This window comes from Lampetra fluviatilis, chromosome 18 (genome assembly GCF_964198595.1).
Source record: "Lampetra fluviatilis chromosome 18, kcLamFluv1.1, whole genome shotgun sequence".
NCBI lineage: Eukaryota > Metazoa > Chordata > Hyperoartia > Petromyzontiformes > Petromyzontidae > Lampetra > Lampetra fluviatilis.
The window spans coordinates 6288992-6349939 of NC_136292.1; the positions used below are offsets into that span (position 1 = coordinate 6288992).

The window sequence follows — 60948 nt, forward strand, 5'->3', positions numbered from 1 at the left end:
ATAGCAGCCGGCATCTGTGGCGTCGTCGAAATATTGTGAACGCGACGGCAAATTAAACAATTAATATTTTGACACTCTCACGTCTACAGGTTTGTAGGAGGGGGGGGGTGGTTCATTGTTGTTGTTATTGGTGCTGAAACGCACACAATAGTTTGCGATATGCTTTGTCTCATCTTACAATCGATGCCAGAGATCCAGTGCTGGATTCTGGCGGCAGCACGCAACGTGGCTCGGCAGCTCGCTCAGCGGTACTTGTTGAGCGAACCCGAGCCTCCTCCACATCCTCATCATCCACATCCTCCTCCTCATCCTCCACATCCTCCTCCTACTCATCCGTCTACATCCTCCTAATCCTCCCCATCCTCATCATCCACATCATCCCAATCCTCCTCCTCCTACTCATCATCCACATCCTCATCATTTTCATCCTCCTCCTACTCATCCTCCACATCCTCCTAATCCTCCTCCTACACATCCTCCACATCCTCTCAATCCTCATCACCCTCCACATCCTCCTCCTCATCATCATCCACATCCTCCCAATCCTCATCCTCCTCCTACTCATCCTCCACATCCTCTCAATCCTCCTCCTCATCCTCCACATCCACCTCCTCGCTCTCCACATCCTCCTCCTCATCCTCCACATCCTCCTCCTCAGCCTCCACATCCTCCTCCTCATCCTCCTCCTCGCCCTCCACATCCTCCTCCTCGCCCTCCACTTCCTCCTCCCCGTGGCTGGGCCCCTCGCCCCGCCGCGGCGACTCTCGGCGACACGTGCCGACTTCACAGCTGAGGCGAGGGCCGTCCCGACTGACTGCTCGTGGGGTTGGGGGGCTGGCGGTGGGGGGGGATGGAGGGCGAGGGGAGGGGGAAGGGAGGCGGGCTGAGTTTGGGGTGAGGGAGGGGGTGCTTGCTGATTCTCACCTGACCCACGGCCACGGGGCAACGCGCCCAACATGCAGCGCTCGGCTCGCCTGGCGACCAGCGGTTAGCATCTCGCTCACAAGCGACAGTTGCCCGCCCAGCGCCACCTTCCCTCGGTGTGCGCGCGTCTGTTTGTCTGTGTGTGTGTCTGTGTGTGTGTGTGTCTGTGTGCGTGTGTGTCTGTGTGTGTCTCTATGTGCGTGTGTGCGTGTGTCTGTGTGTGTGTGTCTGTGTGTGTGTCTGTGTGTCTGTGTGTGTGTATGTGTATCTGTGTGTGTGTCTGTGTGCCTGTGTGTCTGTGTGTGTGTGTCTGTGTGCGTGTCTGTGTGCGCGCGTCTGTGTGCGCGCGTCTGTGTGTCTGTGTGTGTGTCTATGTGCGTGTGTCTGTGTGTCTGTGTGCGTGTGTGCGTGTGTCTGCGTACCGTGTGTCTGTGTGTGTGTCTGTGTGCGTGTCTGTGTGCGTGTGTCTGTGTGCGTGTGCCTGTGTGTCTGTATGTGTGTCCGTGTGCGTGTGTGCGTGTGTCTGCGTGGGTGTGTCTGTGTGTGTGTCTGTGTGCGTGTCTGTGTGCGTGTGTCTGTGTACGTATGTCTGTGTGTCTGTGTGTGTGTCTGTGTGCGTGTCTGTGTACGTGTGTCTGTGTGTCTGTGCGTGCGCTACGAGCTCGGCGACCCAGGTTTCGATTCCCACTCACGGCGAGCCAACACCAGTGACGATTATCTGAACCGGTCATGGGCCTCCCCTAGGTCGCCTCGGCCTCAAATGAGTATCCGGTGCAAGTGTGTAAGCATCGTCACTGGGGAGACAAAGGCGGCCGGGCGTGGTGCTGGTCACCCACCTCCTCGTGTGCCGTGCCGGGCCTTCATAGGTGCTCGTTAACAGCACTTGCCCCAACAGTCTATTCAATGCTATACGGAGGATCTTTGTCTTCGTGCATGCGCGCACGCACGCACGCGCGCATGCAAAGAAAAAAAATGGTGGGGGTAGGATTTCTTTGTCTTTGTTTTTGTTTTTAGAAATGTCAGCGCTTTGTTGGGCGCGATCACCCTTGTCCCCTGACCCTGACACGCGCGTCTAGACGGCAGGCAGGGCCCCCCACCCAACCCCCCTCGCCTCTACCTCTCTCCACGACCCAGCCCCCCCCCACCACCCCATGCACCCCCCACCACCCAACACCACCGCCCCAGCCGAGTGTGGCGCGTGCCGCCACCGTGGCCCGGCAGGCCATATGCGCCCTCCGCCGCCTTGTCCTGCGAGATTGTGGCGTGTCGGCCCATTGTTCCGGTGACACATGGCCCATTTGGCGGCCTTTGTGCTCCGCTGCTGCGCCGCGAAGTGTCATGACCTCCCCAAGCAGCCATCCCGACACCGCTACCCAAACTGACATCACGGCACACACCCCCCCCCTCTCCTCCTCCCCCCACCATCTCGATCCACCCACCCAACAGCACAACCGCCGCGCCACCCGTCCACCCATCCCCCACCGCATCGCTTTTCATCCCCCAACCACCACCACCGCCATCGCCAAAACCGCACACCAAACCAGCCCCCTCCACGGGCACCTGGCTGGCACCGATCTCTCTCGCCCCCCCCCCATGCATCCAGACCCCCAGATCGCCGGGAACAAAAAAACAAACCGCGCGGTGACATTCGCCGCTCACGTGACGAGTCACCTGCCCCGGCGTCCCCGTTGCGACGCACTCGGGTTGAGTGGAGGCCGGGAGATGCGCGTCGATGTCTGCATGTTGGGACTTTCTTCCCGCCGTGCGGAGCCAACCGTGCGAATCGGATGTGCGGGGAAGAACGACACAACTCGACAGAGTTTACGAGCATGCGGGCGGGGTGGTGGGAGACTGTTATTCAATTTATCTTATCTGTAGTATTATTTGTTGTATAATTTCGTAGTATTATCAGTTTTTTCTTCTAGTAGTAGTCGTAGTAGTAGATTTTGCGAGGCTTGCCTCCGAGGCTGGAGGGTTCTGAACTCTCTGACCTCTGACCCATCCCTACCGGATATCTGTGAAAAAAAGAGCTTTACAGCTCATCGGATTCGTCCAGCACAAATACAGATTCTGATTTTTCTCCTAAGCAGTAGGTGCGAGCAGCAGAACCTGCGCTCTGAGTGAAAGGAGGCACGCGTTGAGATGCAGCCGTTGACAATCCGAGGGGCCAATTTGAATGTGCAAACGACAAGAACACTTCCTCTCACCGTGACAGAATAACAGTGCAGGCTGGTGGGGAACCACGAGTTCCAAACAAGATGAATAAAATATGTGCGTGTGACAAAAATAAAACACTCAGCCTCTGGTGCATTATGGGGGAAACAAACAAACAAAAAATCCGCGAAGTGGATTGTGCGTCTCTTGCCTTAGGCCACCAACACAACAACAACAACTATTTCAGAAAATGTGGCCGACTGACAGCATCAGCAGTGCCGTGGCGATACAGGCCAGACTGTTGACAGGTTTCATCCCTACGAGGACTCATCGGCACGGCAGTGTCACCAATTCTCACTGCTGCAAAATCTGCCTCTGGTAACCGTATACGTGGAGTACCCCCCCCCCCCCACGTCCACGCTGACGATGAGAGGGGGGCCCATCTGAAAGACCCTCTTGTGTTGTGTTTTTTTCTTTCTTCAGAAGCAACAACATCTGTGTGCGCAGGCTATACAATTGCAGGCAAATTGGATTTTAAATTGCTTCAAGAGTTCACGTTATTTGATTATCTCCTTTTAAATGAATGAAATAACCACATTTTTTTCCAACCACGTGGCTTTTTACCGTTGCACCGCTCGGTGGAGTGCATGGATTTTGGCCCCGGCAAGCTCGGAGGGAAGGGGGTTCACAAGCGGACATTAATTGAATCGCCGATTGCACGACAGTTTGGCCGATCGCTACGTTCGGCCGTACAGGACTCCCGGCTATTTATAAGTAGTAGTATTTCATTACAGTATCATCAAAATCGATTTCCATTGCCACAAAAAGAAGAAGTTCATATTTATATACCAATCAGACAATCATTACACCGATAATAATAATAATAATGGGCACATATAATAACAGTAACGGGAGCCGCGGTGGTGGAATGTTAACTACCTCGCCAGGTATACAGGAGGTCATGGGTTCGATCCTCGCCCCTGATGCTTGTATATTTGGAGTATGCGTGTCTCTCTCTCTCTCTGTGGTCGTGTGGATTGTTCTCTGATACTTCCGGGTGTTTCCCTCCACATTTAGAATTCTGCATTTAGAGTATCTGGCCAATAATCACTTCTACGTGATAAGTCACTTCGTTGAGCTATCACTTGTGATAGCCAGGTGGCTTTTGAACAAAATAACTACATAGTTCAGTGGGCGTCACCTGATAAAATGAAAAAGAAACACTCCCGTCGCTTCGTCAGTCGAGTTTGTTCACTTCGTATATCGATATCGTAACCGGCATTCAAACGCCAACGATGCACATCGCCTAGCTAGGTGCAAATCCAAAGCGAGGTATTAGTTCTTCAGTAAAGTAATGGGTTATGTGCAGGATGACACTGTCTGCTGTAGTAGTAGGTAGTTCAATGAAACATGCTTGCGAATTCACAGATATATTCAACAAAGCGTATGTTAGACTGATGAGTTCTCTTTCGATGAACCACGTACGATTGCTTTGTTAAGATGCTCTTCAACCTGTATCTCATGTACGCCCACTTCATAACTCTAGCTACATCGTGCGCTGTCTGTCCGTGGTATAATTTGAGACGTATCTATTTCCAAGTACTTAAACACCCACGCAGTGGCTTTACAAAGTGATAAACTATTATTGTGCAATGTCGGGGTGGGGGGGAGCGGTGGCGCAGCGATTAGCGCACTGTGCTATTAGCTCAGCAACCTACCCACAAATAATTTCAGCGGTGGATGACACTTGAATAGAACCTTAGACACCTCGAATTTGGTCATTTTCACGATCCAAAACGGTGAAGTATAGTCAGGCCCCCCCACCCCCTACTACACGGCCATGACTTACACAGCATAGGGAGGCCTTATCCAGCAGTGGAATGACAAAGGGCTTTACAATTAAAATGATTAGAATTAATCCCATGTCGCAAACTATATTAACAGCAATTTCATTTTCTTTTCCTTTTTTATCACGCAAAAAATATCCAATGCGTTCGTACAGGTTGATTCCAAGCAATGTCAAACAATTGGAAGTAACGAAACACGGTTGACACAATATAGCATAGTGCACTGTGCGTTGACACGAGCGTGTGTTGGTGTTCGGTTAAAAACAGCGCAGGCCGACCCTCTGGGGCCATTGTGCGATGGCTTTGCTCGAAGCCTTTGTTAACAACGACGACGACGATAAAAACAAGTATAACCCGTAAAAACAAAGTTTTTCACTATAAATCCTTTATATGCGTGGCGGCTAGAGTCCTCTCGTCCACCTATGGGTCAGATGATTGTCTGCCAGTATTAAGCAATTGGTAATTAAATATTTAATTTGTTTTCCCTAAACAGTGTCAAATTTTGGAAAAAAAATTTCACGAAAATTAATTGTCTCGCACAACGAGTCTGTGTGCAAAATGTCAGCTCGATTGGATCACGGGAAGTGGGTTAAAAAGGACCGAAAGATTTGCACGGTCGTAAGCAAGCAAGCAAGCACGCAAGCAAGCAAGCGAACTTAATATAAAGGTTTAAAAAATCAGACGCGGCCAGAATAGTCGGAGTACATTACGGTGCGTTGCGCTTCAGAGTCAAGTGGAAGCGCGCTTCGCGGCTGGGCCGAACATCCCATTGTGGAAAGAAAAATGAGACTCGATTGTAACACGCGCGAGCGTGTCACACAAGTACTTATTGGCTCGTTTGGAGAATGCCGGCAATCAGTTTTTATTCTCGACAAATCACGCGACGATGCTGCTGCTGCCGCCGCCACCGCTTGGTCCAGTTGTGCACAATCACAAAAGACAATACACTTTGAAAAAAGGGACATTGCCTGAAACGTCACAGATTATTGTTTTTAAGGACCACGCTGTTATTTACGAGTGTGTTGAGTTGTATTGTTTTGTTGTAATACAGTATACACATCTGCTCTGCGTTATTCATCCACGCGCCGAATGAACAGCAACAACAACAACAAGAATATTCGCGACGTGGCTTGTTCTCTTTCAAGCCCAGGGTTGGCCGCGCAAGCCTCATCGTGGCCGCTGCTCTTGACTTGATCTCCAAAAACAAATTTTCAGCACCCCCCCCCTCCCTCCCCATCCACCACCCCCCTCCTCCCCTTCTTCGAACGCTCGATTTTTTTTTTTGGGGGGGGGGGGGGTAGGGAGTGGGGGGGGTGGGACACAACGTGTGTCTGTCCGTCATTCGGGCCACCGTCTCGGCCGTGAGCGCGCGCGCGCACGCGCGAGCACCGTGGCGGCGCTTTGCGCCCCGAGTAGCAGCTGGCAGGGCCATCTGGGATCGCGGACGGGGCTTGCACGTGAGCCGGGCGTGTTGGGAGGCTTGTGCCGAAGCCGCAAGCTCACGGGCGCGCCGCGGGCCGCGCTCCTCTGGCCCCGAGCCGCCGCCGCCGTCGTAGTCAGATTGGCGCTGGTGGTGGTGGTCGGTGGTGGTGGTGGTGGTAGTGGTGGCGGTTGGAAATATTTAAGTGGCGTCGCAGAGGGATGAGGTTGTGGCGGCGGCAGCGGGAGAGAAGGGAGGTTTGGTGGGGGGGGGGCGCGGAAGGAGTTAGTGGTGCGTGCGAGCGGGTGGGAGGAGGGAGTGGAGGGAGGGATAGACGGTCCGTTGAATGGTCAAAAGCAGAGGGTTGGTGGTGGTGGTGATGGTTGCGGTGTGGAGTTGACCCTGGGGCGGTTAGCGCGCCGCGTTACCAACCCGGCGACCCGAGTTCGATTCCCGCTCACGGCCAATCCCAGTGACGATTATCTGAACCGGTCCTGGGCCTGGTGCGGTGTGCAAACATCGTCACTCGGGAGACAAAGACGGATAGGCGTGGTGCTGGCCACCCACCCCCTCGTGTGCCGGCCTTCATAGGTGCTGCTCGCAAACAGCACTTGCCCCAACAGTCTATGCAGGCTATACGGGTGATCTTTGTCATTGGTGTGAAGTTGGCCCTGGCGATGGGGGTAACATCAGCGTCGACGTGGCCCTCTGTTGCCCCCCCCCTCCCCGTCCTTCGCAAACGTGTCCGCACGCACGCACGTGGGTTGCGGGCTGCTGGGCAGCAACTGCACCTCGCCCCGTGCGCTTGAATTGCCGGGGAGGACGTCTAACTCCCCTCTCGCCCCTCCACCCACCCCCCTGGGGAGGGGGGCGGCGGCGGGGGTGTGGGGGGGGGTGCTGACGGTTTTGCCACAGGAGTCGGTTCACAAACAGCGAAGTCTCGGAGGAGCGACCACTCTGACCTGGGCCATCTGTGTTAATTACAATGAGCTCTGTAGGTGACTCGAGCGGGATATCGCCCCCAACGGCAAGCAGCGACCACGTGTGAGCAATCTGCCCCCTCCTTACACCCCCCCTCGCCCCCCCCCCCCCCCCCGGGCGAATACAATTTCTCTAGCAGCAGCTGATAATCAAATTTCTGTTTTTAAACACATGTTTAAATACGATTCAGTGTGTTGATTTGGGGCGATCTTCTGCTGCTATCGATGCAGAGCAACACAAACAAAATGTCCTCCTTCCCATTCGTGTGGCCAAGCCACGGACAGCCGTATCAAGAGGTTGCGTCGCTGTCGACGGGCGCGATGTCCTTTCAATTGTTCGTTCCGAATGTTTTACACAACGCGCGGGCGCCGCGGTGTTGCAGTTGTTGTCGTCAAATGATTCTTCTAAACTCGCGAACATTTCCGAAATTGATTGCTTCGTTTTACATGGATGTGTTTTCATTCACGGATGGGTCTCTCTGTCATGAACAAAAAAACGCAATTCTAAGTGCTTTGGTTTTCCTTTCTCTCCCTCTCCTTGTGGAATATAACGAGACGAATATTGGAGATTTGGAGCGCGCTATCCCTGGAGTACAAAGGGGAGATTGACTGTTGCCCATTCACAGAGGGGAGGGGCGCGAGAACTAGACCAACTAGCCTTCGGAACAGATTTGTGGTTAAAGGCAGTTAAGTGTTATTATTCTACATCTTTCCTTCACACGTCACAGTCGTACGATCTTGATGGAAACATATCCGATTCAGGGGAAGATCTGTCTATGAACACCACTCTGCCTTACGTGAGTGCAGCTTGTGTGCACATTATAAGATCCGCCGTATCGCCTTAACCGACCGTGCTAATCGCGCCTCCGATTATCACGGTTATCTGCGTACGGTGCGAAAGAAGGTCAACATACGTACGTACATACAAGTGTGTTAGCTCAGCACTTATGAAGGTCGGCACGGCCCACGAAAGGGGTGGGTGGCAAGCACCACGCAAGGCCGCCTTTGTCTCCCCACATCGCACCAGGTAGTAGTTTGAGGCTGAGTCGACCTAGTGGAGGCCCATAACCGATTCAGATAATCGTCATTGGTGTTGGCCGTGAGCGTGAATCTAACTCGGCTCTTCGGGTTCGTAGCGGAGCGCGCTAACCGTTGAACCACCGCTCCCCGTATACAAATACACATTGGGGGGTGCCACTCACTGTGCACGTGGGAGAGTGAAGAAACAGTATCCTGGGATCAGTTTATTCCTTGAGGTGTGATAGTCGACAGGTGAGAATCTCGTTTCACTTACAGGCTGCTCATGATCCCATCCTCCTCCTCGCCTCTCGACTAAACCTCTGTTGTGTTATCGACTTTGATCCACGTCTCAACTCCGTGGAGCAATCAGTGAACGTCGAGAGAGAGCGGCTTCAAGCTCGCAGTGGCTTCAACTTGAAAAGGCAATTGAAGACAATCCAGGGGACGCGACCTTGCAAATAACAAACTTGAATGTCGAGTGGCAGCCCTAATGTACAGGACTTATTCCATACTCCACCGGAGGCAAATGACTTGCCCCACTGATGACAGCGATCGCGCATACGTGAAGTCTTTGTCACGAGTCTCGAGGCAATTAGTCCGTGGGCCAGAGCAGGAATTTAGTACCACTGACGGTAGCAAGCATAGCACTTAGTGGTGACTAATAACAGTGAATCACGCGATGATTAACCCCACTCGTTTTAAGCGGCAATCGCATAATTCACTGCTCTTGGTCACAAAGAGAAATCGGAACCACTTGAGGTTTTCCACCTTTGGTGGTACCGTTAAGTTGACAACTGCGAAAATAGATCTTCATAGCTCATCGGATTTCTCCAGTTTACATTAAGATTCTACTCCGGAATATTTGGTCTGGGCTCATGGACTAAATGCAGACCTTCATGGTGAAACCGCCTAACTAAATAAATTACTAATGCTCCACGTAGCATTTGTTTAAGGCCCATAATGTAAAGTGTAGTTTTTGTTGTTATATTCTTCCAGTTATTACCCTAGACTTGAATCCATTTGAGCAAAATGTTAATGTCTCACCCTTGTAGAACATAGAAGTTGCACCAGTCACGCAGTTATGATGACCCATCGCAGCTCGCCTGGGCGAGGGGGGGGGGGGTATGACTTAGCCCATCATCCTTCGGGACTGATAAAATAGATACCGCTGTGTGGGGGAATACAGCGGCGGTTGTCCTATGGAGGGATTCTCTCACCTCCATTGAGACTGTGGAGTTGCCACCACTGGCTCAATGGGGGGCTGTACACAGGAGACGAGCACACCATCTCAATGGCCATTCGAGCGAGGAACTGAACCCCTGAGTGGGACTTCACTTTCTGAAAAAGCCCCAACTGGACGTCTGTGATTGGAAAGAAAGCTTCAAAGCTCATCGGATTTCTCCGGAATAAAAAAATTAAGATTCTGGTTCGGACTTTATATATGACCACATTCTAGATTTGAAGTTTTCGTGACTGCAATGATTCATACTCTTAGTTCTTTCGGTAAAGTCACGTAGGTAAAAAAATAGATTAAAATTAATAAAAATAAAATAAAAATCACGACGTTTCGGAGACGTGTGTTGCCTCCGAAACGTCGTGATTTTTATTCTATTTTTATTAATTGTAATTGAATGTTTTACCTACGTGACTTTACCGAACGAACTAAGAGTATATAACCACATTTGTGTTTAGGAGCTAAACTAAGTCTGAGCACCGTAACTTTTACTTCCGACGCACTGGCCTGGGTTTACAACTTTCCCTGCTGCTGATGCTGCTGCTGATGCTGCTGCTGGTGCTGCTGCTGATGATGATGATTACGAACAGCGGCGAGACAATCGTGAGTGCAACGGAGGGATTTGGTGTCCCTGCAGACTTCCGGTGGGCCGACCTGAAAGTGGATCTTGTCAGTCACTCTTCTCGCTTCTATCACCGGAGCCACCCTTGCTCGAGGCGGTACCGGAAACGCAAGAGCGAGGGAATTGTTGACTTCTTCGTGGGTAAATATTTAATGCTCACCCCCCCATCACTCCCTCCACCTCCCCGCTCCGCGTGGCCCCTCTCCGCGAATTCGATGCTCGCAAGCTCCCTCCCTCTCTATCGCTCTCTCTTCATCAAGCGTTAGGCGCGTGACAAAGACTCCGCGGCTGGAGAAATGAACACTTCCAGCCCATGATGTCACACCGCCCGATGTGGACAGGAACGAGTAGGGGGCACAATAGCAGGCTCATTCATTCTGCTTGCACAGGGCGGCTGTGAAATTACATTGGGAGTGTAACGTTTTTATCGTGTGTGTGTGTGTTTAGCATCTCTATTAAATGTGTAAGGAGAAATAAAACGGATATTATATTTTTTATGGTTTTGTTTTTCGATTTTGTTTTCTTGTGTTTGAAATAACTTTTTTTCAAAGTTGCAAAATTTGATAAGCTAGCAGCGCGCAAGTCCTTTGGGAATTACCGTCCAGTCAGCCAGCAAAACTTGGTTGTAATCATGTATAGTATGATGGTTAATCGCCAGCATAACAAGTGCAGCATAACTTAGTTTAACATGCTGCTATTGTTGTAGTTATCCCCCGTACTGAGAAAATACCGAATTACAGTCTGCAATAGCTACTCTTTAACAATGCCACCAATGAAATAAAATGTGGATGCATGGGTGAGTGAGTCATTTGGTGAGTGAATGGGTGAGTGGTTGGGTGAGTTGGTGGGTAAGTGAGTGGGTAAGTGAGTGGGTGAGTGAACGGGTGAGTAGGTGGGTGAGTGAGTGGGTACGTGTGCATGCCATGTCGTGTATTGTCAGTAATTTGTGGGGTTTGTTTCTGATTTGTGGGACCCGTCACACGTACGCACAGCAGTACCTCCTTCGAGTTCAACGCATTGAACAGACAACAAACAACTTGCAATCGACAAGAGCAGTTCTTTTGAATATTTTTTAATTGTTGTTGCTGTATTATTGTCGAATACACAGTCGCCATAATACGAAAGATACATCTGAGACAATATAAGACACTTGAAGATTGACTACATGAATAAGGCAGCATGGATGACACATGCTCTAAAGCTTCAGAGAGATCAGGTGTTCTACAATTTTGACATAATAAATAACGATGAAGCGTATACTTAATATATCCAAAACATTTAAACGCAATTTAATAATAAATAAAACTTTTTTTTAAATTCATAACTTAGGTTGCACATATTATTTAACGAAGAATGAAGCGACACAAATCAGACACCCCGACAAATAAGCACACGCACAATATAAACAAATGCTATGCATTCACACGCATGATACAAAACAATTAATTTAAAAAACAATGTAATCGATTATAATTATTTTCAAAAAGCGATTGTAGATACCTTTGAACAAGGACATTTTTTTTCATGTTTACAAATGTTAAAGCGTACAGAACATGACACACCACTTAACGCGTGTCTTCTTCTCTGGTATATATATTTTTGTTTAATATTTATGGCATTTATTTATTTATTAGAAAACAAGGCTATCTGTGAGTGAGCAGTGACAAACCTTGGGGTTACGAGAGAGGCCCTTTTTAAGACAACGATAAGAACAATTAGCCACCTCTCGGACTTAGCGCAGCAAAAGCTATTTTGTGTGACATCCTGCAAATAACCTCAACTCTCTCACTCGACTCCCTCTCTCTCTCACTCTCCCTCTCTCTCTCTCGAATCGTGACATGGGAGAGTTGCGACAGTCAAGAGAGTTGCAAGGTGCTCAACCCTCCTCCATCAACAGGTCGGCCGAACGGGCATTTGAAGCAAAATGACCTGCCGGTTTTCGGACGGGTGACACTTGTTAATGTGCCGCGTGAGACCCGGGGAGCTGTAGAATGTGAGCGCGCAGAACTTGCACAGAAACACCTCGGTGGCCGCTCCCTGCAGTCGAATCAATCTCTCCACGGCCGCCGCCTTGGCCGCTATCCGCTCCCCGATGAGGTAGGGGTCTCCTCCACTCGCCTGCAGAGCCGCCTCTCGTGCCTCCATGAAACGGCGAGCCGTGGCGCTGGCATCGGGCGCTTGGTGGTGATGGTGATGCTGCTGTTGCTGATGGAGCCACGGCCGAGCGTGCTGTTGCTGCTGCTGCTGTTGCTGCTGCTGATGTTGCTGTTGCTGTTGTTGCTGCTGCTGTTGCTGCTGATAATGCTGCTTCTGCTGCTGCTGCTGTTGCGTGGATTCGACGAAGGCGCGCTCTCCAAGGTGCTGAACGGGCTGGTGCACGGCTAAGTGCTTCTGCAGGGACGCCTTGCGACGGAAACGCTTGGAGCACTGATCACACTCGAACTGCCCTTCGTCCGGCACAGCGTTAGAGGGTACCGACCGCTGCTCGTGCTGCGTCTCACCCTCGCAGCCCTGCTGCTGCTGCTGGTGCTCGCCTGTCGCCTTGGATTCGTCCTCCGCCCTTGCCTTGTGCTGTCCGGCGTCTGTGCCCGCGCCGGCGCCCGCGGCGGCGGCGGCTGCGACAGATCGCGGCTTGTGCCACCGCCGGTGCGAGGCCAAGTTGGCCGGGCAGCTGAACACCTTGTCGCACTCGGGGCAGCGGTACTCGACCTTGATGATGCGCGAGCACTTGTGCTGCGCCAGCGACAGGGGGTCGAGGTACTCTTCCTTGCACAGTTGGCAGATGAACTCGGCCAGCGGTCTGGCGCCGTCGACCACCTGCCGGGGCTTGGGCTCCACGGGCTCCTCTTTGATGCGCAGGCCGAGCACGGGCGACGTGAGCACCTCCTCCTTGAAGCTCAGCTTCTTGGACGTCTTGTACTTCTTGGGAGGCGGCTTGTCTCCGCGCTCAGCCGCCGCGCTCTTGCCGCCCGCTCGCTTCGAGGCGACGGCGACAGCGGCAGGAGGAGGAGGAGGAGGCGCGGAGAGAGGCGGTTGCACGGCCCCCAACAGCGCCAACTTCACCGCGATCGGCGGTGCGGCGACAGAGTGGAACACTCTCTCCAGATGAGGCAGCTGCTGCAGGGATGACGACGACGACGACGACGATGATATCGACAACAGCGGAGGAGGTGGTGGTGGTGGCGGGTGCGGATGGAACGAGTCGGCCGCCACGGGAGAGCCCTGCATGTGAAAGCTGCGCCCGAAGAATTGCTTGTCTTGCTCTCCGGCGCTCACAGGCCGCACGGGGCTGTAGGAGGAGTAGCCCGAGTCGGGAGTTCCGAACTGAACCGGCCGCTCGCGCTCCGGCGTGGGCGTCTGCGACCGAGGAGGCGGCGGCGGCGGCGGCGAGGGTCCCGCATCGCGGCGAGTCACGGAGGCCGAGAGGCGAGCCGGGCTGGCGTGTGGGGGTGGAGGAGGAGGAGGAGGAGGCGGCGGCGGTGGCGAGCGGTCCGGCCGGAGATGGGTGGACGAGTCGTAGAGCGACGCCGGCTCGGAGCTGGGCGACCCGTCGTCCTGCTCGCGAATTCTGTACGAGTTCGCGGCCGAGCGCTTGCTCCGTTTCACCAAGAAGCCGCGAGGCATCCTCTCTAGTTCACGCGAGCGCAGACGCCGGATTTGTAAATCGCTTCGCCCCACCGGAGGGGATTTTACGGATGCAGGCACTGGTCTGTCAACGTCTCTTCGGTAATGTTTTTTTTTGGTGTCAAAACATGCGCGCGGATCAACGACGATATTGTCTCACAGCCAGCAGCAGCAGCCGTCACCAGTACGACCGCTTAAGTTTGGTTCCGTGTTCGCGGCAGTAGCAGCAGCAGTCGTCGTAGTAAACACACGCGCACGCTCTCGCTGTTCCGCTAAATATATGTCTGTGGTGGTGGTGTTCTTGTTGGTCTAAGGCGCAGGAAGGTAACGAGCAGCGCTGTGGACGCGGTGACTCGGGCGAGGAGGGGGAGGCCGAGACGCGGTGCTTTGCAATGCGAGCCGGGGCATTTCTTCACTGTTTTTAACGGCGCCCACCGCTATTGTTCCCTCCTTTGTCGCGCCTGAGTGGAGCCGCGCCAGCCAATGGGGACTTGCACCGCGCATCTCGGGAGAATTGAGTGAGCAGATGTAGCGAGCGCCTTCCGACAAATTCACTCCCCCACCACCACTCCGCCCGCCCGCCCGTTCACCCACCACAACCTCTCCCTACCCCCTCCATACATCCATCCCCCATCCATCGCTCCCCTCCTCCCTCCCTCGCTCCCTACCCGCCCCCGGCACCACGCCACAACCCATCCCTTTCGCCCGTGCACCCGCGGCCAAGACTCGACCAGCACCCCACCCCCCACACACCCCCACCGCTAACTCCTGGACAAACCCCCCACACCACACACCCACCCACCCGCACCCCCGCCCCACCACCACCACCACCACAAGCCTGGGCAGTCTCCCCACAAGCCTCGCTGTTTTCTGAGCCATAATTCAGCCTTGCCACGCGGCGCACGCCTCCCATTGTGCGGCCCCCATTGAGAGCGAGCGCCGGCCACGCGTCGTCGCTTTGTCTGTGCCCCGCGGGCGGCTATTAGGAGCGCAGAAGGGCCGAACGCTGCCAACTGCCGCGACTCAAGTATGCGCTCACTATGCATGAGGTCAGGCCAGCAGCAAGGGAATTTGAATTTCAATGCCCCGACCACCACCACCACCCCCACTCACCCTGCCACCCGCCTCCAAGTCCCCGTCGCCCTCCGCTTCCCCCCCCCTCTCTCTCTCTTCTTCATCTCATGGGGGGCGAATATTCAATGGTCGTTGTGTTGAACAAATGCCGAGTATAGCCACCGCCACCACCAACACCACCATTCCCGATAGGTGTAGAGACAGCATGTCCTTGAATGACGACTTCACGGCATCGATCGGGTTTGTGCGCGAGCGCACTGGGCTGGGCGACTCAGATGTCTCCTCCCCCCCCCCCCCGGCGCGCGCCGCCTCTTCAGGGCACCACCTCTTCTGCAGAACACCACCGCCTCTTCTTCAGCGCCCACCTCTTCTTCAGGGCCCCACCTCTTTTTCAGGGCGCCACGGCCTCTTCTTCAGCGCGCCGGCGACTTGAGCGAGCGACAAAGTTTGGCCCCGCGTCGTCGGGAGAGCCGAGGGCGCGCGGAAAAGAGACACAACTGGTTGTTGGGACTCGCGTAGGTGGGGTGGGGAGAAAAGGTCTTTTCTAATAAATATATATGAGTAAAATATTATCCGTAATAAAGGGGTTTTTTTTGGGGGGGGGGCGGGGAGGTTCGATCGCGTATATATATAAATGTGTCGTTAAATCCGCCACCACCCGGCACAGCCAATTTATTAAGGTTTGTTTACGTGACAACCCCTTACTCATTTGCTGCGTCGGGTGGTGGCGGGTTTAACGACACATTTATATTTACGCCATCTAACTCCCCCCGCCTCCCAGTTTTTTTTTTATTGTGGATAACATTGATCGCGAAAGCCAACGTGTTAAACTTTCAACATATTATTCTCGAATGCACTTTAGTCCATAAATAACATGCATTGTCTAGGGCGAGAGGCAGACTTTACAAATCACGCGACCATATTTATGTAATAACATCGGCGTCATGGCCTCTTAGTGTTCTCCACTTCTCGAGTGTCAATATTTACTTGACGCTGCTGCTATTTTTTATTATTTGTTTTGAACGTTCACCGATTCTGGATTTTCCACCTGGAATTATTGCTCGAGGATGTGCAGCAAAGACAAAGACAAAGATGCCCCCGTATACAGCCTTCGCAGACTGTTGGGGCAAGTGCTGTTTGCGAGCACCTATGAAGGCCGCGTGGGTGGCCAACACCACGCCCGACCGCCTTTGTCTTCCCAGTGGCGATGTTTACACACCTCAGTAATTTGAGGCTGAGTCAATCTAGGGGATGCACAGGACCAGTTCAGATAACCGTCATTGGTGTTGGTGACCACGAGCGAGAATCATGAGCGGGTCGTCTTCTTCGGAGCACAGCGCGCTAACCGCTACACTACCCCTCCCCATATATATTGCGTACACATACATACACACTCACACATATCTTTGTATAATATACATATATACATACATACACACACACGTACGTACAAAGAGGATGATTTTTTTTTCATTCGAGTTCAAAAATCGTAAAAACCTGGCCAGGTGGCCCAGCCGTAGAGCGAGCTGATGGCCAATTAAAAGGTTGCGAGGGGGTGGGATAGGCAGGGTAGGGGTGTGAGTGGTGATGGAGGAGGGGAGAGGGGTCGACTCAGCCCATCATCCCTCCGGGGTCAATAAAACAAGTACCACTTTGTGTGTAAGCCAACAGCGGTTAGGTCTTGCGTCAACTCGCCCACCCCCCTACCCACCCACCGACCGACCACCCGCCATGGGAATGTGGAATTTCACACCACCGGCTGAGGGTTGTAAACAGGAGACGAACACGGCAGGAATTTACTTTTGAATAAAACATTTTTTTTTTAATCCGTGGTTTTTAATCAGAGTGGACAAAGGAGTGAGTGAAACAAATCATCATGGCGCGTCTTTCGAGGCACGGTTTACCATTTTTTTGTTTGAATAAACCGGCCGGCATTGTTGCACCCCCACCCCACCCCCTCGAAATAATCAAACTCGTTATTTGTCCGGGCAGACAGTTCGATTCCAACTTGGCAACGTTTCATTACGCGCGAGACTCGCATTGTGGCAAGAAATTATGAATGATGCACGGCGCCTTTTAGCTTTGTGCAATAAAGAAAGAAAGAGACACATTATTAGCGCTTCCCCCCTCCCCTACCCACCAAAAAATAAAAGCCCCCCCCCATTGTTGTGCAACCTGCACGGAAAGAACACGTGCTAACACACGAGCCGGAGGTTCGGCGAAGAGGGCTTGGTTCGGCTTGTTCTGTTTTTATCGATTCGACGATTGTCAACGCATTATGCCGCGGAGGCGGTGGCGGTGGGTGCTTCGTGGAGCAATAGCACAAAATATAAACACAACGCTGGCTTCTAGAACGCGATCGTGCGTGCGTGCGTACGTTCTGAGTGTGATGTCAATCACTGCGAGCCGAGAGACTTCTGTGCGGACCTAATCTGACAGTGGGAGAGCCGATTGCTCATTGATCGGATCAGCAAAACATCCCAAGGCAGGGAACCCTCCAGAACTCGAGGGATTTGAGACTCACGGAGTCTTCCCCCATCCCAGGTTAAATCATTGGCATGAGTGTTGGTTGAAGCACAACGTTACCCAGCGTGGATGAGTAGGCCAAATACCCTGTAGAGGCCGGGGGGCGGGGGGCTCTCTCTTTCGAGAGAGACAGAGCTATCCCTCTAGCGGAGGTCTGTTCGCAAGCGGTGGCGTGAGCAAGCAATTGCAAGGCTGCGCCTTTATCTACTATTGGACAATGCGTACATGATTAACAACCCCAATTAAGCAACACATCCATAATATGTAGATAAATCCATCTTGGTGGTGCGAGGGGGGGAATGACAAACAATAACATTTGACCAATATCAGTGTCGTGATTGATAGTTGCTCTAACATTCTCATGCAAATTCACTTTATTAAACAATTACTTACAGCGGTATCTAAGGGAAACAATCAAATTAACACCCCGACAATAATTTCCGCAAATTTACCCTGGCAGTGTTTCGTGATAGGCCACGTGTCAGACAGAGGTAGCATAATTGAGAGGGGGTTGGGGGGTGGGGACTTCACCAATTAGTTCGTGTGTGCATGCGTGTGTGTGTGTACACGTGTGTGTGTGTGTACACGTGTGTGTGTGTGTGTGGACGTGCGTGTGTGTGTACACGTGTGTGTGTGTGTGTGTGCCTGCATGCATGCGTGTGGGGAGCCGTAGTGTAGCGGATAGCGCTCTGCGCTAATAACCCGGCGTCCCGAATTCGATTCCCGCTCAGGGCCAACGCCAGTGACGATTATCTGAACCGGTCCTGGGCCTTCCCTAGATCGACTCAGCCTCAAATGAGTACATGGTGCGGTGTGTAAACATCGCCACTAGGCAGACAACGGCGGTTGGGCGTGGTGCTGGCCACCCACCCCCTCGTGTGCCGTGCCGGCCTTCATAGGTGCTAGCTAACAGCACTTGCATCTCAACACATTTGAAGTGGCACCCTCCAGTAGCAGCTCTCCCTGTGCGGCACATGTATGTATGCATGCATGTTGAACTTCTTTCGCACCGTACGCAGCCAGCCGTGCTAACCGGAGGTGGTCTGCAAACCGGGCATTTTAGTCTGCCAGTCAGGGGCAATGATTTCTACGCAAAATCGCAGTTGAGCAATTGGTGATAACTACCAACACAAACGAGTCAAGGTTGTGGAATGTTTTATTAATTTATTTGAATGAATCATTTGCGCATTGTAACTGAGCATCCCTTGTGTTCTATCCACTGCTGGATGAGCGTCTGTCCACGCCGTACGGGTCACGGGGGGTTAAGTTATCATCATCAACCTGCACCGCAGACCGCGTTGGTCAGTGATGAAGTTTGGGGCCATAGACGTGGGAGCATGGAAAGTACAATACAACAATGGATTTTTTTTATCAATAGTTCGGTGCTGCACTACCTTCTGCTACCCACCACGTAGCCCCGAACTCTATAGCACCTGTTTCATGCATGGCGGCCGCTCAGTCAAGCACTGCCCAGGCTCAAACTTGCTTAGCCTCCGAGATCTGTTGAGATGGGGCGCATTCCGTGTGGCTTGATCACGAGAGCGCGCGCACATTAAACACTCTCGTTCGTAAGACGCGCGGCCGTCCCTCTCACGATATCCAATCGACCCGTTGACAAGGCAGTAAGGGCGACGGTCATTGTCAATCAGTGGGGTAAACTTAACGTTGAAGCAAACAAAATAAACCGCACAATAGTCGATGTCCGTCTTTAACATCTGCCGACTTGGTGAAAACGTGCCCGTTCCCTCCACTCTCTGTGGAGGAGTAGACCAAGTACTCCCTCGAGTTCTAGAGGCGTTCTCTAGAACAACACTCTATTTGAGGCCCTCTTTTCTTTGCCAGCAATGGCGTGAGAAACCCAATTAATTACATGCCAACCCCCAAGATCCCCCTCCCCCTTCTACATTGCCCCCCCCCTCCCCCGTTCCCCCTCCAAGTTGATTGAAGGTCCCAGTGCTGCTGGGAGTGACCTGTGGATGGTGATTGGCCAGGGCTGTTGCCATGATGCTGCCTCGCGCTGCCAAAAGCGCGAAACTCGCCGGGCCGCGCTCGCGCCGTCTCGAGATCGACGTCACAAAGAAGAGGCCACGTGGGTTCTTGTTTATATCCCGTCTGCCATTCTTGTCCAGACGTTGTTCCGTCTTCTTATTCTTCGTTATCATCCTTCTCCTGCTTCTTCTTTCTTCAGCTTCTTATTCTTCTTTTCTTATCACATTCTAAATGTGCTCTCGACTTCGGCGAAGTACGCAATGGGGCGCTAAGGGTGGCGAGCGCGTGTATCTGCCTCGACTGTATCGCAAGGAGGTCGTGCGTTCTTGCAGGTCGATTCCGACCCTGACGACTGTTGTGTATTTGTAGTTTTGCGTGGATTTTTATCCTCCGTATTTATTTTTATGTCACTTCGCATTTAGAATCAACGTGCGCTCAGAGCATTTGCCCGAAAAAATTTTCAAACACGGTAAGCCACTTACGTTGAGTTATCATTTGTGAAGGACTGATCGCTTCTGAAAAAGAGCCTCATTGCTCAGTTGAGCCTTACCTGGTAAAATAAAAATTGTCAACAATAGTTCACACACAGAGAGAGAGTGAAATGAAATAAACAAAACAAGTTCCTCTTCTTGGTTCTTTCGGTAAAGTCACGTAGAATGGAAATAATAAAATAATAAAAATAAAAGATAATAATATAATATAATTAAATAAAATAATAAAATTATATAATAAAATAATTTTAAATCGAAAGATAAAACTTGTTCCGTTCGGAATTTTAGGAGCTCGCAGCGCACCACCTGGCGTAGTAACAGCACCTGTTGCCAAACAGGGAACGCGCGGTTCAAGTTGTGTGTTTGCGTTGCGTCCTATTTTTTTTTTGGTTGGTTGGGGCGAAAACGATGTGAATGTTAACACTTCGCTTTCTGCCACCAGTTATTGCAACGGGCATCATCGGGCGCTTTCCTGATGATGATGATGATGCTGGCTGTTGTAATCACCAGCGAAACGTCGTGAACTCTAATTGTAAGCGTCGTGGGTTTGCTTTCCAACACGTCGGTGGTGCTGATTAATAGTCACCAATTGGCGCGTCCTGTTCACGCGATAAACCTTCCCAACTGTGTCGGGTCACACAGTACACACACAGTACATACACAGTACACACACAGTAAACATAGTACACATAGTACGCACACCGTACACACACGCACAGTACACACGCAGTACACACCGTACACACAGAGTACACACCGTACACACACAAACACTGTTGTCCCACGTCTGACCGCATAGTCGCATTTGAGTTCATTCAAACCGCATACAGCGAATTGTGGGTCGAAATCGGTTAGCCGCAAATACGGTGCGACATTGACCCCGCATAGAGCGACGTGAATCTGTCCAGGCAAAGACAAATATTCCCCGTACAGACTGTTCAGGCTGTCGGGGACACGTGCTATTAGCGAGCACCTATTCGGGTCGGAGCAGAACAACGCGATCAACTTTTCGTCTCTCCCAGCGCGGATGGTTACACACAGCGCACCAGGCCGCTCCTTTAAGCCCGAGTCGACCTCGGGGTGAGCCCAGGACCCCTTTCAGATATTCGCTCCTGCTGTCGACCGTGAACGGGAATCGAACTCAGCATCCCCGCGCGGGAGGCCCGGTCTCGTAGCGCTAACCGTTGCGCCACCGCTCCCCACGCGACCGTGCGCGCGCACGGACACGCGCGAGCGCACACACGCGCGCGCGTGCGCGCGCGCGTGTGTAAATACAAAGGGTGTAGAACAGGAGACGGGGGTGGTCGGGCGAGCGTTCTCGCTTTGGAAGTTGTAAGGTATCATCTGGGCAGGTGCGAGTGTGATTGGCGCGGAGGGGACGAGTGGTGTTTGCGTGTGTGTGCGCGCGCGTGCGTGTGTGTTTGCATGTATGTGTGTGTGTGCGTAAAAATAGTGGGGAGCGGTGGTGTAGCGGTTAGCGCTACGCTGCGCTACGGACCTGGCGACCCGAGTTCGATTCCCGCTCACGGCCAACGCCGGTGACGATTATCTGAACTGGTCATGGGCCTCCCCTAGGTCGACTCGACCTCAAATGAGTACCTGGTGCGGTGGGTAAATATCGCCACTCGGGAGACAAAGGCGGCCGGGCGTGGTGTTGGTCACCCACCCCTTCGTGTATCGTGCCGGTCTTCATTGGTGCTCGCTAACAGCACTTGGCCCAACCGTCCGTTCAGGCTATACGGGAGATCTTTTTATTTGTAGTGGGGAGCGGTGGCGCAATAGTTAGCGCACAGCCCTACGAACCCTGGCGATTTGAGTTCGATTTACCGCTCACGGTCAATACCAGTGACGATTATCTGAGCCGGTTCTGGGCTTCACCGACGTTGTAAGCATCACTACCGGGGAGACAAAGGCGGCCGGGCGTGGTGTTGCCCACTCACGCCCTCGTGTACCGTTCCAGCCTTCATAGGTGCCCCCTAACAGCACTTGCCCCGACAGTCTGTTGAGGCTTTACCGGGGATCTTTGTCTGTGTGCGTCTGCCGAGAGGACGCGTGTGTGTGTATATATATTTAAGGTGTGTGCGCGTGTGTGCGGTTGAGACGTTGGAGTGCGTGGAGATGTGGGTGCATGCTTAGTTATGGGTGGGTGCGCGCGCGCGCGTGTGTGTGTTTGTCTGTGCGCGCGCGTGTGGATAGGAGACCGCCGCATATGCGTGCGGTACGCATATGCGGCTTGGGGGGAGGGGGGTTTGGGGGGAGGGGTGTGGGGGTGTGTTGGGGGGGGGGGTCTTGATGAAGGGGGGGGGGGAGTCGTGGTGTCAAGCCTGGGTTTATCCCCCGGCTCGTGGCGGCACGAAGCCACGAGGCCAAGCTGAGTTGGGTGGAGGATGGGAGGGGGGTTGGAGTGGTGGGTGAGGGGGGGGGTCTGGGCGGCACGCGCCCGGCACGCGGGCTCCACACAATGAGTGTCCCTTTGGCCTCCTTTGTGTGCCTTGGGGGTGGATTCGTGGATGGGGTGGGTGCTAGGAGGGCTGTGTGTGTGTGTAAGCGTGTGTGTGTGTGCGCGCGCGTGAATGCTCGGGGTAGGGAGTGATGGTGGCTGGGTTGATGTGTGGGTGTGGATTGAGCGGTGGCCCAGTGGTTAGCGCACTGCGCTACAAACTAAGCCGGCCCGAAGTTCGACTCCCGGCCACGGATAAAACCAGTGGTGATGATTATTTGAACCGGTGCCGGGCCTCTGCTATAGGTCAACTCAGCCCTAAATTAGTATCTGTTGAGCTGTGTAAAAACAATATATCAGCGATGGGGAGGCAAAGACGGCCGGGCGTGGTGAGGGCTACCCCCCCCCCCTCGTTTTGGCCTTAATAGGTGATCGCTAACACCACTCACGCCAACAGTCTATCGGGCTGGCTACACAGGGGATCTTTGTCTTTGTGTGTGGCTTCTGGATGGAGGGGTGGGATGAGTGGTCGGGGTGTGTGTGTATAAATGCTGGGGCGGGGTGCGAGGGGGGTAGTCATAGTGGTAGCCTCTGGCCTTGTTTTGTGTCTTGGCTGCGGATCGTGTTTCTGCTGCACAGGAGCGACAGATATTGGATTGAGAGGGACTCGACGCACTACGAGAGATACACAGTGCACTATGGGAGATACACAGTGCACTATGGGAGATACACAGTGCACTATGGGAGATATACAGTGCACTATGGGAGATACACAGTGCACTATGGGAGATACACAGTGCACTATGGGAGATACACAGTGCACTATGGGAGATACACAGTGCACTATGGGAGACACACAGTGCACTATGGGAGATACACAGTTCACTATGAGAGATACACAGTGCACTATGTGAGATACACAGTTCACTATGAGAGATACACAGTTCACTATGGGAGATACACAGTGCACTATGGGAGATGCACAGTGCACTATGGGAGATACACAGTGCACTATGGGAGATACACAGTGCACTATGTGAGATGCACAGTGCACTATGAGAGATACACAGTTCACTATGAGAGATACACAGTGCACTATGTGAGATACACAGTTCACTATGAGAGATACACAGTGCACTATGGGAGATACACAGTTCACTATGAGAGATACACAGTGCACTATGAGAGATACACAGTTCACTATGAGAGATACACAGTGCACTATGGGAGATACACAGTTCACTATGAGAGATACACAGTGCACTATGTGAGATACACAGTTCACTATGAGAGATACACAGTGCACTACGGGAGATACACAGTGCACTATGGGAGATGCACAGTGCACTATGGGAGATACACAGTGCACTATGGGAGATACACAGTGCACTATGGGAGATGCACAGTGCACTATGAGAGATACACAGTTCACTATGAGAGATACACAGTGCACTATGTGAGATACACAGTTCACTATGAGAGATACACAGTTCACTATGGGAGATGCACAGTTCACTATGAGAGATACACAGTTCACTATGAGAGATACACAGTTCACTATGAGAGATGCACAGTGCACTATGGGAGATACACAGTTCACTATGGGAGATACACAGTTCACTATGTGAGATACACAGTTCACTATGTGAGATACACAGTGCACTATGAGAGATACACAGTTCACTATGAGAGATACACAGTTCACTATGAGAGATACACAGTTCACTATGAGAGATACACAGTGCACTATGAGAGATACACAGTTCACTATGTGAGATACACAGTGCACTATGGGAGATACACAGTTCACTATGAGAGATACACAGTTCACTATGGGAGATACACAGTGCACTATGGGAGATACACAGTTCACTATGAGAGATACACAGTTCACTATGAGAGATACACAGTTCACTATGAGAGATACACAGTGCACTATGAGAGATACACAGTGCACTACGGGAGATACACAGTTCACTATGAGAGATACACAGTGCACTATGAGAGATACACAGTGCACTATGAGAGATACACAGTTCACTATGAGAGATACACAGTTCACTATGGGAGATACACAGTTCACTATGAGAGATACACAGTTCACTATGAGAGATACACAGTGCACTATGAGAGATACACAGTGCACTATGAGAGATACACAGTTCACTATGAGAGATACACAGTTCACTATGAGAGATACACAGTTCACTATGAGAGATACACAGTTCACTATGAGAGATACACAGTTCACTATGAGAGATACACAGTTCACTATGAGAGATACACAGTGCACTATGAGAGATACACAGTGCACTACGGGAGATACACAGTTCACTATGAGAGATACACAGTGCACTATGAGAGATACACAGTGCACTATGAGAGATACACAGTTCACTATGAGAGATACACAGTTCACTATGAGAGATACACAGTGCACTATGAGAGATACACAGTTCACTATGAGAGATACACAGTTCACTATGAGAGATACACAGTTCACTATGGGAGATACACAGTTCACTATGAGAGATACACAGTTCACTATGAGAGATACACAGTTCACTATGAGAGATACACAGTTCACTATGGGAGATACACAGTTCACTATGGGAGATACACAGTTCACTATGGGAGATACACAGTGCACTATGAGAGATACACAGTGCACTATGAGAGATACACAGTTCACTATGGGAGATACACAGTGCACTATGAGAGATACACAGTTCACTATGAGAGATACACAGTTCACTATGAGAGATACACAGTTCACTATGGGAGATACACAGTTCACTATGAGAGATACACAGTTCACTATGAGAGATACACAGTGCACTATGAGAGATACACAGTTCACTATGAGAGATACACAGTTCACTATGGGAGATACACAGTTCACTATGGGAGATACACAGTTCACTATGAGAGATACACAGTTCACTATGAGAGATACACAGTGCACTATGAGAGATACACAGTTCACTATGAGAGATACACAGTTCACTATGAGAGATACACAGTTCACTATGAGAGATACACAGTTCACTATGAGAGATACACAGTTCACTATGGGAGATACACAGTTCACTATGGGAGATACACAGTTCACTATGGGAGATACACAGTTCACTATGAGAGATACACACTGCACTATGGGATATGCATAGTTCACTGTTACTGGACATCTGTAAACAGAAAGAGCGTGATAGCTCATCAGATTTGTCCAGCATATTAAATATTGTGATTCTGAAATGAGCAAGTCCACGCGAATTTTTTTTTTAAATATAGTACTCTCCACAAATCACGGGACTATGAACTCACAATTAAAGGCACGTGCGGTTTCTCGAGGTATAACAGATGGTTTTATTGTTCTCAACATTTTGAGCAGTCGTAGTTAGAACTGAGTGGAGCGGTGGTGCAATGGTTAGCGCACTGCACTACGAACTCAGCCCACCAGAGTTCGATTCCTGACCGCGGCTGATATCGGGAGAGTAATATCTGAACCGATTATGGACATCTCCCCCCCCCCCCATACCCCACCTCCATCCTCTGTCTTGACCAATCCTCACGATACAGCGTGGTGAAGTATGGTCAAACAACCTCTACGATTGACACCGCTTGCGACGTTGTTCGTCCAGCAGTGGATTGATCAAGGGCCATACATTATCGATAACATAATTCAACTCAACAATTTGCGTGATACTGCTTTGGCAGTGGTGTATAAGTGCAACCGGCACATATGTGCTATGAAGAAGGTCCATTGCCTGAGACGTCACCGAGTATATCCAGTATTGCATTGCCTTTGAGGGCAGTGCTATTGACAATGAATGTGTTGAGTTTTGTTTTTAGGAATAATATATTTAATATATAAGAGACGTAATTGTATGGCCGTATTGAGATGTGCTTTGTATATGTTTGAGCGCATCTCGTTGCCCGGTTGGCAGAGGGGTGGCACGCACGTGGGCCCCGCGGACATTGAGCCAGACGAGGGGTTGGCAACCAAAACAACAAGAAGCGGCATTTTTTTTTCGAATTCGGTAAAAAAAAACTCAAGATTTCAAGAGCCACAATTCACTGTGGTGAATACGAGATGGTGGTCCTTAATAAATGTCACGAAACGGTCCTTCATGAGCCGCATGCAGTTCCAGAGCCGCAGGTTGGCGACCCCTGTCCATGGTGAACTGGACTCCCATGGTGAACTGGACTCCCATGGTGAACTGGACTCCCATGGTAAACTGGACTCCCATGGTGAACTGGCCTCCCATGGTGAACTGTACTTCCATGGTGAACTGCACTTCCATGGTAAACTGGACTCCCATGGTGAACTGCACTTCCATGGTGAACTGGACTCCCATGGTAAACTGGACTCCCATGGTGAACTGTACTTCCATGGTGAACTGCACTTCCATGGTGAACTGGACTCCCATGGTGAACTGTACTTCCATGGTGAACTGCACTTCCATGGTAAACTGGACTCCCATGGTGAACTGCACTTCCATGGTGAATTGGACTCCCATGGTGAACTGGACTCCCATGGTAAACTGGACTCCCATGGTGAACTGCACTTCCATGGTGAACTGGACTCCCATGGTAAACTGGACTCCCATGGTGAACTGTACTTCCATGGTGAACTGCACTTCCATGGTAAACTGGACTCCTATGGTGAACTGGACTCCCATGGTGAACTATACTTCCATGGTGAACTGCACTTCCATGGTAAACTGGACTCCCATGGTGAACTGTACTTCCATGGTGAACTGCACTTCCATGGTAAACTGGACTCCTATGGTGAACTGGACTCCCATGGTGAACTGTACTTCCATGGTGAACTTCACTTCCATGGTGAACTGGACTCCCATGGTGAACTGCACTTCTATGGTCAGGGGATCGGCCACCAAGATAAGAATAAGAGACATTTTTATTTCGAATTTCAAGAGCCGCCACTGATGCGCTTAAAGAGCCCGCATCATGCGGCTCCCTGAGCCAGACAAAGTCCCGCCGACTCCGAGTGGCGTTGTGGCCCTCGCAGTTTTACGTTCTCACAAAACGTCCACAACATATCGCCACTCTTACAGGCGTCTCGAAAAGCGCGTTTGAGCACGTTTCGTAGTTGTGTATTTACATGTCCTGTCGCGTGTTGAATTACGTAAGGTGTTTTGTTGTTGTTGTTTAGGTATATTTAGTAAACTATTTGGCTTTGGATAACATCGTACTAAAAGGAACATGATATATTATTTACGTTTCAGAAAATGTCTCAGTTGTCTGTTATGGAGGAGGACTATTGCCCGAAACGTCGCCGATTATATGTTTTCTTTGAAGGCGACAGCTTTATTGACACATGTGTTGAGTTGTATATGTTTTGTTGTTGAAACGTTAGTTTCAGGCAAGGCACACACACACAACAGCCCAAGGATACAATTTTGCCTGTGCTGAGGGTAAACGAGTGTGTGTAGGCACTTGCCCAACAGTCTGCTAAGGCTATACGGAGGCTCTTTGTCTTTGCACGCTATAGGTGGACTCAGCTTTAAATGAGTACCTGGTGCGGTGTGTACAATCATCGCCACTGGGGAGACAAAGGCGGCCGGGCGTGGTGCTGGCCACCCACCTCCTCGTGTGCCGTGCCAACCTTCGCAATTGCAACTCGCTAACAGCCAGCAAGCACTTGCCCCAAAAAGTCTGCTGAAGGCTACACGGGTGATCTTTGTCTTGTGTGTGTGCTCTATAGACCTGGGAGCTATGCATGCCTCTCGTCTGCCTGTCTGCCTGCTTGCCACCTGCCCCGTCGCTTGCATTGTTAGCTTGCGGTTTCAAAGAAGTCTTTTGCCGTAAGATTGTGGCTCCGTGCGTCTGCGTGAAAGTTGATCTCTTGCCGATCTTCACTGGCCATGATGCGTTTCGAGAGCGTTAACATCTCACGTACGGCCCTGTCGGGCAATCCAACGCTGGATGACATACTTCACCACGCTGGTCAGTGTAGCGGCCTCTTGGGCGTGGTTTAGGTTCTCATCCAGCAGTGGATTAGCAAAAAGGGATGTTTGTGTACACACGTGCCTAGCGATGCGTGCATTAGAACCGCGCGTGTGCAGGAACCGATGAGTTTCGAGTCGTATTGCGTTGCAGGTGATGGGATCACGTGGCCATCTACAAGCACTGGAGGCCGCTAAACTCACCACAATGTTGAATTTAGAAACAATATATATTTGGCTATACTGCATTGGCAGTGGTTCCCAAATACACGTAACAAATAACTCAACACACTCATAAATAACACTCTCTTAGAAGGAAAACATATATAAAACAGGCGACGTTTCGGATAATGGTCCTTGATAGCACAGTAAAATAACCGGCGATTGATTCGAATTATCACGCGGTAAGGGGTGGATATTATTTGAAAATAAAAATACATATGTGGAGCTGTCCGGAGGCTGAGCTCCGGAAAATATTGACACCCCACCCCCAAGGTATGCATGCACGTGTGTGTGTGTGTGGTGTGTTTTATTTTAACTGCACCTGCGGCCAAGTGGTATAGCCTCTCACCTGGTGCACGACCGATGTGCGCAATAAACAAAGAGGCGGGGAGGGGAGGAATTGGTGTACACGGCGGATAACATATGAGATGTATGTACTGTATAGATGTGTTTAAATATTTATACAGAGAAACTGGAAAACGCGCAAACACACACACGCGCGCGCACGCCGCCAAGACAAAGAATATCCTCCCTTGAGCTTGGCAGGCCGTCGGGACACGCGCCTGTTAGCGAGCACCTATTTTAAGACCGGAAAGGAAGGCGAACGATGCACGGGTTGGATGGAGGAGGTGGGGTTGGTGGAGGAGAAGGGGGGGAGAGCGCTGTTGTAGGACCGTCTTTATCTTCCCGATGAATGGTGTTCGCGCATCGCGTCGGATATTCATGTCATGATGAAGCGGCTCACGGGAGGAGGGCACAGAACACGTTAAGATACCACACACACCACGCAGTGTCGCTGTATGCAGACTGCTTGGGCAAGTGCTGCTAGCGAGCACCTATTAAGGCCGGCACAACACACGAGGCAGGTAGGTGGGGTGGGTGACCAACACTACGTCCGGCCGCCTTTGTCTCCCCAGTGATGATGTTTTACATACCGCAGCAGTTTACTCATTTAAGGCCGAGTCGACCTAGGGGTGTCACGAAACCGGTTTGGATAGATAAACCACCACTGATGTTAACCGTGACCGGAAATCGAATCCGCAAGCGCACGGTGCGATAACCACTACGCTACCGGCACCCCCCCGCCCCCCATAATATTACACGTGCATGCATGACTACATACACGTAGCCGCGTGCGCAGAGCGTGTCAGGGTTGCTGCCCGGGCGTGTTGGGGGTGAATGTTGGGGGAGTGCGAGGGCACGGCTCAGGTAGCCTGGCATTACGACGAGCAGGTGTGGTGGAGAGGGTGGGGGGCAGCTCCACTCACCACCAACTACACCACCTCGTGTAACCCGACCCCTCCGCCTATATTTAAAGGCGCCGTTGCCTCCTCCTCCTCCCTCTTGTTTGCTTACCACGCTTGGCATAGGAACGCCTTTTTGCTCCCCGTATTCCTCTGTCACTGCCGCGCGCGTTCTCTCTCTCTCTCTCCTTTCTCCTCTGTGCTATCCATCGCCCACCTCCACACCTGTCGACACCAACAACAAAGCCGTGCTATGGGGGGGAGGAGGTGGGCTTGTTGCTTCGCGCGCCTTTTGAGAACAAAGCCTACGCAGCGAAACAGAGAGAGAGAGAAATCTCAACAAGAAAAAAACACACACAATATATTGTCTGTTTAATATATAATCTGTATACACATATCAATAAAACGCTACGGACGCGTCGTAACGCACGTGCCACGGTTGTTGACCAGAGCATGTGTTGTTGTTGTTGTTGTTTGCGCATTGGGTGTCTGAGAGGGTTAGACGGTCGCCGGAGGAAAAGAGAGAAGAGAGAGAGAGACAGAGACAGAGAAACAAGGGTATAAGATAAAGGCGAATAGAGATTTTTTTTTGGTCGAGTGGTGGGGGTAGTGGTTGGGTGATGGCCGCATACGAGTTGATTAGCATACAGCTGCCCCGCTCCCTCTCTGCTCGGGGCTGTGTGTGTACGTGCGTGTGTACGTGTGTGTGTGTGGTGTGTGTATGTTTAAGTGTGTACGTGTGTGTGTGTGTGGCGGTGGTGTAGCGGTTAGCGCGCTGCACTACGAACTTGGCCACCCGAGTTCGATTCCCGCTCCAGGCCTACACCAGTGACGATTATCTGAACCGGTCCTGGGCCTCGCTTAGGTCGACTCAGCCTCAAATGAGTACCTGGTGCAGTGCGTAAAAACATCGCTACGACGGATACAAAGACGGTCGGACGTGATTCCGGCCACCCACCCCCCCTAGTGTGCCGTTCCGGCCTTCCGAGGTGCTCGCTAACATCGCTTACCCCAAAAGTCTGGTAAGGCTGTACAGGGGATCTTTGTCTACATTATAGACTTGCCAGTACACTCACCCAGCTTAATAGCCATTGCTACAGTCTACATTATAGACTGCCAGTACACTCACCCAGCTTAATAACCAGGCTACAATCTACATTATAGACTGCCAGTACACGCACCAAACTTAATAACCAGGCTACAGTCTACATTATAGACTGCCAGTACACTCACCCAGCTTAATAACCATTGCTACAGTCTACATTATAGACTGCCAGTACACTCACCAAACTTAATAACCAGGCTACAGTGCACATACATTTCCAGTACACTCACTCCGATTAAAAACCAGGCTAAAGTCTACATTAGTGGTTATTCTGTTTTTATTATTTTATTAGTATGATTTTTATTCACTTTATTTTTTATTATTCTTTTTCTATCTTTGTCTTTTGATTTGTGTGTCTGTGTAGTGGGGAGTGGTAATGTAGCGGTTAGTGCGCTACGAACCCGGGGACCCGAGTTCGATTAGCCACTCACGGCCAACACCAGTGACAATTATCTGAACCGATCTTGGGCATCCCCTAGGTAGACTCAGCCACAAATTAGTACCTGGTGCAGTGTGTAAATATCGCTACTCAGGAGATAAAGGCGGTCGGGCGTGATGATTAGCCACCCATCCCCTCGTGTTCCGTGCCGGCCTTCATAGATCCGACTCGCTAACGGCACTTGCCCCGACAGTCTGTTAAGGCAATACGGGGGATCTTTATCTTTTGTCCTTCCCGCATGAGCGCACTGTGCGATTCGAACCCCGGAGGATGAAGCTTTTAATTCCCGGCAACCCGAGCTCGATCGCAGAGCTACGGCTAACTAACATCATTTGGTGATTGTTCGAACCGCTTCTGGATTCTCCTCTGGGTCAACTCAGCCTCGTATGAATACCCGGCACCGCGTGTCAAAAAGAACCAGCAGCGGGCCTTGTGTGGTGGCGGCCCACGTCACTACCTCGGTGCGGGCCTTGGTAGGGGCACTTGCCCCAAAATCACGTCAACGCCAATGTGGAGGTGGAGATGGTGGGGGGAGGGGGGGGTCTTTGTATTTGTCTTTTTTTTGTCCTCGCGTGGAGCCGGGGTGAGAATCTGGCGAGCGGAGCGTGATTCCACAAGAGGGCCAAGAAGCCCTGGGGATGTACATCGTCAGCAGTAGGAGCCAGTGTCTATCCACTGCTGGATAAAGACCTCCCCACGCCATCCCTCACGGTTTAGTGCTGCTGCACATGAACTCATCTCATCGCTCCCATCTCCGCGGTGCCCAAGTAAATATGGAACGTTGCTCCAACGTTGAACTAACGTTAGACTAACGTTAGCATAACGTTGAAGGAACGTTGAGGCAACGTTGGTGGAACGTCGGGGCGACGTTGGCGTAACGTTGGATCAACGTTGGTACAACGTTGGAGGAACGTTGGGTCAACGTTGGACCAACGGTTCCAAACAAATGCCAAGATTTGGCCTAACGTTGTCACGGGACGCGTTTTGCGCCGACCGCTGCCACTCCGTAACCGGTCTCTCTTTCCATCGAGCGTCATCTTCGTCTCGTGTTGTGTCCACTGCTGGTTGATGAGGGTACGGTCGGGAGGAGGAGGCGGGGGGGGTGTGAGCCCCCCCCCCTCTCACTTGTGAAATACCACATTTCAATATTTAATTTGTCTCCGGGTGTTTGTTTCAGTTTCATTGCCTCGTGGCAGTGACGTGCGCATAACTCTCCCGACACAAGCGCCCTCCTTGTGTGTTGTTGCCGCGGTGGGGACAGCGCAAAGGGACCCGCGAATTAATATTTAATTTTGAAAAGAAAGGAAATAACTAAGAGAAGGGGATTCATACAAGAAAATGAACGTGTCAGTGAAAATACATTCACAGCCAAGCAGCCCACGTAAGTTGTGACGTGAGTTGTACCACTAATCAATCATCAGCAGCAGCAGCCATGGTCCATCCACTGCTGGATGATGAGGACGACTTCCCAAAGCCTTCAACATCGCTCACGATTATAATTTTGGCCGTGCGTGTGGTGCGTGTGGTGCGTGTGCGTCTGTGTGGTGCGTGTGGTGTGTGTGGTGCGTGTGGTGTGTATGCGTCTGTGTGGTGCGTGTGGTGTATGTGGGGCGTGTGGTGTGTGTGGTGTGTGTGCGTCTGTGTGTTGACGTCTGCGTCCAAATAAATCCCGATCACACGGGGGGCCTTGTCAGCAACGATTGCCGCTGATAATTCAATACCACCCATCATCGTCGTCGTCAGCTTCATCGAGTTCGGTTAAAGCGCCCAACGCCCCCCATGCAACACGCCGTGTCGAGGCGTTATGACCCACGTAGCGAATGAAGGCGAATTATAGAAGTTGTCAATTAACCAACAGTGGCGTGTGGACATCGTCGCCGAACACTCGTTTAGTGGCTTGCGTAATTGCACCAAGACCGCTGCGTTCTAACGCGACGCTGCTGTTTGGTGTTCTTCTTAACATGTTTCCGAGGAAGGATGAGATAATCCCCCCCCCCCCCCCGTTGTTACGTTGTTATTTTGTGCAGGCGCTGCAACTGCACTCGGGGCCCACCGGTACTAGGGGAGGTGGGAGGGTTCATATTTTTAGGTTTTTCGGTAAAGTCACGTAGTTAAAAAAAGCTATCGTGCTGTGACGGTTCCACCTGAAGACGGAGGCTTGTGTTGCCTCCGAAACGTCGTGACTTTTATTGTACTTTTATTAATTAAAACATTTTACCTACGTGACTTTACCGAAAAAACCTAAGAATATGAATCCTTGCAGTCACGAAAGCTTCAAATCTAGAATGAGGTGAGAGGGTGCCCATTTCACTCCACTTACCAGGGCCATGCACGACGTCGCCACTACGCCACTCACCCTCGCCGTGGCCGCGTACAAGGCGCGGCCCTGCAATGTTCCTCGCTCGCGTTCGCTGCTGGCGGAAGCGACTCCGCCCTGGATATGTCTAAAACCCTCCCCGCCCCCTCTTCCTCGAGACCGTGTTTAGGCCTACTCTTCCACGCTGCATAGGCGTCTGGAAAGAGATGGGAGTATCCACACTTCACCCCACCACACGCGACGACTCTGTACCCATTTGCACCTCTGAGCGGGGGTTTAGGAATTGTCCTCAGTTTCAGCTGCCGCGCCGGGAAATCGAATTGAACCGGCCACCCCTGGATTTCAAGACCAATGTGACAACCACTACACCGTTCACCTAGCTGGAGTTTGTCTGCAGAGTGAGATCTGCCTCGTCGTGTTGCCCTCTCTGTATCTCGACGAGAGCCCATCGAGTCGAACGGGGCAGGTCGCGTGTGTTGGGGGGAAACACCGTGGATCCTTCCACTTCCCCCAAGCCGGCTGGCCAGAGTGGAAGAGTAGGCCAAGCTATCCCTCGAGAGGTGGGTTAGCTCTCTGGAGCTACCCCGTCCCGCCACCATTGGCGCGAGCAAACAATTGCAGGGCTGCGCATTTACATGTTTAATTGTTTTATCTCGACCGTGGCATTGGACTGGGGCACGTGTCCCAGACGCGTCAGCCTGTGGCTATTGATTGTCAGAGGCCCCGGGATTAAGGGGGACGCACAGAGAGGCCGTGGCCTCGGCATCAGCAGGCACCCGCCGACTCCCGCCCCCTTGGGTTGCTAGGGTCCCCCCCACCCAAGCCCCTTCCTAGGCTATGCGCGCATCGCCCCCCCACCAGAAGCTCGGAAGCTCAGTAGGGCTTGAGGCTGGTTAATTAAAACAGCAATGCCCCGCTTTACGTCGGCTGGGGGCGAGCGGGGGGATGCGTTCCTGAAACGTGCGACGACGATCATCACAAACGACGTAAATCGAAGCGATTGAACAGAGCAGTAGGTCGTGGTGGATGCGGAGGCTGAGAACGACGTAAGTGTGTGGGTTTGAAGCGACGCAAATCGGGTCGCAGTATTAATAACAAAGGACACCACCATGAGAAAGAACATGTGTTCTAGGCTGCTGCGGCGCTACGCTGTGGATAGCAGTCGAGGGCAGGGCGGCAACACGCATTGTTGTACTGTACTATGCTGCCATGTCTATGCTCGTCGGCTTCACAAACCCACGCTGCTTTATAGTTAAATTACCCTTGGTAGAAGCATATGGATACCCAGGTGTCGTAGACTTAAGCTGCAAGGTCGTCGAGAGATGGCAGTGCAGCGACGTATATGTGAATCCATCTGTGCGGAGCTTTGAGTGTGTTACCCTCGTCGTAGTGGCAGTATGTGAGTGCAAATTGCAAAATAATATCACTTCCTGACGAGTTTTCAACAATAAATGGCAGCTTGGGCAGGGCAGCAAAACAATAACAACAGTCCCAGACCACAGCAAGACAACAACGCACAGTCCCTCACTAAAATTGCACAGTAAACTTGAACTATCGATAACACGGGCAAGGATCAAAGTTACAAATCACGTTGGCAAATGTGGTTATATCCAGCGCTAATCATCTACTCGAGGATATGATTTTAAAGGAAGTTTTTTTTTACCGTGTTCGGGAAGGAAACACGGTTGTTCCAGAAACGTTGGTGCCGCAACGAGAAAAGTTGTAGCGTCATCGGAGAAAAATCACACGCGCGCACACAGAATCAGAGTCTTTATTTATCCTGGAGGTATCCGATGAGCTATAAAGTTCTTTTTTCACAGACATCCAGTAGGGGCACGGGGTCAGAACGTTACAACAACACACAATACAACAACACACACACACACTGAGATGTCAATCTTAATTTGAATCGGCTCTATTACGCTGGTCAACACACTTTTCTGGCATAAGGTATTCCAACGGGTTTAAGGAAATTTTGGGGTGCTGATTCCAAATCTGTTATCATTTTGTGTCTATCACATCAGGTTTTTGAGATATCAAATATTGCATTTTCAATCAAAACTGCAGAAGAAAAATATTAAATAAATGTGGATATCTACATAAAATTATATTATAAACACACTATCCTAAAAATACAGCACCATATTTTAACACTAAAGCAGTCACTGACTCGCAACAACTTGCAATCATAAGTGACAGAGTTAATTTCAGGTAAAATAAATGAAAATGGGGTATGCCGATAGCTTAAAATGAGATGTGATAGAGGAAATCTGAGATCAGATTTGGAATCAGCACCCTGAAATTAGTCTAAAACAGCTGCAAAAGTCCAGGCCAGAAATTTATTTTTTGTTGAACAGTGTTATGAACGCGGAGATCGTCAATTGCTGAGGGCGTCACGTGGGGCTTGTTTAATAACTATCGGGCGCGTGCAGCGCGCAACGCGTTGATTCGTCTTGCAATGAGGAGGAGGAGGGGGGGTGAAACACCCTCGGCTGGAGTGGTGTTGGCTCGTGTAGCCCAATCCCAAATCGTGTTCCCTCTCCCAATGAGCCGTTGTAACATATGGCCTCTTAAAATGTTGTTTGTTTTGTTTCTGGAGTTCGCAGCGCCATCTCGTGGCCAATGAGAGTCCGTGACCACTCGATGCGTCCTCTCGTCTCGCGAGGACTGCTTTTTGTTGCTGTCGTCCTTCCTCCGCACACCCCTCTCCCCCCCCCCCCCGGTTAGCAGAGTTGGCTGCGTACGGTGCGAAAAAAAATCCAACGTAAATACGTACGAGCTGACGAATGTATTATTGCCTTCCGCTTGTTTTACCCAGAGAAAGACGAACTATTGAGTCTCACGACTCTTTCTGTGCAGTAGGGCCATGTGCCATGTGTTCGTGGCGTCACCACCAAAGTTTGTGAAATTACCCACAGGTGGCAAAAAAAAAAAATTCTTGTTGCGCTTCCATAATTGTCAGCAGCCGCGGTCGATCTACTGCTGGATGAAGGCCCTACCCAAGCAGCTGCCACCTGGTCGGATCCTAACGATGCAACGATCCACCCCAGAACTTTGCGCACGAGCTGATTTCATCACTCCATCTCACGTCACTGCGTCGACGCGGGACGAGTAATGCCCCATTGATAAACATTTGATCCGATTAATTAACTGAGTGGCCATTGATTGCACGTTTAAATCTAATCGTGAAGGCGAAAGGGTACGCGAAAATATTAATGGGGAGAATAATTACGAAACAAAAATAGACCAATTATAATACACACGCCTTTCGAGCAGAATTTCCATCTGAGATGCTGCTAATTGGATTCGTACAATGAATTGCATAATTTAAGTCACTTGAGGTCTATTATATTCCGAGTCTAAATGACGTACCCTTTTACTGTGCAATTAGTGTATACATGTTCCATTATGCTGATCCTTCTGCCATTTTTCGTCAATTATGAGTTTAATTTCTCCTGGCACAATCTGAAATGCTGTTCCGGGAGTTTAAGTTGGCACGCCATGTTCATCTCGTAATAATCCATAATAAAGGTGTGTTTGGGTTAGATCGCGTAAACATGACTGTTGTCGTTAACCTCCACCACCCGACACAGCCATCTCCATCTCGCTGCCTTCGTTTGTCTTCATGATGTTGCAGTGGTGTGTGCGGTGGTGGGTGGGTGGGCAAAGGTGTGTGGGTGGGTGTGTTGTCTGTGAGGTGGTGTGTGGGTGTGCACAGGTGTGTGGGTGGGTTGTCTGTGCGGTGGTGGCTGAGTGTGTAATGTTGTGCGGCCGTGTTGTCTGTACGCTGGTGTGTGTGTGTGTGTGCGATGGTGTGTGGGTGTGTATTGTGTATTATCTGATGCCCTACCCAGACTTTCAACGTCTCGCGCACAACCTCAAATCTCGCAATCTGCCACGGGCTTTGTGAGCTCCGACAGAGCGACGGGAAGTGGCGGCCCTCCGGTGGTAGAAGGCGGTGCGAGGCAGCAGTGGTCGCGGTGATCTGGTAACCAGAAATAACATAATTGCCCAATCTCAAAGGAGCTGTCCAATTAAATCAAGATTCGTCGACTGTATTATCCAGGCCGGGACAATGGATCATTGCGGGTTAAAAAGGGGGGCGCGCGCTTTGGGAGACCGCGCGCGTGTGCGCAAACGAGTAGCGGTGGCAACGACGAATTGGGGGGACCCGATTAAAGAGGTGGCCAATTACCTTGACGAGGAAATAAAATAAAAGAGGGAAACAAAGACACACAGAGACACGCGCGCACACGCAAAAAGAAGCCGGGATAAGACAGATCACGTGTATCTCCCCCGCCCCAACCCCGGTCTCACGATTGGTGGCGACGGTTGTCACGCAAAGTTGTGCAGCCGCAATGATGACGACGCCTCGTTTCAAATCGCGAGATGGGATTTGTCAAACGGCTGCCGTGCGTTTTCAATGCATTAGCAGGGCCAGGACCGTCGGTGTATTTTCTTAAAACATTCCTTGAAAACAAAAACAAAAACCTCCGCCGATTAGCACGGTTGGCTATGTGCGGTACGAAAGAAGTTCAACATATATACGCTCTGTACTTGAATTTAATGTAATCACGGCAACTTGAAGTGCCCCACCGCACAATATTCACTCGCTCTCGAAGAGAGACGACGACTCGGAGGCGCGGGGAAGAGCCGCAGCCACGTGGTGAACCGGCGCCAACAATTGCCCAAGCTCTGCAATCCTCTGTGTATGCATGTATGTTGAACTTCTTTCGCACCATACGTGCCAATCGGAGGTGCTGCTATCGACCGATTAATGAGTTTTTTTTTACGTGGGATGAAACCAGAGCACCCAGGGGAAAAAAACCCACGTGTGTGATGGAGAAACACTCTATCCCACACGGGTACAATAGGTAGAGTCCACATTTGTTTTGCTGTGCTGTACCGCATTCTCCTGGCGAGCCAGAGTATGGCACCGCCTCGATACCCCCGGGAAGGGAGTTTTGCAGGTGACGTGCGTTGCCACCACCGTCCGATGGGGCATCCATCCCAAAATCAAGGACCTTCTGTTCTGAGTCTTGAGACTCAGACTTGGGACTCAGACTCTCCTAGGTAAACGTACTGGCGCGAGTGCACCTGGTTAACTTCACTATGGGTTGCGATGTGATGCCATTTTGTACTGGTGAATGTTTGTATGTCCATGTGCGGACCTTTTGCCAACACACCACTCGAGCTTGATGATGGGTCATTTGACCATACTTCACCATGCTGGTCGATGAAAGAGAGGAGCATAGAAATTGGAAGTATGGTACAACACAATGGATTTTGCTGTACTGCGCTCTGCTGACAGCATAGTCCCGCAGCAGCCTATAACACCTGTTATTTTGCATGGTGGTCGTCTATCCATAGAAGCGCTATCTCGACTCGAGACTGCTTAGCCTCCCATATCTGACGAGTTCAGGCTGAGTTTGGATGGTTTGGTCATAAGCATTGCTGGATACTGTAATCTGAAGTTAAATACTTAGTTATGAATGCGTTAACTGACACAGTTGATGTGTGATATTGGCGTAATTGCTGAGGCTTGTCAATATCATCTTTACGTATCGATACAACACAATGAACACTCGATTAGCGTTGTAAATCCATAACCACTTCATATTTTTCTACATGACCTTAACACGTGCTCTACATTTATATATATAATCTATGATTTATTTACATTGAAATTAATGGGGTTTGTGTTGACTAAATTTGCACTGTTCACTAAAGTAGAGTTAATCTAATCTTCTTCAGAAATGTGTAATCTCGTCATATTGTATTTCGGGAAATCGTGATGGGAGTGCCAGCCGAGAAGAATCAGGACTCATCTGAGAGTACGTCCACCGATGACATGGAGCCATAGAATCAGCTCGTGTGCATGTAGGTGTCGTTGGGTGGATTGTGAGAGATATGGCGATGGCTGGCGGAGAGATTTCATCCAGCAGTGGATTGACCATGGCTGACTTTAACCAAGACAAAGAACCCCCGTGTAGACTTTAACAACAAATTGTTGGGACAAGCGCTGTGAGCAAACAGCTACGAAGGCCGGTGCGGCACACGAGGGGTTGGGTTGCCAGCACCACGCCCGACCGCCTTTGTCTCCCTCGCGGCGATTTTTACTCGCCGCACCAAATACTCATTTGAGGCTGAGTCTACCTCGGACAGGAGGCCCAGGAACGGTTCAGAAAATTGTCACCGGTGTTGGCCATGAGCGGGATTCGAACTCGGGTCAATAACGATGCACAGACACGCGCGCGGGTGTTGTGCTCAATGTTTCTTCACAATTCTGGCTAATCGCCTGATTAAGCTGCTTATAATCACCAGCGAAACGCCGTACTCTAATTGTGCATGTTGTCGGTTTACTCTCCAACTCACCGGCGTGTTGAAGTAGTAACTAATTGACACGTTTTGTTTTACGTGATAAACCTCACCAATTGGCGGTTTCGGGTGGTGGCGGTTTTAACGATAAATTTATATTTATGCAATCTAACCCAAAAAAAACACTACGTGTTAAACTATCCGCAAAGTTGTTCAGGAAAGCATGGATGTATGCGCCACCTAATGGACAATGTATAGCTTAGCTGGGTTGAATGAACGAAGACTGCAGAGTAAGGGGCCATCCATTTATTAGGTACGCAAAAATATGTGAAAACTTGACCCCTCCACCCCCTCCCTGTACGGACGCGTACTTTCTCCCCCCCCCCCACCTGCGTACGTTCGCTTGACCCCGTACGCTTGAATCCTATTGAACGGCCGATATTTAATTCACGCTTGAAACGATCAAGGATTCATAATATTAACGTGTTGAAGCAAACAGATAGTCCACCGCCGGCTGCATTAAATAATTAAGTTGCGTACCTTGGCCACTTATTTTGCTGAGCTGCGTGATAGCTGCAGTCAGGGTTACGGTGACACCTCTCCCACAGTCCCACTTCTCCCGGTCGTAATTATCTGACAGCTGAAGAAACTGAACTGTGGCTCATTTGAAGGCTAGTGTAGACAAATTATTATCGAGGCTTCACCCCTCCCCCCCCCGTTTCCTATGCTACGCACATTGTCAGTAGACCCCCCATACGCAAGCGTACACATTTGGGTTAACCCCCCTCCCCCCTCCATGCGTACGTACTCAACGGATGGCCCCTAATCAACAGCCCTTTGGGAATAAAGCGGCCAATGGTCAAATAATGAACCAGTGGCTAGAATAATGATTTACAATTGTCAGGGGTATTTCATTCCAATATCCACAAATGCGCCGCCGTGTATGGGAAGCAGGAAACAAACAGAGCCTGCCGGTAAAGAAGGCCAATTGCAAGAGGTGAGTTTTCAAGACAGACTTAAACATAGCTAACGACTCTCATTGTCTATGACCCAATCACCCGGAAATACGCTCCATCTCACGAGCTCTCCGAAGCTCGGCAGTGGGTCGAGTCTGGATCGTGGCTTGCATGTGCGACCACCGCGCATGCCACGTTGGCACAGGTGGTTGCGGGTCAGTGTGCTACGTGGTGGGCAGTCCAGCAACGTAGCCCACGTTGTACTGTGATTCTATGCTTCCACGACTATGGCCCGGCGCCTTGTCAAATCCACAGTGGGGGCCGTCCATAAATGACGTCACGCACCTAGGGGGGGGGGGGGTCAGATATTTTTGACGATGTGTAACGATGGGGGAGGGTTGAGAAATGTGACGTCACATCAAAATGCGCAACTTTTAATAAATATAGAAAACACGTTCTACTTAATTAAATAGACTTTTTAATAAATATTTTCTCCTACAACATCAGAGTGCAGCGCCACATTAAATACGCACTACAATGACAATAGTTTATAGCGATTTGAAGAATGTTTTATTTTTTGGGGGGGGGGTGGGGGGCAGAGTTTTGTGACGTCATATTTGAGAGGGGGGGCTGACTTTTTGTGACGCCGTGTGACGAGGGGGGGGGGTGTCAAAAATCGTCCAAAATCGCGTGACGTCATTTATGGACGGGCCCATAGCTGTCAACCCCTGATCAGTGCCCTACCTTATTACAGACCAACTCAGACCTTATCTGTCACCCCGTGCCCTTATCAATCTCAACGTTCATCCAAACAAAGTCCCATCACAAGGGAGAAACACAAACAGACAAACACACATTTTGCCCGTATTGAAACGGCTGTACACTATATGGACGTGAAAACTCAATTTCCCTGTACAGGAATACGGGTAAGCCGCATGGGTTGACAGGTATGGTGAACCCACTTGACAGCTGTGAAAAAGAGCTTCATAGCTCATCGGATTCCTCCAATGTAAATAAAATATTCAAATTCAGTTCACGGTTAAAGCATGACGTCACAACTAATAAAAGTGTAGGGGGGTAGATGACGTCACATCAAACGCCGCAAATTTCCCAACACGCGTAAGCGACGCTCGCCGCCGATTGGCTACAACCGAGCCCCCGGTCGATCTCAACCGACCAATCGCGTGCGTCTTCCCCGAGCCCCGCCTCCCCCCCGCTTGCTTGTGCGCTCTACGATTTTCCACGCCAGTCTCAGAATTGGCGCCGCGTCCGTCCGTGTTGGACACGCGCGAATTTCCCTCGAAGTTAGGGGGCCACCCCCCCCCCCCCACACAAAGTCTCCGTGTCCCGACAGGTTCCTTCCTCAGGTATCCTCGTCCACCCCCCAACACACCCCGAGGCGCCACGCACCCACTGCCGGGCGCTGTACCGAGCGGAGTTGCCGTCTTCTCCTCCGCCGTCGACGTACGGACGTGAGGCCTACGCTATTAGGCTTGTAATCCAAAACGCCTCTCGTCGTGGGTGATATTGGTCGCGAAAGCCTCCGTGTTGAATTGTAATTCAAGAGTTGTGTTTATTTACGGCCACCCACCCACCCGCCACTGTGAATGCACTGCTCGATGAAGGTTTAACGAGACTAAGTCGGTCGTGGGTTGGTGGTTTGACCATACTTCGCCACATTGTGTCGTGGGAAGGCGAGGCCACGATTTGGGTATCGTCACTGACGGGAGCTGTGGATGGGGGGGGGGATCGAACTCGGGTTTGCCGGGTTTTAGTTCGTGCAGTGTGTGCGTGCTTAAACCATTGGTCTTGTCGCTAAGAACTTCGTCCCGTTTATGATGCGGGTTTTGAAAATTGTCTTGGCGAATGTCCGTGTGTTCAGGAGCTAAACTACCGATGGCGAAGTCTGCTGCTGGCCACAACGACGACGATGAGAGATGGCTTTCAGGAGGGAGAGAATTCGCGTCGTTTTGCTGTTCCTCCGTTGAAGGAGCGCAGGCGACAGTGGGTTTACTCCGTAGTCCGTAGCTTTAGTTGCATGGCCACAATCGCACTACTGCGGCTTGTCTTGAATGGGTCTCTGTGTATCCTTATGGGTCTACGTATGTCTGTTTAAGAGTATTTGGCTGCTATAAATTACCACACGATAAGACACTTGGTTGAGCCATCATTTGTGGCCAAGTCGCTTCTGAAAAAATCTATTTTCAGTCGCTCAGTGGGCCTTACCTGGTAAAATAAAATGTAAAACAATAGTTGAGTTGAGCTCGATGTGCCCCAGAATATACGGTATGGTCCACAGTTCGCATTGCGTGGCCACAATCACACTACTGTGGTTTTCCTACTCTCTGGTTCTTTCGGTAAAGTCATCAAGGATGACGGACGCTTGTGTAGCGACCGAAACGTCGTGTTTCTTTTATTATTTTTTCTACCTACGTGACTTTACCGAAAGAACCAGAAAGTATGGATTCCTGCAGTCACGAAAGCTTCAAATCAAGACTGTGGTTTTCCTTTCATTTCCCATGTAAATGGTCTTTACGAATTAAAGGCTCAGTTACAATTAAAGTCACTTATTCCACTTGTACAAATATAATAGAGACGTATTCCGTCGCTTGTGTGTTAGTAGTCGGGTTACCCACCCTGCCCGACACGAATTGGAGCCCTCGTTCATCTGAAAAAGGGTTATGAAATCTCTGACTCAAGCGAGATGTCACAGCTTGCTTACTCGTGACCGGCAATGCTCGGTGATTGCGTTAAATCTAGGTAAAAAGGTTAATCTCGGTTAAAAAAGTAAATCAGATGCGCTTCTGTGGCCATCTGGAACGCTCGTCCGATATTAGGAAGCCACTGGAGCTACCCACTTCTGACTCTTTGTATATTTTGTTGTCCTTTCCCCAGCACCTCCGATTAGCACGGTTGGGTACGAAAGAAGTTGAACATATGCACATATACAAACTAGGAACATGTTGGTCATAGCTCTGGTGGATTACGAGCCCGTTGATTTCCACCGAAGTGGATCGCAATGCTTGACTTATTGGTCACCACTGTTCTAAGTAAAACATGGGGGTTCGGGTAGGCCCTCATCCAGCAGTGGTTTGACAAAAGTGTTGCACATGTACAAAATATGTTTTTGTACTTGGAAGATTAACATTTGCCACTCGTTGCACTTTACAACAATCGTATGCTCAGGTTGTCCTGGTGTTCAACCCCTGCACCCCTGCAGTGACAACAGGTACCAGAAGACTGAGAAAGGGACGAAGCAGCCATGACCTCCATCATCAAGCTCACGGCCCTGTCCGGAGTGCAGGATGAGGGCGCCCTTTGCTACCTCCTGCAGGTCGACGAGTTCAGGTTCCTTCTCGACTGCGGCTGGGATGAGAACTTCAAGGCGGACTTTGTGGAAATCCTCAAACGGTAGCAAAGCACCTCTTCAAACGATTCATCACCCCTACCACGGCGATTGTAGATTGTCTCGATACAGACCGAGATTCTATTCATTAACCTTTTTTTTCAGTCGGTCACCACTGGTGTTAGCTGTGGCCAGGAATCTAACTCAAAGTCACCAGGTTCATAGAACTGTACACTCACCACTCCACCACCGTTCCACCTAAATAATGTACACTTATTCCATGTAAATACCATAATGTATCCTGCAATAATATGTATGTATGATTATGTGCCTATATCGTTCACACGATAATGTTTATGAATAAATTCACCGTTATATTCATTCATGTGCAATGCAGTCAAGAGTGTGACAATGTTAAAGTCGGTGATATCTGCTCAAATTAGCATTTGGGTGGTGCTCATCTCCTATTAACAGTTCTGAGCCAGTGGTGTACAGTCCTCATTCTTATGGCGGTAGCAAGTCTATCCATAGGACAACCACTGTTGACCTCCCCACAAATTAGTACCTCTTTTATCAACCCAGAGGGATGATGGGCCGAGTAAAACCCCAATCAGGATTTGAACTCCCAACCCTTCCGATTACGAGCCGCTCAATCTGCCGTTGATTCACCTAGCCGGACGTGAACGATATTTTGTGATCATGGTTCAGCGAAAATGTGTGTGTGTGTGGCTACAGGATTTGTTCGTATATGTATGTTGAACATCTTTTGCACCGTACGTAGCCAACCGTGCTAAACAAAATATCACAGTAGCACGTTCTTTCATCGTTGTGTTTTTCTCGCTTGCAGGCACATCCATCAGATAGATGCAGTTCTTCTCTCGCACCCTGACACTCCACATCTGGGCGCCCTGCCGTTCGCCGTGGGAAAGCTCGGGCTGAACTGTGCCATTTATGCCACCATTCCTGTGTACAAGATGGGCCAGATGTTCATGTATGACCTCTATCAGGTGAAAGCCTTGCATTATAGGCGTCATTGTGCAATACATGCTGGTACATGTCCGTGGATGATAATCACTACATCTGTTTGTTGTGTCTGTAACTTAATCGTACTGTGAACTGTTTAACAGTAATTTCCGAGACAACTTACGTTTCAGGACATTTAATCTCTTTAATGTTGAATTACATTTGTGCTGTCTATTCCATTTTTGTAAATCGGTTGTTATTTATTCTCTAATTTTTATTTGCTTCATTGGTTTATTTTATTACTTTTGTCGTTTTGATGACTCGGGTCACTTTTGTAAATGAGGCCATCCCGAGTTCCCACTTGGTTAAACGAATGTCGACTTAAATACTCTTCAACTTCGGTTGCGGATGTTGATAAACGTGAGATAATTGTTTCATTAAATGATCTTTCCGCAATTGTTTCCACAGTCAAGGCACAACTCGGAAGATTTCAATTTGTTTACGCTGGATGATGTCGACGCTGCTTTTGACAAAATCCAGCAACTGAAGTACAACCAGATTGTTTACCTTAAAGGTTTGTTTTCGTTAATTATATCCTACAATGCTTTATTGATAGGTTATGTAATGTTTCCCTTTTAGAGAATTTTTTAAAACTCACGAAAAGTACATTTTGACTCGATGGACAAATATGCATCATCATCATCAGCAATGTTTTATTTGCTACGGTGGCGAGATGTTAACTCCTTCGCCTGGTGTGCAGGAGATCATGGGTTCTATCCTGAGCTTGACACCTGCTGTATATTTGGAGTTTGCATGTTCTCCCTGTGGTCGCGTGGATTTTTCTCCGGGTCCTCCGGTTTTTCCCTCCATATTTAGAAACGTGCATTTGGAGTATTTGGCTGCTCTAAATTTCCACATGATAAGCCACTTCCTTGATCTATCATTCGTGACCAGGTTGCTTCTAATAAAGAGCTATATATGGCTCAGTGGGTCTTAGTTGGTAAAATATAATAAAAAATATTCACTGCTTAATGAAGGATTCCCCAAGTGTTCACGATCTCTTAGTCTCATGATGCACCAATCCACCAGGCTTCTGTCCACGAGATTGAATTGACCTACCACCACTTAGACACCCCCTTTAACGTGTTCCCTCCTTTGCCTACCACTCCGTACGTAGTCTCGACCACCAGCCATCATGTTAATCCTGACTGACCCAAACTATGCAGTAATTTCCTGCGCTTCAACCCTGATAGTTGTTCTAAAGACTTGCCGTCGGCGAAATTTGAGATGTTTAAAGCTATTTCGGCTTATATTTGGTGTTGTCTTTATCACGTTCAATATAACATTGTATTCCTTCATTCAGGCAAGGGACATGGCTTGTCTATAACCCCGCTGCCTGCTGGCCACATGATTGGGGGCACAGTGTGGAAGATTGTAAAAGACGGAGAGGAGGAGATCATCTATGCGGTGGATTACAACCACAAAAGAGAGATGTAAGCTACAGGACGTGAACGTACAGCTCTAGCAGCTAATATGAAAGTACACTGTTTACTTGTATTCCATTTTAATGTCAGATTCCGTTATAACTGCTTGTGAATGATTGTATACTCATCATTTATTAACTGTTCACCTGTTTTTTTTGTTTTGTTTGATGTAGACACTTAAACGGTTGCACTTTAGAGACTGTCACAAGACCATCACTGCTCATCACTGACTCACTAAATGCCACATACGTTCAAGCCAGGAGGAAACAACGAGATGAACAGCTGCTAAGTATGTTTCCTTACCGAAGGAACACTTTATATTTTCATCCCATTTAACATGTTCCATTACACAAGAGTTTGATGTTCGTCTTTGCATGCGTCACTTACGAGTTTGTATACTGGTGTTGTCTATTGGAAAGTTATAAATTTTTTTTAAAGCATGCCACTCGCAATTGGAACTTTGCCGGATTAATTCGTGCCCGGTGGTCTACTCAAACTTAATTTTTTTCAGGAATGATAAATTGACTTTCCACTCTGCTTGGAAGTCAACAGTGATTATCCTGTGGGTTGTATTCATTGTTGCCACAGCAATTTGGAATTTCCACCGCTGGCTCAGAGCTGTAAACCGAGGATGAGCACCGCCCCAAATTTCTTTGGGCAAGAAACGTCTATACTTTGAAGCATGACAGCCATGCTGCCTCACTGTAATAGTACAAGAGCTACAGATCGGTGGAATGAAAGCGAGCCTAACAGGAGATATGGATGAGAAAGAGCTGTGGATAAGAGATGCAGATTTACACTGTTTTGTCAGGGGCCCTCCGTTCTCATAGAGGGCTCTTGTCTGTCATGTCATGCAACTCGGCAGCAGTTGTTTTAGCCGGCCTGACTGCTCATGAGACTAAAAGTGGAAGCTGGTCTTGAGAGAGTTAAATTTGCTGCTAAAAAAAAGAGATGGGATTCTGAAAACACTTAGGTTGATTGATGAAAATTGTAGTTTTACGTGGTTAAAAACTGTCCACTAGTTTTCATGTATTACTGAGTACAGTAGAAATTACTTTGTTATTAATGCAATCATAAAGTGATTGTTACTTGTCATCGTTAGTTGTTGAATGTATGAGCGACAATCATTATAAACAGACCTCCCTTGAAGACAGACTGCTTGAATTGGCTGTCGCCTGATTTAAACAAAATAACCTATTAAAATCTTTCCGAATTATATTCTGCTTTTGCATTCAGCCTCATGTCATGATACGAAGTATCTTTTCAGATAATTCCGATTATCCCACACCTCCAATTAGCCCACACATCCAATTAGCACAGTTGGCTACGTACGGTGCGATAGAAGTTCAACATACATACGTACAGATCTCGCGTAATTGCCCACACGGAAGCAGATATCACACAACTATCTCTTGAGATCCCTTCTCAGTGACCTGTGTACTCTCACCTGCCTTTAAATGCCGATGTGAAACACGGGCAACGTTTTGTAATGCCCTGTGTTCATATATCCGCGTCCCCGCAGCGAATATCCTTGAGACGCTGCGTGGGGACGGCAACGTGCTGCTTGCCGTGGACACGGCGGGTCGCGTGCTGGAGCTGGCCCAGCTGCTCGACCAGATCTGGAGGACCAAGGACGCGGGGCTGGGAGCGTACTCCCTCGCGCTGCTCAACAACGTCAGCTACAACGTCGTCGAGTTCTCAAAGTCTCAGGTTCGTACCGTTTGTTTGGGCGACCCCGCATCCTCTTTGTGCATTGGGTTTGATCGCCTGCGTTATTTGTTTTTTCCTTCCTTCCCCTATACTCGATCGTTCTCTTCTGCGCGGGTGTGACAAACGCGCTCCCGTGTTTTCACAGTCGCGTAAAGATCGATGGCTCGATTCTCATGGTGAATGTCTCTTTTAAGTACAATTTGTGTGCGAAAACACGCATATGTCTTCAAGAGCAAGAGTAGACCAAATCACCGAGTTTCAGGGCTCTTTCAACTGGTGGCCCGCAGATCTATAGCCCGCCGAAATATATATGGCTTGGAGAGACATTATGAGAGATAGACATTAGTGAGACGAAAGAGAGCTCAACAAGATAGAGGGATGAGGGACTCGAACACACGAGCTACAGATGAGCGATCACATGTACAGATGTTATAATGTCAGAGGGATCATGTGATGTCAACATCTGTACACAAGACATTTAGACATCGCATGACACTATGACTCTGTGCGGCCTCTCAGTGCACACACACACACTAGTTGCATTGTTACCCACGAGAAAATACAGTGGCAGAATTCTGACCTCGTGTCTCAGCGGTTTTAACGTCCGTACACGCGACACATACGACGTTCAGACGTCTCGTGACGCTTTGACAGCGTGCACATTTAGTATTATTATGTGGTCAATCGAAAGATGCATCATTAAAAGAACCCTGACGCCGAGTGTCTTTTCTGCCTTGAGCGGCCACGTATGTGAACCTGTGTTCCCACCCACCCACGCATCGTCGACCGCAGGTGGAGTGGATGAGCGACAAACTGATGCGGTGCTTCGAGGACAAGCGCAACAACCCGTTCCAGTTCAGGCACCTGTCCCTGTGCCACAGCCTGGCCGACCTGGCCAAGGTGCCGAGCCCCAAGGTGGTGCTGTGCAGTCAGCCCGACCTGGAGTGCGGCTTCTCGCGCGAGCTCTTCATCCAGTGGTGCGGCGACCCGAGGCACTGCGTCATCTTCACGGCCCGCACCATGCCAGGCACGCTGGCGCGCACGCTCATCGAGAAGCCAGGACTGCGCCGGGCAGAACTGGAGGTGAGGTTCGCATTTGCGTTTGGGGCGGGGGGTGGGGAGGGTGGATTTTAGCCGTGAACTTGCGTTGCTGCCATCGCACGCTCTGTGTGTGTAGGTACGTATGTGCGTACGCGTGTTGAACTTCTTTCGCGCCGTACGTAGCCAAGCACGCTCCTCGGTGGTTGCCAATTTACAAAAAGAAAGTCGGCGTACGTCCACATCAGTAGGGTCGGCTCTTTCGGAGCGGACGTGAAATAACATTTAACCAAATAAACTTTGGGTTAGCGTATGTAGCGTGGTTTAATGGCTAGCACATTGGACCTGCAATCCAGAGGTCGCCGATGCCTTCTCCCGGCATGACAGTTGAAACACTGTTGCTTAAATCGACCCGCCTTTGTCTGTGCGCCCAGTAAATTGGAACAACACAGTCGATCGGCTGGTTTCTGTGTGTGCGGTGGGGTAAAGTGTGGGTTCTCACAAGATGCCTGGCCACGTGTTAATGATGAGACAAATAATCACCGTGATGATATCCGCATTTTTTCTTATTCAGATACGCAAACGTGTCAAGCTTGAAGGTAAAGAGCTCGAAGAATATATGGAAAAAGACAAAATAAAGAAAGAAGAAGCGAAAAAGCAAGAGCAAGCCAAAGAGTGAGCAATACAATTGTTTTTTTATATATATATCTTTTCCCCAGGGCTTATGCCTATTGTGCCATACTTAAACACCGGTGCTAATTGGCGGCATGTTGTGAGACAAATTATCCTTTCGCACAGCAGCCGGGGGACCCCTGGTTGTTAGAGAACTGCCCCACAGCAGCAGAGAGCACAGCGAGCTACATCTGACCTCTCTTGAAGTGACCACAGGTCCACGCGGTAGGGGGCAGCACTTTCCCGTTTGCTTGGCCAAGGTCAGGGACGTTTGGCACGTGACAGCGACAGCGATTTATTTAATTCTCAGAGCATCAATTTGGCCGAATTAAGGGCAGAACTACATTTTGTGCGATGGGGGGGTGTTCATTGTACAGGCAGCCCCCGGGTTACGAAAGGGTTAGGTTCCCGAGATCGATCCGTAGCCCAAATTTTCCATAGGAAACTGAACGGAAACTGAACTATTTTCCCCCAAACATCAACGATAAAATCCCAAAGCCGGAAATAGTTGTGCCTCTCCTTCCCAATTACTAGGTTCGTATTATCTCGGTACCGTATCGTGCTGTCCTCCGTTTTATATCGTTACCTGTATTGTGTCGCTGTAATATGCTCTGCACTTCCTACAATTCTTTCATTTCATCGAATATCTACCCTAACACTACCCATAATTAAACTAATGGAACATATACTATATCCAACTGTTTATGAATACCACAAAACATTTTAATATTAATTGTTAACAGAAAGCGCTCCGTTCCGAATGTTCGTTTACCGTGCATTAGGTTAGGCCTAGACTTCTCCGATCGCTGTTGGCCGAGACCATAAGTAATCTAAGCATAATTGTGTTAAATAAAGTACATCCAGTAAATAACTCATGAGATAAACTTAAAATAAAAAAAACTAACAATAGAAAAATAGACAGTTCTAAGCATATAAAACAAACAATTACGTAATGCTACAAAAGAAAAGGATTACATAACGCTGCAAAAAAATACATTTATATTAATCCTCGGTGAAGCTCGGTGAAGGTGGAGTTTTATTTACGCTCCGCGGTATTCATCCGCAGCCTCACTGCGCTGCACTATTTGCGCTTACGTAACTAATGCAAACATTTACTGAAATTGAAAACAAATTTAACATGATTTTGGGAGCATTTCCATAAAGTCGGATTTCCTTGAGTCGGGTATTCCGCAACCCGGGGACTTGCTGTACAGTCGAATAATCAGGCTGAGAACTCATCAACTCGCTCTTTGTACGAGTGAGAAATATTTACGTTGCCTTCAAAGGTCACACATTTCGCACCAAATAATTGAAATGGATGGTGGGATGGTGGCGAGTTGTCTCGCAATTATATTGCAAACTTATCAGTAATGCGCGGGCGACACATCGACCGTATTTCTGCCGATATCTGTGAGCCGCTCGTCACAGACAGCCGCTTGGGCATGCCCACCCCCCCACCCCCCACTCCCACCAGCCCACCCCCCAAGAAGCATCGCCCAGTCGGCCTGGTTTTGATCGAATGTGTCCGAACGCGTCGGTGCAGCGATGATGAATTTTCGAGCGACGACAGCGACCTGGAGGGTGACATGGAGTACCAGCCGGCGGGCAAGGCCAAGCACGACTTGATGATGAAGAGCGAGAACAGTCGCAAGGGCAGCTTCTTCAAGCATGCCAAGAAGTCCTACCCCATGTACCCATCGACGGAGGAGAAAATCAAGTGGGACGACTACGGGGAGATCATAAAGTAAGGGCGCGTCGCCGAGATTCGATACCTTGCCTGGAAAACAGAAGGTCGTGCGTATGATCCCGACCTTGACGCCTGTATATTTGGCGTTGGCATGTTCTCTCTCCCCGTGTTCACGTGGATTTTTCTCCAGGTCCTCCAATTTTTCTCTCCACATTCAGAATCAGCGTGCTTTTAGAGGATTTAGCTGCTCTAAATTTCCACATAATAAGCCACTTCGTTGAGCTATCGTTTGTGGCCAGGTCGCTTTTGAAAAAGAGCTGCATAACTCAGCGGGCCTTACCTCTGTAAATTCACTCGCTCCTTCATGGATTTATTGAGAAACATTCGCACGTCCATGTCGGTAAACATCGAATACGAGATAGTCGGATTTTAGCAAATGCAGTCGGTGTACGGATGACGCGGTGGTGTCGTGGTCAGCACACTGGACTTGCAGTCCAGAGGTCACCGGTTCGGTTTGAACTCCCGGCGCGGCAGTTGAAACAGCGGTGCAAGTTTTTTCCGAATCTCCCCCGCACCCCCCCCCCCCACCCCCCGTCTTTGTCCACCCAGCGGTGTAAATGGGTATACGGCAGGTTGTTGATTGGCAGGCCGCGTGTGGTGGGGTAAAGTGTGGGAACTCCCACCTCTTTCCAGGATATCTGGCCAGCATGGAATACCCTCTGGAGGGACTCTACAACTGCCTCGAGTGGAGCTCCTTTTACCAGCAGTGGCACGAGAAAGCATTTGCAGGGCTGCACCTTTACATTTTACTCTAGGTTAATATTCGTCAAATATATTAAGAGCAATTTGCGCTGCCAGATGTAGCAAAATGCATTAGGAAACTGCATGCATGCATATAGTTTCCATGAATACATTTGGGCTGTTGAAGTGGCAAAATGTATATGTGCTATGACCATATATGGCCAAATCACCCATGATGCTCCCGATGTCAAATCTCAGAACCCAAGCAGGTTTTGAGCCTGGATAGTGTGTGCGTATGGGTGACCACCATGCATAACAGCTGTTATCGGAGCTTATTGGGTTTCCGTGGCTGGTATCAGAGGGACCGTGCAGTACAAACTCCGTTGTGTCTTCGTGTGTGCACAGGCCCGAAGATTTTTTCATGCCCGAGTTGCCAAGCGTGGATGAGGACAAGGGTGTCGAAGCTCATCACCAGGCAGAGGAGGCCATGGAGCAGGACCTGACGGATGTGCCCACCAAGTGCATCTCCAGCAGCCACACGGTCGAAATTCGGTACGCGGCGCTGCGCCCTCCACACTGCATCGCGAGCATTCAGATGCGCTCCTGAGGACGTCTGGAACACTCTTCCGATATTAAGAAGCCACGAGAGCGATGCGTTTGTAAACCTAGATTAAAAACTCATTTTTTTTGAACTGTTTTTCGTGTTTAATTTGTTGTCCTTCCCCCACAACTCCAGTTAGCACGGTTGGCTACATACAGTGCGAAAGTTCGGCATACATACATACTCACAAAGACTTATTCCCTCCCGATCCTGATTGAAAATGTTCCCCTCGCTTTCTGTGCTGCCACTTTTCTTCGTACGGCATTTGAAAAGCTGCTGATGTGAAACGTTATAATTTGTACGTCGAGCGCGGTAATCCATTTGACGGCATCGCTAGTTGCTTGATGTACGTATGGCGTCCGTACCTCCTGTGTAAGCAAAAAATATGGCAGTGGTCGGGTAGGCCTTGTCACGCTGATGACACGGTTGGAATGCGTTTCATGAAGGCTGTGGCCAACAGTTCAGGGGGGTTCATTGCACTGAGTTGGTACCGATAGGCTCGTGAATCCGAAGCGACGTTTCAGTCAGCCGCGATATAATTGGGCCATCAATCGTGAGAGGTTGATCGTCTCGGCCACAGGTCATCCATGAGCGCACACAAAAAAACGAAGACGTTCTGTATCGGATCGTTGCGGCAATTGCTGTTGACAAGCACCTATGAAGGCCAGCACGGCTCACGCGGGCGTGGTGTAGCCAGGATGACACTTATATATGATGTCTCTTTAAGCTACTATGTTTTATAATCTATGCGTTTCTCTTCACATATCTCAGTGTAAGTTAAAGCATGCACACTTCTGCCCGCTTCTGTGTGTACTTACTAGCTATTGTGCCAATGTTTTTGTCCATGTTTCTGTACCAACTAGTGATGAAAGGCAGACAACACACTGATTAAAATATTGTTCTACAGGCACATTGTCATATCGCTCCTTGGTGTACACCACCAGCAGTCCACCCGTAGGGAAATCGTCAACCAACCTCAGCCATCCCAACTTTTACCACAGCTCCCGCCCCTCCCGCCGGAATCCCCTTTGAATCTCTTAGCCAATCCAACACTCGCTGGTCAAGCAGACCATCCATCATTGGTGGCTGTTCTGCCTGACCAATCAGGATCGTGCCGGAACAGCAATCAGCGGGTAATGACCAAATTGTATAATTATTACGGATTGTCAGTGACGTCCTTAAAATTATTACTGTTGTTGCCAGTGTGCTTTAGTCGAAGTGCAATTTTCCATTTTTTGTGTGCGTGTGTAAACCCTTCATGTTCCGTTGGCGTTCCCTTCCCCCGTTCGCTTCAAGGGCCAAGTTGATCTACATTGACTACGAAGGGCGCTCAGACGGCGAGTCGCTCAAGAAGCTCATCAGCCAGATGCGCCCGCGCCAGCTGGTGATTGTGCACGGGCCGCCTGACGCCACGCGCCACCTGGCCGACGCATGCCGTGCGTTCGGCGGCAAGGAGATGAAGGTGTACACGCCGAGGCTGCACGAGACGGTCGACGCCACGAGCGAGAACCTCATCTACCAGGTGTGGCGTGCCGGGCGTGCGTGCTGTGTGTGCGTGCTGTGTGTGCGCACGCGTCATCGGCGCGTCATCGGCGCGTCATCTTGGGTACAATTCCAAAAGAAGTTCAACATACTAAACTATGCTATTTTTATTTTACCAGGTAAGGCCCACTGCGCAATGTAGCTCTTTTTCAGAAGTGGCCTGGCGACAAATGATAACTCAACAAAGTGGCTTATCACGTGGAAATGTTTAGCAGCCAAATATTCTAAACGCATGAAGTTCATTCGAAATGTGGAGGGGATAAACCGTAGTACTCGGAGAAAAATCCACGTGACCACGGGGAGAACATGCAAACTCTAAATATACAGGCATCAGGGTCGGGATGGAACCCACAACCTCCTGTATACCAGGCGAGGTAGTCAACATCTAGCCATCGTGGCACCCATACGTACATGCGTCAGCATCGCCAGGGCTGTGACGCGGGCCGGCGGTAACAAGTTAGCTGCTTATTGCAGAAATTCACGGTTCGAATCTGGCGGTCGCCCCAGTTAGTACTGCGTTGCAGCGGACATTGAAGATCCCCCTAACGTAATTTGCAAGGGTAGGCCAGTCTATGTCGGCATCATGGTGCAAAAGTGTATGGTTTGAGGAATTACTCACAAATTGCTCGAATGGGATTACACACACACACAGCAAACACCGCCCTCTGCGGTGAACACTTGGCAGGACCCTCTCAAAAGAGCGTCGTGAGACTCGGTGGGGCTTTCCTGTGTGAACAAGCGTAGTACCAATAATAATGATTATAAACCATTAATATTTACACCAGTGCCTCCGATGCAGTACATTTCGAGGTGAATGGGGGCACAGGGTGAACGCAGCAACAGCCTGCAAGTGGGCATTCTTACGTCCGTTGGGTTATTTATAACATTTGAAAAAATGTCGAGGCCACAATACCGGCACACATAACCTACCTTTTTTCCAATAACGCCAAACGGCTTTTGACGTCTACTGCAAAGCACGCGGCGTGTATTTGTTACAATTAACACACCCGGTGTTAACCAAACGGCCGTTGGGGATTCGAACTTGGGAACCTTTGCAGTAAGTGGCATACACACCATCGCCGGGCTCTCTCACCGGGCCCGCAAATTAGTTTTCTTCTTTACAACGCTCCCGTCAACATTATTTCTGCGGTGATGAGCAGTGTGTATTCTTATCGTGCTGTTCACTGAATTCCAAGGCTCCATTTGTGGCAGGAAGACCATTTTATTCTTTTGACGATGAAAGATTTTTTTTATTACTGTTTGTGCACAGCGTCTTGACATGTATTTAGATGCTATATAAATGTAAATTGTTGTTTTTTATTGTTGAGACTGGGTGTGATTTTTGGACAGTGCGAGCAGGAAAGGCAAATTTGTTCCCGCAGAAACACGGCACGACCCGCTGTGAGGAGTTCTCGCTTTTGTTTTATCATTATTTTATACTCCCAAAGCGTAACATTTCGGTTGTGAACGATGATAATAGGCTAGAGCCATGATACAATGGGTAGCGCATTGTGCTTTGAACCCAGTAACCCGATTTCGATTCCCAGCTACACTAAAATTGGTGGCTTGTACTGCCTGAACCTGTCCTGGGAACCCCCCAACCCGCACTAACCCTCACTGACCAGCAAGCTAAAGTGTGGCCAAACAACCCCTGTGATCGAAACAGCATGGGATGAGGGATGGGCGGGGGTGGGGAGACCTTAATATAACAGTGGATTGACAAAGGGCTTCAAATAAATAAGTTATAATTTATTATCGTGATAGTTTATTTGAGCTCAACAATCACTGCAAAATAGACATCCTGGTCAAAAACGATGTTCGGCTCGACGTTTTTTTATTGTTTTTTTTATGCTCGCGCCTACTTTTCCCCCCAAGGTGAGGCTCAAGGACTCGCTCGTGAGCTCCCTGCGCTTCTGCCGGGCACGGGACGCCGAGCTGGCGTGGATCGAGGGCGCGCTGGACCTGCGGGTGGCGCGCGTCGACACGGGGGTGGTGCCCGAGGACGGGACGCCGCGCGACGACGACAACGCGGCGGCGACGGCCGGCACCTCGGCGGGCGGCTCCGGCGAGACCATGGAGGTCGATCACCCGCACCGAGCTGCCGCCCACGAAACCGAGGCCGCCCCCGGCATCGCGGGCCGCTCTCAAGCGCAGCCCCTCGCCGGGCTGTTTATCGACGAAGATGCGACGACGTCGGCGCGCGTCACCGTCGGCCCCGAGGAGGGCGACATCATCCCCACTCTGGAGCCGCTGCAGCCAAACGAGGTTGGTAGCGGCCGGTTCTGAGTTAGGAGAGGGAGGAGGAGGTTTGTGAAGGATGCGACAGGGCAGTTTGGTGGCAGGGGTAACCCCCCTGCAGCAATGACTGAGGGCGGAAGATCGACGCTCACGACAACGAGCAAAGCGCTTTGCGGTACATTTGCCAGTGATCCCCGTGAACCTGTAACACCTGGGGCTGCCCCGTGCCCTGCCAGTGAGTCTACATTTCACGTACACCGAGCCTAGCACAGGTGCGACGGTGACGTCTCACCGTCACGTAGTCAGGAATGGTGGCTGTCGTTGTCGCCGCCGCCGCTGCTGCTGCTGCTGGTGGCGGTTGTGAAACGCCGTCCGTTCGGCTGCCGTCTTTTTTGTCTCCCAGGCGCAGGACCACGCGGCGGTGTTCATTAACGAGCCGCGCCTCTCCGACTTCAAGCAGGTGCTGCTGCGAGAGGGCATCCAGGCCGAGTTCATTGGCGGCGTGCTCGTGTGCAACAACGTGGTGGCCGTTCGCAGGGTGGGTTGCTTTTCCTGCCTTACCCCAATCGTGGGATTTGGTGTTATTCATGCAATTTGAACTTGTATACGTTATCAAATTTTCACCTATTTTTGTTTTTCGTGATTTTTCTCACCTTTCCTATTCTTTACACTTCTATTGTTTTCTTGTTTGTCGTTGTAACTTTCTGACCTGGCCCTACTTGGACTTCCGTAAAAAAAAAGCTTCATTGCTCATCGGATTTCTCTGGGATAAAGATTCTGATATAGAGTGCTGCCTCCCCCCCCCCCACCACCTGCACCCCGCTGCCTCTCACCCTTTGCTCTCCACGGTATTGAACCCACCCCACCTTGCCTCCCCCCAATCAAGAACCACTTGCTCCCCCAGCCCCAGATACACACCGAAGGTTATTAAGGCCACAATAGAGAGTGATCACATGGCCACCGTTCCATTCAATATGGTGTTAGGCACATGTTTAACCCTATTAGTGTTTTTTTTGTGATCGTAAGATGTGTTTCACGTGTATTAGAAACAGGTTATTCGTTACTTTAGAACCGCTTTTTGTGTTTAGTTTTTGTTTCCATTTCCCACACCTCCGATTAGCACGGTTTGCTACGTACGATGCGAAATAGGTTTGACATACATACATTGTTCGTGTTTTCGCATAGTAAGGCATGTGCATCACGTGTATTCGTGTTTTGTGACGGCAAGGCACGTGTTTCGTGTTGTGTAGTGGTGTCTTTCGTGTTAGTAAGGCATGTGGTTCACGTTGAGTTTTCATGTTTTAGCGCTGACGTCACCTGCGCACATTCATCATTTCTCCTGCACGGTATCCATGTCGCAGCCTGCGCCTCTATCTCCTGAGAAAGGCTTTCGTGCCCCCTGACCCACGGGCTGAGACCCGCTGCGCGAGCCTCTCCAGTTTACGTCTGCCGGATTCAAATTCTTGAAATCCAAGAACGTTTTGCAAACGGCTGTTGTGGGCACGCCTTGTCTGCCTTTAGTGGACAGCATCCTTGCAACACTGCTGATGCCCCGTTTCTGCTTTGAAGTTCTTCCCCTCTGATTATACATTTTTATCAAAACCAGCAAGATTATTTGGGGAACCGAGAAAAAAAATACATTTAATTGTGCTTTAAAATGTTTGTATCATTGTTAAATATATTACGTCAATTTATTTAATCATTGTGCAATTTTTCTCATTTCTATGAATTTTATATCTTCACTTTGAACCTTTTGTCCGTTACCAAATGATTGGATTTGCTGCCAGGATTAGTTGTAATTTAATTTGATGTCACCCAGGGGGTCACCTTTGCAAACAAGGCAACGTTTTCACATTTGTCTTAACTGTGTTCGTTTCATCTTCTGATGAAAAAAATTAAGATTGGATTGCATGTCTTAGGATAATGTATCACCCCCATTGCATTCATCTGCCCCCCCCCGGCTCGGCGCATGGCAGGGTCGTTTCTATTCCCAGCACGGCAGAATATTCTCCCTTTGCAAACGGCACCAGCCGTGGTAATCAAACCAGGCTCAAGTGGCTACCCTTGTCTTCGTGCGTGTGCCGTGCTGTGTGCGGATACAGTGGTATAGCAATGGGGTTAGCACTGCACCGTGCTACGATCCCGGCGACCCGAGTTCGATTCCCACCCGGATGCCCCCCAACACCCGTGATGAATATCTGAGCCGGTGTACTGGGCATCCCCGCAATGGACTCAGCATCAAATGAGTACCTGCAGCGGTGTGTAAACGTCAGCCCCTGGGGAGACAAAAGTGGCCCGGTCGTGGTGCTGGCCATCAACCCCGTCCATGTGCCACACCGGCCTTCGGAGGTACTCCTCGCTAACAGCACTTGCCCCAACAGTTGTGTAAAAGCTACACGGGGGATCTTTGTCTTTGCAGACGGAGGCGGGCCGCATCGGCCTGGAAGGATGCATATGTGAGGACTACTACAAGATCCGCGACCTCCTGTACCAGCAGTACGCTATTGTGTGACCTCTCTGGCTCCGGGCGCTGAAGGTGGTGATGCTGAGAGGGCCTTTTTGGTGGCGCGTCCACTCCCCTTGCGTGACGACGATTGTCTTCGTACTTTTCTAGTCTCCCCATCCCGAATGTAAATGACGGCGACACGAAGCCGTGGATCGTAACGTCGGGTAAGCTTTCGGAGAAAATGCCAGTTTTTTTTTTTTATTCAGAGCATTTTTGACAATTATGAAAGGGAGACGTAGGTCACCGTTCATCATAATTGGCCGTTCAAGGAATGCTTCTGGTAGTGGATATAGTTTTAACCGAAGGCGATTCTTGTGTACAGTAAACGTATGTTTTCCGCTGTTCGCTGGCCAGGATGGCCCGTGGAATTGGAATACAGAATACATATTTTCACGGCTGCCAATGTTTCCTTTTCCACCTGTACAAATAAAACAAATGCATCCATGTAATGACGCTTGCAACTTGATTTTAATACCCATTTGCTGTTTGTAATCGATACATTTCCTGCTGTTGGTGATGTTAACGGCAGTGAATATACCGGTAAAAATTAAAGTGTTGCATTAATTTATTACGTGCATATTTACAACAGCTCACTCGCTCCTTTGCGATATGAAATGCGGAATTGCCACCGCCCGCTCGGCTATACACGGGAGATGCCTCGATGCTCACTGAAGCAAGAAGATAATTTCCAACGACAAAGATTGCATGGCCAATGGCAGACGTAGCGTGGCCCGATTTGCTCTGTCAACTTATTATTTATTTTGGCCAGGAAAGCCTCACTGAGTCTCAAAACTCTTTTTCAGGAGGGTCCTGCCCAGTTTTTGCAGTCGGACAGGTGACGTTGCTGTCATGGTGATTGAGTAATTTGCAGGGAATGTTTCAATATTGGGATGTTTGGCCATTTATTTTTTCTTATGGGAGAAAACGGAAGAACCCGGAGGAAACCCATGCAAAACAGGAGGAGAGCGTACAAACCCCACACGCAGAAAGGTGCCCGAGTCGGGAGTCAAACCCAGGACCTTCCTGTTGTGAGGCGCCAGTGTTACCACTCGCGCACGGTAAATGTTCAAAGGACCCAGACCAGGTATTTCCCCAGTTTGTACCACCTGAGGTGGCGCATATGTCCAATAACAGTGGATCACGAGATAAACGTTTGAAATGAGTGGCGCTATCAAGTAATTCACTCTCGTATTCACCATGTGAATATATCGGTACTACGAAAGCTTTGCACCTCTGGTACCGATTTCTGCTCTTAACCCATGGACTAAATGGGAAGTTTGATTATATCTGAAAAGTGGCCAGAATACTAAAAAGGTAGCAATGCTGTAGAGAGACAGAGAGTAAGGTTAACTCTCCCTGCCCACATTTTCATGAGACAGGACTTCGTTTTTTTCTCTAGAGGGCAGCAGCATATGCAATGCATCTGTTGTCTGGGCTGCTCTCTCGCAATTAGCCAATCTGCCACCCCTCGCCAGTGTCAAACGTTGCAGCGGAATTGACACACG

General features: G+C 49.9%; 2 protein-coding genes across 4 annotated transcripts; one reads left to right on the forward strand and one right to left on the reverse strand.

Annotated features, from left to right (window-relative positions):
• The first annotated feature begins 7301 nt into the window (after positions 1-7301).
• Positions 7302-60540, forward strand: CPSF2 (cleavage and polyadenylation specific factor 2). 3 transcript variants are annotated; one of them, XM_078864424.1, is made up of 15 exons: positions 7302-7389; positions 44136-44326; positions 45109-45268; positions 45693-45798; positions 46588-46717; positions 46882-46997; positions 48231-48418; positions 49211-49501; positions 50031-50131; positions 51672-51872; positions 52962-53108; positions 54454-54679; positions 56575-56964; positions 57341-57475; positions 59357-60540. In XM_078864424.1, exons 2-15 carry the CDS (start codon positions 44178-44180, stop codon positions 59447-59449), a joined length of 2433 nt encoding a protein of 810 aa, XP_078720550.1. In that variant the 5' UTR covers positions 7302-7389; positions 44136-44177; the 3' UTR covers positions 59450-60540. The 3 variants fall into 3 exon arrangements, with proteins under 3 accessions (XP_078720550.1, XP_078720548.1, XP_078720549.1); XM_078864422.1 differs by lacking the exon at positions 7302-7389 and adding an exon at positions 42160-42282; XM_078864423.1 differs by lacking the exon at positions 7302-7389 and adding an exon at positions 42175-42379.
• Positions 11345-14445, reverse strand: LOC144937022 (insulinoma-associated protein 1b-like). Its single transcript, XM_078864263.1, has one exon. It carries the CDS (start codon positions 13823-13825, stop codon positions 12092-12094), a length of 1734 nt encoding a protein of 577 aa, XP_078720389.1. The 5' UTR covers positions 13826-14445; the 3' UTR covers positions 11345-12091.
• Positions 60541-60948: the final 408 nt, after the last annotated feature.

Bases quoted from the DNA above. Each gene is read 5' to 3' on its own strand.
- LOC144937022 (XM_078864263.1), bottom strand. From the start codon at position 13,825: ATGCCTCGCGGCTTCTTGGTGAAACGGAGCAAGCGCTCGGCCGCGAAC.
- CPSF2 (XM_078864424.1), top strand. From the start codon at position 44,178: ATGACCTCCATCATCAAGCTCACGGCCCTGTCCGGAGTGCAGGATGAG. The intron at 46,718-46,881 runs GTAAGCTACAGG...TGTTTGATGTAG, and splicing joins TACAACCACAAAAGAGAGAT to ACACTTAAACGGTTGCACTT. The intron at 48,419-49,210 runs GTTCGTACCGTT...CGTCGACCGCAG, and splicing joins TCGAGTTCTCAAAGTCTCAG to GTGGAGTGGATGAGCGACAA.